General features: G+C 32.8%; 2 protein-coding genes across 2 annotated transcripts; one reads left to right on the top strand and one right to left on the bottom strand.

Moving 5' to 3' along the window:
• The first annotated feature begins 11,298 nt into the window (after positions 1 to 11,298).
• LOC139840358 (uncharacterized) lies at positions 11,299 to 16,240 on the top strand. Its single transcript, XM_071830624.1, has 3 exons — positions 11,299 to 11,689; positions 11,841 to 13,208; positions 14,103 to 16,240. The coding sequence occupies exons 2-3, from the start codon at positions 11,899 to 11,901 to the stop codon at positions 16,219 to 16,221; spliced, it is 3,429 nt and encodes a 1,142-aa protein (XP_071686725.1). The 5' UTR covers positions 11,299 to 11,689; positions 11,841 to 11,898; the 3' UTR covers positions 16,222 to 16,240.
• Positions 16,241 to 16,953: 713 nt separating this feature from the next.
• LOC139840359 (kinesin-like protein KIN-5D) lies at positions 16,954 to 23,362 on the bottom strand. Its single transcript, XM_071830625.1, has 21 exons — positions 23,205 to 23,362; positions 22,976 to 23,105; positions 22,614 to 22,769; positions 22,036 to 22,512; positions 21,850 to 21,947; positions 21,501 to 21,727; positions 21,341 to 21,417; positions 21,185 to 21,238; positions 21,020 to 21,100; positions 20,813 to 20,924; positions 20,077 to 20,163; positions 19,811 to 19,986; positions 19,521 to 19,682; positions 19,303 to 19,410; positions 19,016 to 19,174; positions 18,852 to 18,935; positions 18,042 to 18,247; positions 17,870 to 17,971; positions 17,680 to 17,789; positions 17,418 to 17,569; positions 16,954 to 17,329 (listed from the first exon to the last, which is right to left on the bottom strand). Exons 1-21 carry the CDS (start codon positions 23,360 to 23,362, stop codon positions 17,123 to 17,125), a joined length of 3,123 nt encoding a protein of 1,040 aa, XP_071686726.1. The 3' UTR covers positions 16,954 to 17,122.
• Between the last annotated feature and the right edge of the window lie 48,727 nt (positions 23,363 to 72,089).

A 72,089-nucleotide genomic window follows, 5' to 3' on the forward strand; every position in this document is an offset into this window, starting at 1 on the left:
TGAAACTCCATATCGGAATAGCTGTCGGAATCCGAGGAATTCGAACTGGTTGAGGGATTCATCTCGTATGATCAGATGAAAGACTTTTCGATAAAAAATAGATTATAGGATGTAGATTAGTACCCTGCAATACATAATTAACATATGCATATATAATACTAAAATCTCATAAGTTACGGAGAAATCTACGGAATATGTCAGACAGAGTTTACAGTAATAGATATGCTAAGATATGAATTAGCGGATACGCTAAAATATGAATTTTGTCTATACACTATTCATGCAATCAATGCAGTAAGACGTGTCTAGACTAGGATGATAAGCAGATAATTTTCGACAAGAAATGATAAGCAAAACTTCTGACATGCAGACCAGGTTCAAGTCCAGACTCATTAATATAACCTAACAACTACTAGGTCGAAGTCCAGACTCACTAATGCATCCTAACAACTACTGGTTAGACACACTAATGCATGACCTGGTTCGCTAAGACCATCGCTCTGATACCAACTGAAATGACCCGTCCTTATCCACCTGGACTAAGTCATCAACATTTGGTCCCATTGCGATGATCGACTCCAAGTAATATCCTTAAATTGAGCAAATGCACAGCGAAAGACTTAATTCGTACCTGAGAATAAACATGCTTTAAAGTGTCAACCAAAAGGTTGGTGAGTTCATAGGTTTATCATAATAATCATTTCAATATATTAATAGACCACAAGATTTTCGTTTATAAATATATGTACACTCACAAGTGTATAAAACCGTTCTGCTTATGTTGAGGCCTCAGTAACCAACCTTAACAATAATATAAAAAGTCATCTTCGCAAAGATGGATATGTACACTCGCAAGTGTATAAATAATCCTCGAAGTACTAAACATCCGCCCACTAGCTCTTATGTCTAGTGCAGCCTACAGGATGGGGGTGTTAAGCCCAATAGATCTATCTTTAGGATTCGCGCTCCCATGCTCTTATAACATGTAACTAAATTACCTAGCACATCAATCCGCAGAATATTATTTTTAATCACTTGTCTCTATTTCGTAAAGCATTTATAAAATATTGCATGTATTCTCAGCCCAAAATATATATTGCAAAAGCAATTAAAAAGAGAGCAAATGAAACTCACCTAATGTATTTTGTAGTAAAAATACATATGACGACATTGAACAAGTATAGGGTTGGCCTCAGATTCACGAACCTATATCATTTATGTATATATTAACACATATAATTGTAATCGAATAAATTTATATATATATATCTTAAATTATATATACCTTATGTATTTAGTTTGTAATAATAATATTGTTAATATGAAAATAATAATAATAATGATAATAATAATAATAATACTAATATTGATAATAATAATAATAATAATAATCTTAAATGATAACTTTAATGAAAATGAAAATCCTTAGTATTAATGATATCTTTGATAAAAATGATAACTTTAAAAATAATAGTAATAATAATAATAATAACTATAATATCTACAAAAATCATACTTTTACTAATAATGATAATAATAATAGTTTGTGTTATTTTAGTAATAAAAATAATAATAACTATAATTATAATAATAATAAGTAAATGATAAATAATAATAAATGTGTATACCCTCAAAAGCTTTTAGTAAAAAGAAGTGCTTCAAATGACTCGAATCCAAGACCTCTCAGATAACACAAACATCTCTAACCATTCCTCCGTTTCTTCATATATGATCTAACTTAGGATTTAAAGACCTTTAAACTGTTTCTAACAGTTTCCTTTTTCTTCTTCCAAAAACAAAAACCCAATTACTCCCTTCTCCATAACCTAATCGTGATCATCATCATTTAATATCACCACCATTATTATTATCAAAACCGTCTTCATCAACATCATTTTATTCATTACTTGTATTATCAACATCATCATAATTTAATCATAATCACAATCATAATCACAATTATAATCATAATCATAATCATAATTATGATTATTTCAAATTATTATCATCTTATTAACATCAAGTTAACATTATCACCATCACTAACTTATCAATTATTGTAACATCATCTTCATCATCGCTGATGTATCATCATATTATCATGTTTACCGTATCATCGTCTTTAAATTATCATCGTCATCAATTATCATTCACGTTAATAATTATTATCATCCTATCGTTCATCACCAAATATCATCGTCGGGTTTATGGCTTCGATTAGCTTCTTTTGGCCCAATTGTAGGTAAGTCCAAGAAAAATCATTTGGCCCAACAATCACGACCCAAAGTGCTTTACAAGAGAACTCGGCCTAAGTATGAGTTGTCGGTTTATAGAACAAAAAAAAAAAAAAAAAAAATTTAACGAAACAAGGATTGGATTCTTCATACTAGTGGGGCGGTTAAAATGTTATAGTGCAACTTGCAAACCCCACCTTTATCTAGGATGCTCTACCAGCTCATCATCATTCATTATTCGTTTTTTTTTATTATCAATATAATCACACTTGTCTCCCTTATTTATCTGGTTACGGTTATAGAGGAAAAACAAAAGGAAGTAGCGGTAGCAAGAATGGAACTTAGCTGATACAACTAACAGTCGCAACAGTAGGAAGTGGTGTTCAATTATTGGTGATTTCATGACGTTTCTCGCGAATAACAAAATATAGCAACAATGGTTGGGGTTTGATCGAGTAAATGAGTAGGAAGACAACAGCAGGAAGTATTTTGTTGTGATGGTTGTCCTGGTGATTCGAAACAGAAACTATCATATGGAAAAGAAAAAAAAATATTAAGATTGACGGGTTTACAGTGGTTGCAGCAGCAACTATGATCATTGCCGTTATTTCCATCGATTAGAAACCAGATACAATAAACAGAATAATACGCAGAAGTGGTTTAAATGATGAGCTGGGTTATCGATGGTTTGCTGGGAGTAGGGTGAAGTGATGATCACCGTTGGTGATTAGAAAGGTGATGAAGTGGGTTGTGGTGGCGGACGTAGGTGGTGATTAAATGGAGAAAAAGGGTGGATGAGGTGGTCATGGTGAAGGTGATCGTAAGTGGAATGGAAGGTGGTGGTGTCGTGGGGATGAAGCTTGGGTGGTGATAGTAAACGAGGTGGTAATTGAGCATGGTGGCGAAAGGATATTAAACGAAACAGAAAACAAAGTAGTGATTATGTTCGTGGGTGATGACGGTGGCCGGTTGTGGAAATTTTCGGATGAGAAGAGGAGAGGGAGAGATGATTATTGGTTTTGAATGGTGATGGACATAGTGTACATGAAGATACAAGAAAATGAAGATGGAGATGTTCCTTGAAGAAATTTAGACTAATTGATGACAGTTGTAACGCATGTAAATGACATATGTAGATACATCTTATATGAATGTGTTGTGTTTGTGCATATATAAGATGGAGATAGATGAAAAAAGTAACACAGTACACATCCGTGACTCTACATCTCAATCTCACTAATAATAATAATAATTATAATTATAATATAATTCAGAATAAGAACGTGAGAACATAATAGCCATCGCCTTTTAGGGACTGGATTTCGTACTCCGCTATTAATCGGTGGCGGATAAAAGTATTGCAGAAAAATATCATTTTCGAATCACCGTTTATTTTTAAAATCATATAAGTTCTATTTAAACTTCCCTAAATAATAATCGAAATGTCAAACGAATATTACAATCAATTAATTATTTTTAATCTACTTATATATATACATACATATATATAGATTCATAATAACTTAATTATATCCTTTATTATTTTACAACTTAATTTTTTTTTACAATCAAATTATCTATTATTATATTATATTTCATATACTTATATATTTACATATATATGTATCTTTTTACAAATATTTGTTCGTGAAACGTCGAGAGTAGTCAAAGGTCAAATAAATCCATCTAAACAGTTCAAAAGTTTCAGGACTCAACATTACAGACTTTGCTTATCGTGTCGAATTCATATAAAGATCAAGTTTAAATTTGGTCGGAAATTTCCGGGTCATGACAATAAACACACAATCCTAAAGCAAGCAAGCTTCCTCCACTAACCTTTAAAATTATTTTTCAAAAACAATTTTGCATTTGTAAGAAAAACCTTTCATTAATACAAAGTCTTTTTGAGAAGGTTATTCTCATTAGTATTTTGATCATTGATTTTGATTGATTTTAAGATTACCCAATCCTTGACTTATCCCTACCATAGAATTGCTAGCTTGGTCCATTTTTCCCATATTCTCAATTTTCCTAATAATAGACAATGGACTTTGATTACAAGATTTGTGTTTGCTAGAGTCGTGACATATATTCATTTCACGTTTGCCTTTTGATGAATTACAAATAATCATTCTTTCAAACTTTCTTTTTAAAGAGTTGTTTTCATCAATTAAAACTTTGTTAAGTTGTCGAACTTTGTGTAATTCTTTCTCCAAAAGTTTTATTTTGTCACGACTACTATCATACACAAATTTAATAGTCTTGTAATCATCTAATAATTCTTCATAATTAGAAGGATAGAATACATATACCTCATTGCAATCCATGCTTGAGAAATCATCTTCTTTGAATGGAGTTTCAACATCTTCTTCACTTTGACCATTTTGATCCAAATCATTCCAAGAACTCATAAAGCAAAGGTCTTCATTTCCATTCAAACCTTTTGCTTGAGAATCAACAACTTTTTCCAAATCCTTTTCTATTCCTTTACCCTTTAAACTCCTAGAGTTTTCTTCTTCTTGTGAACATAGTGAATCCCAACATTCCTTTGCACTTTTACATGAAATTATCTTTAATCTTTCTTCACTAGGAAGAATTCCATGAAGTAGTAAAATTGCATCAAATTGTTTCAAAACATCATTGTTTTGAAATGTTGACTTCACTAGTCTTGAACTAGCTTGTGGTACAAAGTCTCCCACTTTGATTATTCTCCACAAGTAGTAATCCTTGGATTTGAGATAAGACTCAAATCTTAATTTTCACATATCAATATTCATCTTATCAAAGATTGGTGCTTCTTTCACCATTTCTTCCAAGTATCCCATAGTTTGAGTTGATCCGAGAATCGTTGACTCAAGTTTTTGCACAAAACGAATTTTGACACTTTCGCAATCGTTTATAGAGCAATGATTTGAGCAACCGCTCTGATACCAATTGTAAGTAACTAGAGGGGGGTGAATAGTTACTTAATACATTTTTAACACTTTTTCGATTGATCACCAAAATCGATTAACTTTGATCAACCAATTCAACTCAAACTTGATGTGTGTGGTGTATATGTTTAAAATGATAAATGAAGTAATATAAAGAACATAGACACGAGGATTTATAGTGGTTCGGGTGGATGTTAACTAATCCACCTTAATCCACTCCTCGATTACACTAATCGAGATTTGTTGCTTCACTAGGCACTTTTCTCCAAACCCGGTGGAGATCCGATTTACAAGTCTTCAACTTCTTTGGTAGACAACAAACCTAATCTTTCTATCCCTTTGAAAGATCAACTCTAACCTAGATCAACTTGTCTTCACCTTGGACAAGTATTAATCTCCAAATAAGATTAATCAACTTCCTAAGTCCCTTTAAGGAAGTAGATCACTAAGCTAGCCTATGCTTCTACTAATTGAAGTTACAAGACTTATATACTTTGCAATGATGATCCTAAGACAATACTAGGACATACATTACACTAAGTAAACTCACAAGATTAATGATTTTGATTAGCAAGTTTACAACAACCAAATTCTATATCTCTAAGATCATAGAATCTTCTCTTGCTTGATCACATTTGAGTAGTAATTAGAGCCCTTGTGATCTCTGGAAATAAGCCTTTGAAATATGTAAGAGGGTCATCTTCAAATGCTCTTTAATGTTTGCCTTTTATAGTGTAATTCAAAAAATAATCGTTGACACACGGTTGTCTGCACGGTTGACCGTGGTGCGACCGTGTGTGCTCCCGTCCAAATTTAGTATCCGTTGTATAGCCGTTTGACTCAAATTTGAACACCACATTTTGGCACTTTTACTCCTTCTAGCACCTGCAAAAGAAACCAAACATTCTATACAAGTACTATATGCATTAAATGTGTGAGATTTGGTCTTATTGCATGAAAGTGACTAATCATTCCAAAAGTGGCAAACCCAACATTCTTGGAGAAGTGTCTTGATTGATATTTTGGGAAATCTCAGTTTGGTCAAGACTTAGTTAGTCACATTAATGCCTTTGGTTCAATTCTAAAGACTAGTCACTATGTCATTAACTTCCTAGTTTTAATTAATCACAAATCATATTCCATTTAGGTAGAGATTAATTGAGTGATGTCTCTATAAGATAATCATGAAGTACGTAGAGACATTAAAGTTAAGTCATTCTTGAATAAGCAATCACACTTAGTTACTTAGACTAGACCAAATAGACAATTGACTATACTTTCATTGTGAACCATTTTACACTTAATCTATTGGAGTAGGTTAGTTACTTGAATCCTAACTAGTAAGCACATAGCAAACATATTAATCAAGTTGACAAGTTTATGAGTATTAAGCATATTGTCAAGTAGCAATTAATACTCACACATAGCAAGAGGTAGTTATTCTAGGATCAATTATATAGATATTTGCACAACTTATAATTCAAGCTTTTAACAAGTTCAATTACAATATAACATATTACTTGATTAATGTGTAAGCACACATTAATGTCCAACACATGCACAAGGGAAGATCAATCTCTAGTTGGGACTTGGTGACCATCCTAAATGTATCTAAGTGTGTTTTAGGATTACAAGTCATTACTAGTTAACCTTGAGAGCCTTGTTCCTCATTTAGCCTTAATTAATCACTAAGTCATTTCTAATAGCAATTATTGTTTTAGTGACTTTGGCTTAAGTGTGTTGGTACTTGATGATCATACTAAGGATATCTAGATAAGAATTAAGATCACAAGTTGTTGATTAACACTTATGTGTTATGCCTAATCTTGGTTAATTCGTCATTAAGATGTCATTAGGCGTAATTAATCACAATTAGTGTTTTTATGACCAAAACTCAATTGAGTATGGAGAGGTCATCTATTCTAAGCATGTTGAGAAAGGTTTCATGAATTATAGATGTCGTGAACTAGTCAAACTTTATTTGGTCAAAATCAGTAAAAGAGAAAACTGCGGTTGCACTGCGGTTGACCGTGGTGGCGACCGTGCAACTTGTTTTCATAAAACTGCGTTGCAATTCAGTGTGGGGTTTTACGGTTGATTATGCAGTTGATAGTACCTCGACTGTGTGATTAGCTGAACTTTTAATTCCATTCTTTAACCTATGTTTGACTTGGTTGTTTGCAAGATAACGTATGGATTAGTGACCTTGCGTGTTTTATGTTAAGATGTCAGTCATCACTTATGCATATGTGTGTGTCATCATCAAAATATATTCTTTGGTTAATCATCATACTTAAGTTTGTCGTTTAGTTTATTAACCAACATTCAACCAACAGTTTCGATAATGATGGGACATAATAAATCAAAAAATGGAATCGGCGAAAGAAAAAAGTGTTCGAGCGAGAAGATCAAGTTGTCGTACCAGGTCATGATACATTTATAGATCAGGGTGCAGTCACGGATGGAACTGGTGAGCAAAGTGGGTTTGATTTGCGTTCTGGCTTTAATGTTGTCGTACTAGTGTATGTTGATGCTTTTTTTTGTGAAGTCTCGTTCCATACTTGTTTCGATAATAGTTTCTTAAGAAAATGTAGCGGTTTACGAATTGTTTTTGAAGGTACGATGTTGTAGGATGATTTGAAAGTGATGTAGCCAAAATGCACAGAAACAAATGGTTTTATCGATATAGAATGGTACAAGAGGCACATGCTTGAAGTCTTGATGGTGATCCTTGTATTTATTCTGTTTTTGTTTGTATGGTTTCACAAGCTAATTTCTTTTCGGTCCTGATATGATATGATTCATGGTCATATGGTGGACTAATGTTTTACTGTTTGGTATATGAGGCACGATTCTACTAGATGTATACATTAAAACATATATGGTCTCTCTTCCATATTTATAACTAGTTTTATGAGCCCGTGCGTTGAGCGGCATTTGAATAAATTAGTAGTCGATAACGTTAATATTGATACTTATATCAAATGTATAATACAATTACAATAAAAAAAATCTTCTATTTTTTGCTAACATTTGTATCGAAAACATTAGTATTGAATACTATTACTAACACATAAATTATGAGTCCGTCAGTTAGAATCATTTTAACTTCAATTGATAAATAATCGATAAAACACCAAACATTAGCCCCTAAGAATTTGTTTTAAAATTGATAATTAAGAATAATATTTTATGTACATCTATAATTGTATATGGTTTTTAGTAACATTATGTCAAAATCTCAAACGAAGCAGAGCAGACATATATCCAAATATCTATTAGCATTATCAAATAACTATTTTAACTTCAATAGACAAACATGCGTCCGTGCGTTTATATAATATTCGACAAATATTATATTAACGTAATTTTTATAACTTATGCGCAAACGGTAAATTAATTTTATTTTATATTATAAAATATCATTCATAAATAACATTATAATTATAAGGTTAATAAAAAAAATATCTATTTTATAATTTTTATTACAATAAATAAAAAACATTGTAAATGGTTTTCAATATATGACCATTTATTATATATATAAATATTAACAATATTTATATTAAATCAATGTATAGGTTTAATATAAATTTAAAGTTATTATTATATTATTTATTTTATTATATAACTAATTAAACTTCATTATAGTAATATTTATTGTTTAGAAAAGAATAATTCAAATAGTCCCTAAAATAATTTCATAATGATAATATAATATAGTATATAATAATATTAATATAACTATAATATCTATCGTGGTTAATATTAATATAATATTATATGATAATATAATATAATAATTTAAGTAATGAAATATGTACATTAAATTAAATTAGGAAATCTAATAATTCCAAGTAATATATGGAAATAACTAATAGACTGACATGTGGCAGAAGTAAATGAAGAGGTGACACGTGGCATAATTTAACCAGAAGTTGACACGTAGGATTATCATCACGCCCTTTATATAATATATATAGAATAGATTCATTATTCTTTTTTAGAATAGATTCATTATTCTTTTTTAAGTTTTCGTAAATTAATTATATACTTTCATTAAAGATATAATAATAATAATAATAATAATAATAATAATAATAATAATAATAATAATAATAATAATAATAATAATAATAATAATAATAATAATAATAATAATAATAATAATAATAATAATAATAATAATAATAATAATAATAATAAAGTTCTTTTATGCTCTTATTTATGCATGTAAAAAAAAGTTGATAAAAAGTAATGGGTAAAAATAAAAAGTTAACAAATAATACAATATATGTGATGGTAACTTTTTTCATCTTTCTTAGTAATTTTATCAAGAATACTTTTGTTATCACTTATTTGTTTGATTTATCCATGAATATGCTAGGCTAAAAATCTTGTGCTCGCTCGGATGTGAATTTTTTGATTATGGATTGTCTTATATTTATGATTATAATGTTTGATTGTTGATTATTGATTATTATGCTCAATCAAAAGATCCATTATTGTATTTATCATTTACTTTACTTTAATTACATGATTCATTGACTAGTCTTTGTGAATTGACTAGTGATAAACAGGTTATGCTTTAACACTTTGTGATCTAGACACTTGCATATGTGTGTAAGTGGTAGTTAATTATTAATTTGATAACACAATCGAGTAATTGCATCGAGTGATCATTGTGATTAAGATTTTACGTGAGTTTAATCTTGGTTAAATCTCAATGGTTTAATCAAATACACTTTAGTCTTGTGAACAAATTAATGTGAGTTAATTGAGTCAATTGATTGAGTTATACATTTATCAGACAATTAATTAGTTTTAATTGAAAAAGACAATTTGTATCAATCATGAATCATCTGAGTAAGCACTGTTTCTCTAACTAGTATTTCTTTATTTTATTTTATCACATTTAGTTTTAATTATAATTATAATTTCAACTTTACAACCTTTTGCTTTAGAACAATTAATTGTAATTTAGATTTTGAATACCGCTCTCTGTGAAATAAACTTGTGCTCAATAGATATTTTACTAGACTGATCAAGAATAGTTGTCTGAATTTGTGCGTTAAATTGGTGTAGTGTAGTTCAAAAAAAAGTAGTCGTATAAAACACACATCAAAACTTGTTGAAAATCGGGTTTAAAGATGAGGTTGAAAATAGAGTTTGAAGATGAGGGAAGAAGATGGTCAAGTTTTTGTTTATTCGTGGAATTTAAGACAATAACAAGCTTCTTGTTTGATAGTTTAAAGTCATGGGTCGAACCTACCTTAAGAAAAATTAATAAATTTGTTTTTTATAAATTTATTTTTATAAGAAAATTAATAAATAATAATTATATACATGATAATAATATGGAATAATAATTGATAATAATTAAATAATTAAATGTGAAGCACAATAATTTTAAAAAGTATATCATAGATGTGAGTGATTTGATTATGTGTTAATCCAGATAATGAAGTATTGATATAACGTTGATGTAGCAGTTAATCAGTCAATCATATTTATAAAGTAAAATATAGTTAAGAGCGGCCTTATCACTTGAATCATTACAACAACAACAATAACAACAACAACAACAACAACAACAACAACAACAACAACAACAATGGTGTATGGTAAGTAAGATGTAGACAATCATTTTCCTATTCAAGAATAAAGAGAAGTCATTTCTTCACGTAAAGTGAAACACTTCAAGAGTAGAGAAAGTCATCTCTCTCAATGTTCTATGGATAGAGAGATTGCTTCTGAATGGACCTCCGGTCAATAAGTAGGTTAAAAAAGTGTGAGACACCATAAAAATGGTAGAAATAAATTTCTATGAATTTTAAATAAAGTTCAATTTAGAATCTAAGCGACGGTCAAGTTGTCAATAAATTAACGATGACGGTTGATTCATTCAACAAAATAAAAAACACAATAAGCAATTTAATTGTCCTCAGAGTGGTACATTATCATTATATTATATTTTTTATGTTATTTAGGATATATTTTTTACAGTTTTACTATTTACTCATATGCATACATTGAAGATGTAAATTAACTTTAACTATTTTTGGGACAAACTAACGAAAGACACAAATTTGAGTTTTTATTTTCACGCAAACATCAACTGACTCGACTGAGTCACTCACTCACTCAGTCTCTCCTCCTCCAACACCATAAACACACCACCAATATCACCCACCATCTTCCCCTCTTTCTATCTCTGCAATCCTATACGCTTCTTTTCACTAACCCTAATTTCCCCCTTTTTTGTTATTTTTCCATAATTACCCGCTAATCAAACGGCTCATATCTCTCCACGTCTCCATCGTCACTATCACCTTTCTTCATCTTCTTCACCTATCTATCTGTTACCTCACAAAAATTATTCCCCATGCGATTCCCTTTCTAGGGTTTCTTACACATACTTAAAGTTCTCTCCAAAAAAACTCGAAATTAAAGAAAATTTTCATAATTTTTTGAATATGATCATCATTTGAGCTTCCGTTATTTGAATTTAGCACAAATAAGGTAATTAATCGATCTAATTATAATGTTGCGATCTGTATTTTAATGTAGGTATGCGTTTTTTTTAATATTTTGTGTGTGTCATGTTTCTGGTGACGATTAGTACTGTCATTTTGTGAATTTACTGTATTGTCAATTTTTGATTTTGATTTAGGGTTTGTGATGAATTGAAGGAATCTGAATTAGGTTTGCTACAATTTTTAAATTGTTAGATGGCTATTGAAAAGAATAGCTTTAAAGTTGTTCCAAGTAGTACTAGATTAGATTCTGAATTTTCGTCTCGCAGTAGGGAAGAAAGTATATCTAGTGAAGATGTCGAGTTTCGAAAACGAGGTGGTGTTGAATTGGATGATGATGAAGAAGATGATTGTGATTCGGGTGCGGGTTCGGATGATTTCGATTTGCTTGAATTGGGTGAAACTGGTGAGGAGTTTTGTCAAATTGGGGATCAAACTTGTAGCATTCCGTTTGAGTTGTATAATCTTTCAGGGTTAGAAGATATTTTATCAATGGATGTTTGGAATGATGTTTTAACAGAAGACGAACGTTTAGGTCTTACGAAATATCTCCCTGATATGGACCAAGAACATTTCATGCGAACGATAAAAGAGCTTTCAACGGGTTGCAATTTTCATTTCGGGGCTCCAATTAATAAGCTTTTCGAGATGTTAAGAGGAGGATTATGTGAACCAAGAGTTTCACTTTATCGACAAGGGCTCGGGTTTTTTCATAAACAACGACATTATCATTTCATTAGGAATCATCATAACACGATGGTCAATAACCTTGTTCAAATACGTGATGCGTGGTTAAAGTATCGGGGGTATAGCATTGACGAAAAGCTTCGCGTGTTGAATATTTTGAAAAGTCAAAAGAGCTTAATGTATGAGAAAATCGAAGAATTGGAAACCAATTCTTCAGAAGAATCTGCAGAGGGTGTGTGGATCAACAATACGATAAAAGACCATAAACAAAAGCAGGGTCATGTTCGGTCTTATTTAGAACCTGTAAATTTTGGAAAGCCGGACGTGAAAGGAGCATTAAAGGTTTCGGGCTCGAAAATGTCTACCAACAAAGAAAAAGTAAGCCCGTTTTCTCCGGTTGAACTAAAACCTGGGCCTTCGGGCTCATCATCAGCTCTTCACAAACAGCTGAGGGATTATTATGAAGAGAACCCGATGTATGATGTCACTGTTCATCGAGATCATAACTGGACGGATAAAGTTGGCAAAAAGTATAAAGGTTTTAGGGCAGACGAATTCCCCGAATCTTTCATGGGTTTGCATACTTTGGGCAGAAATAGAACTGTAAATCAGTTGTCAGACATAAAAGTATTAACTGCAAAACCATCTAACTCAAGATATACGAATGATTACGGGAAGAAGTATAAACGAACTGAGAATAATCAGATAATTGGCGGTTTAAATCCTTCACAAATAGATATACAACAAGATATGTATCCTTTAGGTGAACCGTTTTGGCACAACCAACTACAAGGGGACCATATGAATCTACCGTACAGGTATGTAGATTTGAATCTTAAGAACACGTGTTTGGGTCTCTGTTTGAAACTGCTCATCTGATGGTTAGTTTTTATTGTACTGATTTACCTGATAGTACCTACAGTAGTATGCACTTCCAGACTTTAAACCCTTGTATTATTAAATAATTTAAATGTAATCGTACTTACAATAGTATGCTTTATTATTATTAATTGTATTTTTAGTCTAGACTACATATATCATTTATCATGTAAGTGTATGGTCATTAAACATTGCATGATGTAAATAAATATATGATCATGAACTTATTCGAGCTCGAGTTCATTTATTAAACGAACCCGTAATATTTAAGCTCGGCTCGAGCTAGGCTTGAATTAAGTTATTACAGAGTCGGCTCACGAGTAGCTCGAGTTATTTACACCTCTGGTTAACAATTAAACCAAATAGTTTTGATAATCAATATTTGCAAACTGCAGCAGAAATATAATTTATTACTGCTAAGCCAACTGATTTGATTTATCTTAAATGGCATGCTTTTTGCCAAGGTTGTAAAAGTCGCGATTCGGGGATGATTCCCGGCGACGAGATGGAGTTGAGTCGAGCGTTGACCAACGTTGGCTTTTAGTAATAAATAAATTAAACGCATATATGTCACACATAAATATTTCAAACATACCACAAAATCCATTTTTAAAAAATAAATTAAAATTTGACCAACTTTGACTAACTTTGAGTCGACTCAGCCTGATTTTGACCGACTTTTTAGTGTTGGCCAAGTTTTTAAGCGTTTTTGGGCGAAACGGGACGGGTTAGTCCCCAAACCGATGTGTCGGATGACTTTTACAGTAGCCAGAACAGCATTTTTAAGGATCTTCTGATTATAAAGTTAATGAATTTTTCTCTGCGGACAACAGGATGGGGATGAAGAAGGGTAGAGCAGATTCTACACAAAGTGGACAACTTGTGGCAGCTGCAGAAGCAATGAGAATGCTTTCAAAAGGTGAGGAAACGGAATCAGATTCATCTGAACATTTTTACGAAGATGAAGACGATAATAATCCTCTGATGAGAAGTAAATGGGCTTACCCTAGTGGTGTAAGTATGAAATCTGAGCCAAGTCGTAAAAAGCCCAAAGTTGGCGGAAAGAATAGCAATACAAATGTTAAAGATCTTGATATGACGTTGCAAAGTTTAAGAAATAACGGTGATTTTCACGTTCCGCTAAGAAAACCATATCCCGGTGGGAAGAAGAAGCAAAAAGGTGAATTTGGGCATGATTATACGACCCTTACACCAACGATTGTAAATGATTATGTTCCCATAAAAGGTCAAATGATTGAAGGTTATGGTCAAGATTATCAACAAATGGTGAATATAAAGTTATCAGGGTGCAATTCAGGGTCCAAGAAACGTAAGATAAAAAATGAGATTATGTACATGGACGAACATGATCAAGAAAATCATGGTCATGGTCCTGGTCAAGGTCAAGGTCAAGGTCAAAGTCAACAAAATGTTGGGTATATTAGAAGTGCAGGGAAGAGGAAATGGGCTGAAGAGATTCCGTTTGAAAATGTGATTTCCGAGGCACCGGTTATTGATATTATCGAGGAAGAAGCAGAGTTAGAAAGTAAAATGCAGAAAAAACCGTTTACGCCAATTACTCCTACCGTTCACACGGGATTTTCGTTTTCGGTCACACACTTATTGTCAGCTGTAAGAATGGCAATGGTTACTTTACTTCCAGACGATAATGTAAATGATAATAAACAAGAAGCTGTTAATGGAGATCAAGGCGGGACCACTTCTGATCCTGATGTGAACCCGAATGTTCCTTCTTTAACCGTTAAGGATATAGTCAACCGTGTGAGGTCAAACCCAGGTGACCCATGTATTCTTGAAACCCAAGAACCACTTCAAGATTTGGTGCGAGGGGTTCTGAAGATATTTGGGTCAAAAACGGCACCTTTGGGTGCAAAAGGATGGAAAGCGCTCGTGTCATATAAAAAGTCAATTAAAAGCTGGTCATGGGTGGGGCCCATTTCTCAAATTTCACCCGATCAAGACATTGTTGAAGAGGTAACGTCTCCTGATTCGTGGGGTATACCTCACAAAATGCTCGTTAAATTGGTCGACTCGTTTGCTAATTGGCTTAAAAGCGGTCAAGAAACGTTGCAGCAAATTGGGAGTCTTCCACCTCCACCGCTGGCTTTGATGCAACAAAATTTGGACGAAAAAGAACGTTTTCGAGACTTACGAGCTCAAAAAAGTCTCAACACGATAAACCCGACATCCGAAGAAGTTCGAGATTATTTTCGCAAAGAAGAAGTTCTAAGGTATTTAATACCCGACCGGGCTTTTGCATATACGGCCGTTGACGGGAAAAAGTCAACTGTAGCTCCATCACGTAAGGGTGCGGGAAAACCGACTTCAAAAGCCCGAGACCACTTTATGCTGAAAAAGGATCGGCCCCCGCACGTTACCATACTTTGCCTGGTTCGAGACGCAGCTGCACGGTTACCGGGAGGTATCGGGACCCGGGCCGATGTTTGTACTTTAATTCGGGACTCACAATATATCGTAGAAGAAGTTTCTGATGCTCAAGTGAATCAAGTGGTAAGCGGTGCATTGGACCGTTTGCATTATGAAAGGGACCCGTGTGTGCAATTCGACGGGGAAAGAAAGTTGTGGGTTTATTTGCATAGAGAAAGAGAAGAAGAAGATTTCGACGATGACGGGACTTCGTCGACCAAAAAATGGAAACGGCAGAAGAAAGAAGTAGTTGAGCCGGGTGATCAGGTTGCGGTACCAGATCAGGGTGCAGTCTTGGATCAGGGTGCAGTCACGCATGGAACCAGTGAGCAAAATGGGTTTGATTTGAGTTCTGACTTGAATGTTGAGCCGTCTGGCGTTAATGAAGCTCCTGTATTAGATAACGAGTCAATATATCAAAAGAATTCGGCCGATCAAGCTTTTAATGGCACCCGAGAGGCTGATCAGAAAGACGTTGAGCTTTTGAACACTAGCATATCTTGATGTTTTTTTTTTAAGGTAAAGTCTTGTTTTCAGTACTTGTTTCAATAATAGTTTTTTTTTTTTTTTTGAAAAAATGTAACGTTTTTCGAATTTGTTTTGAAGGTACGAAATCACGGTATGATATGATAGTGTGATGTAGCAATAACATAGACAGAAACAGATGAATTTTGAGATAGAATGAATGGTACAAGAAGCAACATGGTTGAAGTCTTGATGATGATCAATATGTAGTTTGGTATATACTAGCATATTTTTTTGTTAAGCTCTTGTATTCATATGATATATGATATTATCCATGGTAATATGCTGGACTAGTGTTTTACTGGTTGGCATATGAGCATGATTTATGAGATGTATACAGTTTATAATATGCTTTATATATGATGATCAATATGAGCATGATTATCCATACTACCAGTATAACTTATTAGTATTTGTATACTTGATTCAGTATCCCGTATCCATATCCTTTTGTTACAATTGTGGATACCATGAGGTTTATTTATCAATTTTTAACCATATTCTCCAAGTTATTGACAACCTCATTAGTAGCATATCTTTTTTATTTTGACGACAGTTAGGAGTCACTGACGGATGTGTGAACGCGATGTCGAAATTCACCCACCGGATGTGTGAACGCGATGCCGAAATTCACCCACCAGTCACATTAATATGGTATACTGTAACAACTCCTTACATATACATGAAATCACAATACTACATCATGTTATACTTTGGGGCCCTAAATAAGCAACATGATTACACCAACACAATCAATCAATTATGCACTCTTCTTATAACGACATCATAAAGATTTAACAAAAAAATACTCCAAATTCAAAGTGAAATTTGAATCTGGAAACCAAATGTGAGCCTGTCTATACAAGTTTCTAATTGTTTCTCAATTAATCGCAGCAAGTGGCAGTCGAGAATCTCTTGGTGACTGAGGCTGTTTCACGTCTCCATTTGGTAGCTTCGATGAAGCTTTTGAATCCCAGAAATATTTAAGTAACTCTTCGAATGACGGAGTTTGTAGCACTTCAATCGATGTGATGCTTGGTAAATTAAATGACCTCTTTTTTGGTGTTGAACATGACGGTTCATCAACCTGTTAACAAAACGCGTAAATTGTCAAGCCAACCTTTTTTTTTTTTGTAAAGATACATGATATGATATGAATAACAAACAAAGCTAACCGTGTAGTCATTTAAGAGCGTTTGTCCAGCGTTTGCAGTGATCTCTATTATCTTATGGTAGTGTCCGCCCTTTAGTTCTCTTAGTTCTCCACAGCAAGGAACAATGATCGAGTCGAGATTCTCGCGTGCATCATGGTCCAGTTGTAATGAGTCTGCAGTTTATTTGTCAAGATATAGGAAGTCACATTGATACGGTACTAAAGATTATTATTTTTTTTCGTGAAAAAACAAAATATTTATTGAAAAAAAAGTAGAAGCTCACGGTCAATTGAGGAAAGAAGGCTTTTGCTTGCAACATTTGTATCGTCAAGTACAGAAGACACAGCAACTGAATACTGTGTGCGCAACGTTTTATTAGCTTCCAGTCCTCCCCTATACAAGTAATGAAAAGGTGTTAATACATTTAACATTAGCATTTATGTAAACTGTAACTGTAATGTCTGTTTTATCACCTGACTATTTCATCCACAGATGCAAAGTTGCTTTTCTCTAAACTGAGCAACGATTCCTGAGCAGTATGCCATTGTTGTGAACCCATCTTCGTCTTTTGTAAACTATAACAATTGAAGATTAAAGTAAGCAAAATCATCATACTAAGACATATTTGGTATTAAGTGCACATACCATTTCTGAAGAACTTCATCCAGGTCATCTTTTCCAGATTCAACTGCAGCAGTGTCTTCAAGATAATTTATTTCAGCCTTTTTAGTGTAATTTGTCCACTCATCCTTTATGCAAGAGCTTGAATCCTTCATCGTTGACATTTCTACCTCAAATCTGTTAGCTTTACTAGCTGCAGTCTCACGCAGACCATCCACAGCTGTTTTAACCTGTACAGTATAATTTATAATTGTCATAATATATACAGTATAAGTTAAAATATGTATACTCCTAATATGTACGTGTGGGTATGGGATGTCAAAGTGATTGTGTGATATTAATTTAACAGGTTAACGTGCTGGTGTTTGGATGTGCTTCTATTTGTTAGAAATTTTCAACATAAAAGTAATCGGATTGGACTTTTTATACATTTAAATAATTAATTTGTAAAACTATATGCGTAAATATACAAAAATCCATAAATATAAACGTTAACATAATTGTCTACAAACATATACATAATCTTCATTTGTTCAAGAGCTCTAAAATTCAAATTTAAATGTTGACCGATTTTGACTGAAGAAATCCAAATTTGACCAACTAAATTCAATTTTGACCCATTGATCAATGTTGACTAACTAACTACTCAGATTCTAAAAATCAGATCGACCGGCTCCTAAAAAGAGTAAGCGGGAGTTTTACAACACTGGAAAATTTGATATTGCTATAATCAAATAATTAGTTGTAAAAAGCGAATCTAAACATCCCTTCCCTTAAATAATAATAATAATAAATAATAATAAAAAGATTTAATAATTTGCATATTGGCCATACCAGTTCTTTCTTCCTAGCATTAGAAACAGCAAGCAATTCAGCAACTTTCTCTAGAAGTTGTTTTTCTTCATTTGCAGTGCATTCCTAAAAAACTACCGAGTGAGACAACCGGCAATATTCTAACAAGTTAGATGATATCACAAGTATAAGACGAATCTTATTACCTCAAACTTTCTTTCAAGTTCCGTTAGTTTTTGGTCATTGACTATTTGACCCTCTTCGAAAATTTTTGTCAACTTTGTGGCATGCATGTCTAACGTATCAAAGAAGTTCATTGTAGTGTTAGATATCGACCGTGAAGTTTCCACAGCTCTAGAATGTGCCTGCATATCATGTATAGTAATTATATATAAATATATAATACGGATGTATAATATATAATTAGAAGTATCAGATGATATTTTTATCTTATTATAAAGTTTTGAACGTCCGTGCTAGTTTATAATATTACCTCTCGTTGTTGCTGTGCAAATGTGCTTAGTTTATTTTCCTGGTTGTAGAGAATATTTTCAAGGTCATTGAGTAAATTTTCAGCTTCTGATGCAATACCCTTGAAAAGCTGGAACATGAAGAACAAAGGCAAGTTAAATATAAACCAATAGAATTACAAAGGAAAGCTAAATTTTAAACCAATAAGATTTATTAAAAACAAATATTAGATATATATACCTCTCCAAGTGCAGAAGAATTTTTGGAGACTTGCGAATTCACGTGTCCGAATGTAGACTGTGAGTTTCCATCAAGCTCCTCGGCTATATCATCCAAAGTTTTAATACCAGAACCGTACATCGATTTCAACTTCTCCAAAGCAGCACGAAGTTCTTCAGTTGCCTACATTCCCCACAAATTATATTATAAGATACATTTTTGGACAAAAAGGTTTTCAGATCAAGTCAACCCAGCCCGTTTACCTGACCCGTTTGTTTTTCCGAATATAACTATACTGATGAATTGTTTACCTGCGACTTGGTAGATACAAATGATTGCATATCTTCTTCCATGCCTTTCAGCTGTTGTTCTTGTTGTGTTACAGAAGCTGCTATAGTTTTATGTAAAGTGTCAAGCTGTTTAGTTAATTGAGATTGAAATTGCTGCACAAGAATTCTGTTTCCATCTTCAATTTTGTCCTTGCGCTCTGAAGCAATTAAGATACTAATTGAATTAACACATATTCTGGTACCTTTTACAAAAAGATACTTTATAAATTAATATTTAAGGTTCGTACCAATCTTGGTGAACAGATTTGATACGTCTGATGCAGCATTCTCAAGCTCTCCGCGAAGGTCAAATGCCCGTTCAAGAAGTGCTTTTTCTGTAATATTAGAAAAGGGCCATTGTTATATGACAACTGACAAGGTTAACCGCAACCCATGGTTAACGTTGCAGAACTCATATCTACTCGGCGGGTACTCAGTTTTTGCAACTTGGGGAGTACTAAGCAAGTCCGGTCAAACTTGGTCAAAACTCAGTCAAACTCGGCAAAAACTCGGGATTACTCGGAAAATAGCCAAAACTCAGCCAGAATTTTGGGATTACTTGAAAAACCGGTCAAAATCTTTCAAAACTCGGTTAAAGTCAAACTTGGTCAACAGTACTCCCCGAGTTTTTGAGTAATCCCTAAAAAGTCCCAACTGAGTACTTCCCGAGTAGTGATTGTTGCAGCCTTGCCCGTATTCTGTTTGTTACACTCCCAATTAACCACAACCCATTTTAGGCTGTTTATGGGACCAAAGAGCCATTGGCCTAGCAGTATCGAAGTGACCCTTTCAACCTATAGGTTTGGGGTTCGAATCCCGGGTGGGCATGTATATATTCGTGTTTAAATTCGTGTATGGGTGTGTGTGTGTGTGTTCCTTTCAAAAAAAAAAAAAAAGAAAGCCTGTTTATGGGACTTTACATGTATGACCCCATTGAAGATTAAACATGACCTTTTTTAAGGGAAACAGTAAAGTCTGACTTACCAGATTTGAGAAGGTTGGAAATAAGAAATTCTTTCTCTTTAATTGTTGCATTTGCTTGTCTGTGCTTTTCTTCAAGATCAAACAATGAATGTTCAGTTTCTTGTAGCTTTATCTGAAACCAAAAAAGTAAGATTCTTTAGTCAATCAGGGAAATAAAAGCTGAAGCAGCTAAGTTTTATTTCTACAACCATGAACTAGTAATCATACCTCTGTTTTCTCAAGCTTCTCAGTTAAATTCGCAGTTGTTAAGAGCTGAGAGTTATAAAGTTCTTGAAGCTCCATCATTTGCTGTTTATGGACATAGGAACCATTATCAGCCAGAGCTGTCAATAAAAATATAAAGATATCTGCATTTCGTTGTATTGGTTATACCTTTCCCCTGGATTCGTTATCAAGTTCCATCCGCTCGATTTTTTCAGCCATTGCCTGGATTTAATCAATCATAAGAACAAACAAAATCCACTAAATTTGTACATTTTTGTAATATCATGTCTTAATCAATCGATGTGAAAATTAGTGTAAAATTACCTTCTTCTCCTCCTCTTCTTGAAGATATCTTTCTTTTGGTACATAGATCCCATTTTTCTCTCTGGCAGCATATACTTCTATTCAAGGATAACAGATTGTTAATTACGGGCTATGTTACTGACAGTGTTTAGAAAGAGAGGTAAAAGGCGAATTTCGGAACCTTGCTTAAGCCGTTCGATTTCAGAATACAGGTCCTTCATCATTGCAGATTTCATCAATTTCTGATTAATCTCAGGCTTGTTCTTGATATTTTTTGCACGGTGGGCGTAGTCTAATGTGCTAAGTGTCTCTTCCATTGAATGAATAGATGGGGAGATTGTAGCAATTATGCATGTCTTTGTTTTACCTCCCAATGAATCTCTCAATAATCTTGTTAATTTACTATCCCTGTGTTACCAACAAACTTTGTAGCATTAATATAGTTCATTTGGAGTGATGTAAATACTAACATAATTAGATAAAAACCAATTAGGTAACAACCATAGTAATAGTAATAAATAGAATAATACCTATATGGTATATGTCCCGAACGTTCAACTAGTGTATTTATGACTCGGCCAAGTGTAAGCAAACTTTTGTTTATCTCACCAGCTTCCCTTGCTCTTCCCTGCAACAATTGAACTTCATGAGGACACTCTGTGTGTGTGTATTTATTATATATATATAACTTGGTCAAGACAGTTGCTACTTCATACCTCTTTCGCACCGGATCTTGAAATATTCTCTGAACCAGCAAGATCAACCAGATTGAGCTTTCCGCATCTAATTATCTCTTCACCTTCCGGGGTACGTTCCTTAATGTGTATCGTGATCGAAAATATTGAATGAGAACGACTACTTTGTTTATTCATAAGTGTTTCAGCTGTACGCCTTTTAGCAGAACCTTTCTCCAGTATTCTGTATATTTCATCAGCAGTTGAAACCATCTCTTCTTCCAAACCTCTTACAAGTACACCACCCTTTCCATCTTCCATAAGTGCTATCGGTTTCTTTGACTTGTCTTCCGGAAACTTTGAAACTTCTTCCGGGGCCAAAAGATCCGTTATCTCCTCGTTGTACAGTTCTAAAAACGTAACTTTCATACTATACTCCGCGCTTTGAGCTTCTAATATATCAAATATCTGCTTAACAGCCCTGGGAATAACCCCTGCATCACTCGGGAATTCTCCATTCTGAACTCAAAGATAATTTTATTATTAAAATCCAAAAAAATTAAAATAATAAACCACGAGGGTTTGGGTCCAGTTCGGTATTTTACGAGCTAACAGTATACCTTTTTCCTCCCTCCACCTTCCATTGTGTATGTTTTCCCCGTACCTGTCTGCCCGTAAGCAAATATGGTGCAGTTGTATCCCTCAAGAACTTCAAAAACGATAGGTGAAACCGCTGAATGGTACAAGTCTATTTGTTGAGACTTTGGACCAAATACCTATAGATGTGTTCTACCATATTAGCACGTGAAACTAAACCAAATTTAATTCATTTGTCCGATAAATCTGTACATTTTACTGTTCAACTATGACCCTGACTAGTTTATATCACTGCAGTAGATAAATTATGCCTAATAACCAGCCAAGACGGCTACTTTATGATAAACATAACCATTTATGCGAAATATTAGAAGAATACACATACCTTATCAAACACAAATGATCTGTCAATCTGTTTGTTAGCTACAGTTTGAACTGCACATACTTCCCTCTTATTTTCTGAACATGTAATTACCACTGGTGTATGCAGTTTCTCCTCATCACTATTCATTGGTCTACACATTCAAATACACCATTTCATAAATTAATTTCCATTCATACCTAATTGGAAACAAAATATAGATATAGATATATACATATACATATATACACACCTGCATCTGACAACAACTTGCACATTAACACCTTTTTCTTTATCATGTTTACCACTAATATTTCCTTCTGTATGCCTAAGATCTCTTACTGCTTTGTCCATAGACCTCGGCGTATGAGACGGTGAACTCGGAATCGTGTTTCCGCCTCTTCGTTCCATCATTTCACAGCTACCTTTTCAAATTACTAACAACTAATTTCAAATCTGAAAAAAAAAATATTCATTAAATAAATCTCAAATTAATCAACTACGAAACAATTAGCTAAAACACACAACATCTATAAATCAAATTGAATAACAATAAACCTAGATCACAAATTCATGATGAACAATACTTTGAGTTGAACACAATTAAGTCAAAATCAAGGCTCATTGAATCAAGTCGATCAGCATTACAGATTCACAGAAAAATGCAGATGTAAATAACATTTTTATACGCAAAACTTTAAAATTTCAGTTATTAATTTTTATTTAAAAACTTGAATCTGAGGTAATGAAATAGTAACTGGTGTAATAAATTGAGCTGAGAAATTGACCTGAATACGGTGGATGTTATTTGATTTAAAATGTGGTGATGTGAGAGTGTAGATTCAGAGTAGAAGAAATATATCTGTTACGGAGTTTTAATTTTTGGGTTAGGTTAAAATTAAATTAAAATTAAGAATGAAATATAGATACAGATATAGAGATAGAGAGAGAGTGTGTGTGTGAGGATGAGGTGAGAAGTGAGATGAATATTGGTGAAGAAGAAAAAGGGAATTTAAAAAATATAAAATATGGCCGTTACAGGGGTGTTTGAATTTTGCTCGTTAAACTTGACGGCAATAATTATTTTTCAATATTTATTATTATTGAATATTAATTAATAATTAATTTATTAATTCTGATAATAAATAAATTGATTTTGCAAACAATAACGTTAGAAGAAAATTTGGTGATTTATTTTCAAGATAAAACAAAAAACAACACTATTTAATCACGCAAATAAAATAATTGAGAAGAAAAAACAAGAATTCTAAATTTTAAGATATAAACTGATCGTAATTTATTTATTTATTTATTTATTTACCTACTTAATAAAATTCTCGCAGAATTTGAACGTTTTGACCCCACCCCCACCCAAAAAAATGCCCAAAACGACAATGGTCCAAATTTCCATCCAAAAAATGCAAAAAAAAACCCCTTTGACTATAGTCAGCTTACAAAAACTATTCCGAACTACATGGGGTAAAACGTCAATTCCCTCAATTAAAATAAAAACTTCACCTAAACACTTCCACAGCATGTATCTTCCTCCTCGCTCCGAGTTAAATTTCACCGACTACACCGTTAAACTCAAAATATTTTTGTGAACAAAACGAAACTAACTACATTCAAAACAGACACTTTTTAAAAAAATGATAAACACTACGACAGCCCGTATCTTTCCGCTCGCCGCGAGTTAAATTTTTTCGACGGCAGCGTCTTACTCGAAATAAATTTATGTACAAAACGATAAAAAAATACGTTCGAAACGGACACTTTTTAAAAAACGCTAAACACAACGACAGCCTGTATCTTCCTACTCGCCGCGAGTTAAATTTTTTCGCCATCATCGTTAAACTCGAAATACTTTTGTCAACAAAATGACACATAAGCGAGTCTAGACTACAACCTGTACTTAGAACTTTTGTGAATTACTACACTATTACATATACTGTGTTATGCTAAATATGTACTAACTTGATATATTTATGGAGTGTTAGATGCCTGATCCTAAACCCAAATATGTTCATGGTTCTGGTCTCGAATCCGAAGCTGAGGCTAGCATTGCTTTACCTGCTAGTGCTATTAACCCTAACTCTCATCCTAAGACTTGTACTATGCCACTTTCTGACAACCCAGGTAAGCGTAAGATTGATACACGTAAGGATGAGGACTACATCATTGGTCACAGTAGTTTAGGAGTTCTGTCTCCCCACGTTATTCATCGCCGTCCCAGCTTACTATCTACTAATGCTGCGAAACATTCACGAATGTTACTTCACTACTACTACTACTACACTACTGTTACCCACCACACTATAGTTAATCACTGCTGTTAATACACTACCTTACTACTATTACTTCTCTACTACTATCACTACTCTCGATCGCTACTATTTCTCACTACCGCAGATCACTACCACCACCACCACCACTGTTGATCACTACTATCATCACTACTCATTCCTACTTATCACTACTAAGTACCGCTATTATTTTCTACTGCTCGTGACTATGATCCACTACTCGCAGCTATTATATGTATAGCGTTGTTTTTATTGGCACTAATTTGGTGAGCTACTCTGTTGTGAAGAAACAATGATCGACTTTTGTGATGACCCGTCCAAATCCCTTTGGACGAATACATCAATCATTGATTTCATAGTGAGGTTTTGACCTCTATATGATACGTTTTGTAAACATTGCATTCTTTTAAAAAGGCACACCATAAATGAATATCTAATTCCAAGGTCTTTGACATCTGATGATTTCTACATATATACAATCACCGTAAATAATAGTTTACAATACTACATCCGTTGACAATGCAGTCAAAATAAGATACATGGTGATGATTTTGTTGAATGCAAAGTTTTCTCGAATAAAGCATGTATGACTCCATGCACATAGCTTGTATAACGTATAAGCAAACAGCGGAAGACTTCTAGAAACATGAGAATAAACATGCTTAAAAGTGTCAACACAAAGGTTGGTGAGTTCATAGTTTTAATGTTGCGTATAATCTGTATATAAAGGTGAATCACAAGTTTTCAGTTGTTTCATCCAGAAACGTTTATCAAAATATTCTACGAAATTGAGCACCCTGGTAACTAAACTTTAATGTCTATATAATAAGTACCCTTTGTATAATCATCTTAATAATACACGCAAACCAACGTATACGCTTCTCAAATAGCATACGTCCGTTAAAAGGCTAGTGCTCTAGCTCGGACGGGAATATCAAGCCCTATGGATCCATATACTACTATTCGCGCCCACCAGTTCTTATAACTGGCAGTTACTAGTTACCAAAGCTAAGGGATTTTCGGTTTAAACTCAGTGTAGAATTTAGTATGTACTTGTATCCATTTTGTTTAAAATAAAGTGCATGTATTCTCAGCCCAAAATATAGATTGCAAAAGCAATTAAAAAGGGAGCAAATGAAACTCACCTTAGCAGCACATAAGGTCATTCACCAAAAAGTGACCGAAACTCGGAATGCAAAATTAACTGTAGATCTCAACCTAGAGAACATATGCTGGTCAATACTTGTCTAATAAGCTAGGTTGAGTCATAGTGTATCACAATCCTAATGCTCGAGACCGACATACAAAAGTTAACAAAAGTCATCTCAAAAGTCAATCTGACCCAATATGATCTTTAAATCTCTACATGTTTATTATATTAACATAATATAAGTCTTGATAATTGAACGAATTTATAGTTTATCAAACTCAAAATATTATTTATTTCAGGAGCTATATTATATTTGAATTATCATGGCAATCGAAAATATTTTATTATTTCACATAGTTTTTCAATACTTGTAAAATCAGATTATAGTGTTTATAAAGCTTTAAAACATGATAAGACAGTCAACTTTGACAATTGTTCAACAAAACGAGACGTGCCTTATATAGAAATTCATTTACTCGATTAGTAATATCTAAAAATCCAATTTATCAATCTCATAGACAAGTTGTTTAAATATTAATTTACAATTTCAAACACAATTTCAATTAACGTGAAACATAATTCAGTTGACCATATCTTTTAATCCGTTCATCGAAATCACGCGATTCTAAATGAAAAGTTAAAAATTATTCGCCAGCTTTCCAAAAACATGCATATCATATACTTTATATCAGTAGCATATGTATCAAATTCGTGATTCATCATAAACTATCTAACGACAAAATTAAAGCATACAAGCATGCATAAACATATATACTCGAGCACTAGCCATGGATACACTATTAATATATAAAAGATAAGATATAAATGCTTACGTATCAATATTGTGATTCAATATTGCAGAAAAGTACGTAGACGCAACGGAGATGATAAACACTAGTTTGACCTTACGAGCTATACCTCCAAACAATACCCATAACCTCCATAGCTATAACCCATAATTTCCTTAGCTCTATCCCGCTCGAAAAACCCGTTTTGAATTAATTCGCTCATGACCTCGTCGTAGTGTTTTATGTATAATACTAATAATAACGCTACCTACTAATACTAATAATAATAATAAGATTAATATTAAGAATCTTAATATTAATATTAATAATAATAATAATAATAATAATAATAATAATAATAATAATAATAATAATAATTATTATTATTATTTATTTATTTGAGCGAAGTATGTGAAGAAATGAATCACAAATCGAAATGCGTTCAATTTATAAGAGATGTTCAGCCCACCTACGCCCATGCGATCGCATGGGATTTTGCCTATATGGCCATGCGATCGCATGGTCTGAAATTACAGCTCACAATGCATGTCGACACTTATATCTCATATGATTAATATAAATAATATTATTCAATATATAATATATTTAATCTTTAGAATTAATTAAATATTATATTATATTCACGTGCATAGCTGACTTGTAATTTTTACACCGATGTGTTGTACGTTGACCCTTGACTTCAGTACCGGTTCCGGTTTTTCGAACGCATTTTCGTACGCTTAGAAAACTGGTACTTTACGTTTCGTGTAATGTACCTTTATCAATAATAAGACTCAAATCAATGAAAAATTATCCACTCAAAGTGTAACTTATTCATTTAAGTGTTTTGGTCATTTGCTTCTATAAATCGACGTCTCGTTACTTACCAATATATATTATAATAATACTATTTTAAATCTAAAACGTTTTACGACTAAGTTAATATTATATTTTTGTAAAATATATATATATATATATATATATATATATATATATATATATATATATATATATATATATATATATATATACGTATATTTTCCAATCCAATTATAATGGTTCGTGAATCCTCAGAGTTTGGTCAAGGTTAAATGAATGTATGAATACAGTTTACACTTCTTGAGATTCAACTTAACAAACTTTGCTTATCATGTCGGAATAATATAAAGATAAATTTTAATTTTGGTCGAAAATTTCCGGGTTGTCACAACTTTGAACACATTGACGTGAACTACAATTCATTTGCTTATCGCGAGACACATACGTTTTGAAATTTGCACCAACTCTTTTGAGTAAATACGAGATTTTATTCGAGATAACATTACACATTGTTCACCTTTGTTCTCCATGATTATATGTTTTTAAACTTCATGGAGTGATGTTGGAATGGAGGTATGAATTAGTGTAATATAATGACGCCTGATCAACGTGGCTATATTATGGTAAGTCATACCAAAGTTCTAATGGCTCGTGATGTTGATGGGGCTTGATCAACCTTATCATCACCATGTACCATGTTACATGACTCCGTTATTTTTTTTGTTGACATTTGAAAACCTAGATATCACACAATTCGAGGCCACACTATTTTTGTTTGTCATATCGTCTTTGTACTTGTGATAAATGGTCAGCTATTATTCGACTTCAAAATATATGACTATATGTATACTATATCGATTTCGCCTATTTTTGACATTCAACTGCAAGATGCTCGATGTGGCTACATCACAATGAAAACTTTTTCCTTTATTACACTCATACTTTTCTCATAAGGGAATCCCCTTATCGCATCCCTCAAAGGATAGGAACTCTAGCAGCATTAAACTAGTATTCGCCATGAGAGTGAAAATCTTTACAACGTTTTCGTAAAGCATGAAGTTGAGAAACTAAAGCAGAAAAATCATGATACCTTTCACGTTTGAAACTCGGAGTAACACTTAGCAGAGTAAAACTTTATCGTTCATCTCTTTGAGATACGCTTGGACACCAAACTTCCTTTCATCTAAGAGTCCGTAGAGATCTTGGACCGTAAGCTCAAACTACTCAAACAAAGCAGAATTTTCATTGTTAGAATTCGTTGGAACCTTCGTAAAGAACTCAAACTAAAGTAAGAGCGAGAAGATCAAACGAAACGAAATTATCTGCATCTATTTTCTCACATGAAACGCCGACGGATGGCACTAACCAAAATTTCAGGACGAAATTTTCAATAACGGGTGGGTAATGTAACAACCCGATTTTTTTCGTTAAATTTTGCGTTAAATACTTAACGACCGTTAGTTAAATTCTACGAATTTATACGCCAGAACTTTTTCTTAGAAAATACTATTTTTAATATGTGCTACATATTACTTGATTTCATACTTTGGTTAGAAGTATGCGAGAAACTTAGAAAACGCAAGAAAAAGGTACGGTTAGTGAAAACCGGAAAAACGTCTTTAAGACAACTAAACGATTGATAATTCACTTTTAATAATTATTTAATATAATTATTATGCTTTAAAGGTACTTTTAATTTATTAGAAGTTTTATAAATTTAAAATGCGTAGAATTCACTAAAACGCTCGGTTAACGTTCCGGTAACGTTTTCGGTTAACGACACTTAGCAACGAAATAAATAATTATTAAGTAAAATAATTATTCTATATATTTTATGAGAATTAGAATTCTTTTATAATAAAAAGAATTTATTTAATAAAGAAATTCGAAGGATTTAACGTTTAGCTATTCGGTTCACGTTTTCGATTAACAGCATATAGAAACGAACCATAAGACTTAATATAGCAATAAAATTTGATCCCAAGGACATTCTTATGTCATCCCAATCCATAATTATTATTTGTAATAATCTATTTATCTTTGTGCTATCTTTAGCACACCGTTCACGATTTTAATCGTTATCGCGTTCCGTAACAATCACCGAGACTTGCAGGGTTGCGTGTAAAATTTTAGTGGCCAAAATAGGAGAAAGTAAACTTCCGGGAACCCTCTTTTTGGAGCCCAAATTCGTGACCCTCATGGGAAGGGGGTGTTTTGTCAATTATTGAAACTTGTGACTAGATTAGGGTTAGTAGTGAGGCTTGTTCCATAATTAGCAAATTAAATTAATCGTTCTTTTTTTTCTCTGCCCTAATTGACACATACAGCCCCAAGACCTTCATCATCATCGTGACCTACATCACCTCCAAATCAACCATCAATTTTTGCTCAATCGATAAAACTTTCTACACGAACGTTGCAATTCCCTTCGTCCTCTACGCGTGGGTATAATTATTTTTGCGATCAAAGGTATAATCACATGAACCCTAGCTCTAAAAATCTGATTTTTTTATAAAGTTTCATAGAAGATGATGTCTATTGCTCGAGTCTTGATGATTGTACGCGATTGCATGTTTTAATTTGCTCGATTACCATGTTTTTAGTTAACCACGAATTGATATTTTGATGGTAACAGAAAATTGAATTTTCAATTGCATGATATTATGTGATATTTGAAATCCTCTCGAAAAACTAATAATTTTAGGCTTTGGATTCGCGTATTTTCGTTTCCGTATGCTTAAGTTATGACCGTTTGAATTATCGTTGTGTTTTTATGATTGATCAGAAAACTGGTATTGATGAGACACGAATTGGCTTATGTATTGATTAGTATTAGATATATAATTCAAAAACACTCAGGTTACACTAGGGTATCATGTCATTTGCTTGAGTAAAACTTGTGATATGCCTAATCGAATGAAAACGTAGATTTTTCCAGCACATGCATGAAAACGGACTTGTATGATAAAATGTATTGACTTCTGAGATTAGATCGCTTCATATCTGTAATTTACACAAAAATTAATTCATTTTTCATGCAGATATCATGGTCTAATTGTATATATATCTTCGGATAATTGCATGCGAAAGTGACTAGCTAAACTAGGATCGAATCTGCCACTTGTTCTCTGATTTGTACTCCGTGGTTTGTGTTTTATGAATTAACATGAATGCTTTTGAAATATGAATCTTTATATGTTATGTGATATATGTTTAGTTTGTTGAAACCTCTGAAACCTTATGCATTGTGCACACTAGGGCCATAGTTTTAGTAATTTCTGAATTGAGCTGAAACAGAACATCCAACTTGAATGAATAAACTGTACCAATAGGCTAAACCAAAGTTGCTCATTTTTGGATATATGATAGTTTGACTTGTCCTTGAACCATGGGTGACCTTGCATTAATTACAAGTCCCTAGCTCCGGTTATAGCCAATACGAAATCAGTGCGCGGTCAGAAACTGATTTAGTAAACCATAAATGTACCCCTTCTGAAACCCGACATGTAGACATCGTATAAGACCCTGGTCGGACTTTTTCGAATTGATTTTAAGTCTACTTGTGATCTGGAAATTGCCATATTGCCATGAATTACGTGCTATGAGATATTACGCGTCGTTTGCTACATGTAAATGAACGTTATGCATGATGATAAACTGTGATCGTGTAATTGACCATTTATGAACTAAAACGTGTTGTTTGACTTAGGTTTGACATGTTGACCAAGATTTGACATGAACCTACTGATGTTGACTTTAGTTGACTACTTTGACCAAGTTTGACTTTTGGTTTGACTTTGGTTGACTTTGTTTGACTTGCATGAATAAGTTGACTTTTATTTTGAAACGCGTCGAGTCGAGTAATAAGACAAATTACTCTATGAAACCACTATTATAAAAGATATATATGTTGACCAACCTAAATACGTATACTTAGGTTGCACTTCTCAGCACTAAATCGCACAAGTTATTTGTCTTTCATCCGAGCTATTCAAAGGTGAGACTACAGTCCCGCTTTTTACATGTTTTCAGGGATGAGAATACACGCTGTTGTACTTACATTTTCAAATGCTTTTATGTTGACACGAGTACTTATTATACATATTGAGTTTGTTCACAAAGCCCCTAGCTTGAATACTTTTATTACCTTCGGGTAAGCACAATTTAGATGGACGGATCCGTTAGGTTAGACAAACCTCGCCCAAACAATATTAACTGTGGCGCATTTACTTTGAACATTAGATACACTCAAACAAGTGTATAACATCCTTATGGGGTAAAGGGAGTGTTGTGGATTCTATACTCTAGTCATTGCTAGTATTCAGGTGCTCATAGATTATGTAAACGTTTCGCAACTTGGAGTTGTACTTGTAAAATCTCGTGGTCAATGAACTTGAACTATTTTATGATAACTGTTTTTCAGATACTGTTACATTAATTTAAACCTGTAGATTCACCAACAATATTGTTGACCTGTTTTGCATGTTTGATTCTCAGGTCCTTAAGAGGTAGACTTCCGCTGTGTTTGATGCTTGGTCTGGCCGTAGAGTCAGCATGCTTATTAAAGACATTATTTACTTTTGCATTTAAAACTTTTACAACTGTTTAATACTGTTGGCTTATGGTTACGATCACAACAGTGTTACTTATTTTGGGATTTATTGACATATGTTTTGAAAGTTAACTTTTTAATAAAATTAAATGCGATTGCTTTGAAACGTCTCATATAGAAGGCGTAACTGTTAACTGTGGGACATATGATTAACACTCCATCAGATGGGAATTTGGCGGGGTGTTATACTATTCGATCACGACCATACATTTCTTGGTTTGGGCTTGCCTCCTCATCTTGATTCAAGTCAACCGAATTATTTCCAACCACTTCTTTAACAATTGGTTAACGTCTCTTATTTTGCGTACCAATTACAACTGGATTCGGATGTAGCCACTTTGGCTTATTTTTCAAAAATTTCCACGCCCGATGACTCGTGAACTTTTTGTGCTCCTAAAGCCTATACATTGCGTCACACCTATCACGAAAATCAAGATCATTCTCTCCACTCCTTCTTTCATTCTTCAATCGATTCACAATGCCGTTATATTTGGCATTCAAATTTGTACATTTGGAAGACAAAACATCCTTTGTTCGAGTAAATAGTGGTCTCTGTGTGTGATACTCATGGTACACCATTTGCCAAAAACTTTGTCCTACAACCATTTTAAATTGTTAGTGTACATATATACATATACGTATAGTTTAATATATATACATACGGTATATATATATATATATATATATATATATATATATATATATATATATATATATATATATATATATATAGTGGTAGGATCAAGAGGGAAGTAACTAATCGAGGGGAAGCGGGGGGAAGCAAAACTTTTTTTTTCGTTTTTTGAAAAAACTTTGTTTACGAACATTATAGATTGGATGAAAATATGAACACTTAATAAAGACACTTTGCGATAAATGTTTTTATTTTGACGGATAAACGCTCGAAAAAGTAATATAAAACAATTATCGTGTTTTTCGTGCGTATGTTGAGGTTTTAGATATTAGGGTTTGGATATTAGGGTTTAGATATTAGGGTTTAGATATTAGGGTTTATAGGGTTTAGAAATTAGGGTTTAGAAATTTAGGGTTTAGGGTTTAGATTTAGAATTTAGATTGAGTTTTTAACACGAACGGTTTAGAGTTTAGGGTTTTGGGTTTTGGGTTTTGGGTTTAGGGACTAAACCCAAAACACCAAACCATAAACCCTAAACTCTAAATCGGGCTACATTTTTCTTCACAAAACATGGAGAAAAAAAATGTTAACATTCTCCACGATCAATATTATCTTGAATGTTATTTTTGTCGATCCTTTTCCCGCCTAAATAATAACATTCATCACGATGTGTCTTTTCTAAATGTTCATATTTTCGTGTGATCTTGATGCCTGAAAAAATAAGCTAAAAAAAACGGAAAAATAAAAAAAATTTGCTTCCCCCCGCTTTCACCCGATTGGTTACTTCCCCATTGATCATGCCCCTATATATATATATATATATATATATATATATATATATATATATATATATATATATATATATATATATATATATATATATATATATATATATATATATGTTTACGTAAAGATATAAATAATAATAATATATACATACGGTTTATAATATAAATATATTTATAAATAATAAATATAAATATATACATATACAAACACGTAAATAATAAATAATATATTCCTGTCCTTGTGTTCCCGTCAAACGAATATTCGAAAACCATAATCCAACTTTCCGCCAAACGTAACTCGTCACATTCATTCCAAGTGTTTTGAGTGACATTTACGGGTGTGTTTCTTGGCCTAGAAGCACATTCTCCAAGTTTTTTTTACCCACTACTACAAAAATCGTTAATTAGACGTGTTGAAAAGGCTAATTAGACGTGTTATTCAACACGTCTAGATGTAGCAGCACTAATTGCTAGATGACATATAGTGTGGTTCCCGGAACACGTCTAAAAAACTCAATTGGACGTGTTCCTCCTTTTTTGTCAATTACACGTGTTCCCGGAACACGTCTATTTGATTTAATTAACACGTCTAATTGATTAAATTAACACGTCCAATTGATTATATTAGACGTGATCTCGGTATCAGTTAGACGTGTTCCCGGTAAATGTTAACCCTGGTTAAAATCTCAAAAATTTCAAATAATACCCGCCAAATGCCAGCATCGCCAAATAAATTAAAATCTCGAATATTTCAAATAATACCCGCCAAATACCAAAATGCACAAAATATATCAAATTAATTTACTACAAAACCATAAATTTATATATAAATATCATATAAATATTTTTAAAGTATTTACAAAAAAATCATAATATAATTTACAATCGACAAAACTTTAAACTAAAAAATTAGTTATAGCAGGTTCTTTGAGCACCCATCCAACATCACATCTTCTGCCTCTGCCAAGGCACCTTTGTATGAAACTTCTGCCTTCTTATTGGCGTCGTCCCCGTCGTCCCCATTAGTCCCCTCCTTCCACATTCATCCAACAAAATTTTAAAACCATAAGAACAACACTTAACTATACATAACCACAAATTGACTTTATAACCCACACTATTCAATATGTAGGTACAACGTTAACACTAATAGTATCATTATCATTTAATAATTTAAAAAAAAAATCAAAAGCTCGGTTAAGAAGAGACACTAGGGAAAGTCCATGCCACATGGAGTTTCCACCTTCAAGTTAAGCCAGATAGTAGTTTCCTCAAGCTACCTTTTCCTTACAAGTTAAGCTTATACTACCTATAAGAGATAATTACAACTAAAACAATAAGAACAATGCTTAGTAAATACTAAAGTATGAAATAAATTACACAAAACATAACATTAAGCAAAATATAAAACTTATCTCTTTATGTTACACTTGAAGCTTTTTGCTTGTAAATAGTTCACCATCTCATCATCAGTTCACAAGTCTTCAACTTATACATATACACCATTTAAAGGTGCATATAAATTTATCAAGAATGTCGATTCAACGATAATTTTTGATTACGTAACATATATGATTTGTTAATATCACATTTTATAGTTCTCAAAGCTCAACCCATCCCACATGGAAACATTATATAGCTCATTTAGCATCAAGTAAACCCAAAGCATACTCATAGCTAAATTGATAATATAATTGCCCAAATGGCTCATCCACATTCCAACCAACAAGGTCGTATCCCAAATGTCCTGACAAATTTATGAACCATTTCATCACTTTCTGCCCTATTAATTTAATACTCCGTAGTTACAATCATAGCAAAATAACACAATTATATAAGTACTCACCTTGGGTTATTAAACACACTTGCCAAGCACATTTTAGGAGTACAAATAGCCTCAAACAACATATAATAGCCTTAACGGCACAAAATCATCTCAATTGACACAAATAAGTCAAATGTTACACATAACCAATTTTCATGACAGTATAAGGAGTATATATAAAATATCAATGAAAATTTATAAAACTAGACTTATAACATATCAGTAAAAAGATTTAGTACTCACCTTCAGTTGTTGATGGATACTCTCTTTTGCAAATCAACATGTAATGCACACTTTAAATGGTTCAAGTCAAGATCCTAACAAAACATCACAATATTAACCATCTATGTAACATCGTCTATCTAACTAACCCTTAACCCACATAATCCACCTAAATAGTGGTGTTTGACCAACAATTGCCCGATATTGAGGTTACAGTCAAAGTAAAGGAATATTTATCTTATATGTTTCATCAAAATATTCATTGTACATGATTTAGTAGCTTTGATTCAATATATAATAAAGTTTTAATTATTAATAAATAAAAATTACTTAAACAAAATCTTTAGTAGCTTTGTTTGTTCGTCAGACTCAAATCAACCAAAAAGGAATTATATTCCTTTTTCAAATTAAACCAAAACACTATTTGTTTATGTTGTTGTTGGTAGATTCAACTCTAAAGAATAAATCACATTTTATTCTTGACCAAAAATTCGTTGTAGCTGTTATTTAAGGTTTTATGATAGTAACCATTACATATTATCATCTATAAACATTAGTCGCACAATAACTTATCAAGTTAACAAAGTAAATTTACGGGTTCTGACAGAACCCCAATTTATGAACTAGGGTTCATAGTTATGAAACCCTAACTTCCAAATTACAAATGATATAGTATGGAGTTTACCTTGTAGTAGTCCCAAGTATGAATAAGCTCTAATCTTTCAATATTTAGAGCTTGATTTTTCAAAAAAAAAACAGTAGCCTCCCTTTTGAATCCCACAGAACTCATCAACCCCCAAACACCCTCACCAATTTACCGTAATATTTTGCGAAAGATAGAAAATAGAAGGATGAAACTTCCAGATTTTTAAGTGGGTTAAATCTCCAATTTACTCTTTCCCCCCTTCTCTTTCCTGATGTTTAAGATTATCCCTTAACAATATCATATTTAGCAGTCTTCTTATTAATTTAAATTGTCAACACGTCTAAATAATAACATATTTATGTGACAACCCAGAAATTTCCAACCAAATTTAAACTTTAATCTTTATATGTTTCCGACACTGGAAATTTCCAACCAAATTTAAACTTTAATCTTTATATGTTTCCGACACGATAAGCAATATTTGTTAAGTTAAATTTCAAGAATTTTAAACTCTGTTCATACATTCATTCAACCTCGACCAAGTTCCAACGATTCACGAACCATTAAACGAATATGATTATATATGTATATGTGTATATATATTATAACTTGAAACGTAAACAAAATATTAGATTAAATACTTTATATAATTGTATCTGTTTCAAAATGTTTATCAATGGAATTAGAAGATAAAATCAAATGATTGAATTATCAGATATATTGAATTATGATTACAAGTCTCTGTTGAAAGGCCCACGTTGATTTGAGAAATCTTTTCATTTTAACAATATTCGGAAAATGGTAAAGTGATTTATAAATAAGAACAAATTGTCAATCATTGAGAACTAGACAAAGGATAGTGGAAGATTGAATCTCATAAAGACTCGATTGATCTATTTAGTTTCAAACGTACAAAAACGTTTTCAGTTTAAAAAGAACTTTATTATTAAAACGTATATAACTTTTATAAATATCTAGAACCACTTTTGACAACTCATTACTTAACTAGTATGATAAAGATAACGATATTTATATTTTATTTTATTAAATATATATAACGATTTAAATTAATATTATATATATTTATACGCGTATTATACGTACATAGTTTTATACTTTTACTATACTTAAACTTTACCTTTACTTTATTTTTACTTTACTTTAACTTTAATAATTCATACTTTAATAATTCACTTTAATAATTCATACTTTAATAATTCACTTTAATAATTCACTTTAATAATTCAAAAATCTATTATAAATAGAATTCAATAGGTTTTATTATTTCATAGAAACTTGAAAATATTTTTCTCTAAACTCTCTCAATCGATTTACATATATATATTTACTCCGTATTATTTCAAGATATTATTAGTATACATAAAATATTACGACGGAGTGCTGTCCGAGTGATTTCGAAACTGTTTTTCGAGTAGGATAGGATTAAGGAAATTATGGGTTATAGCTATGGAGGTGATTTAGTATGGTTCATGGGTATGCTCGTGAGGTCAATATAGTGTTTATCATTTCCGTTGCGTCTACGTACCTTTTCTGTAATATTGAATCTCAATATTGATACGTGAGTAATCATAATTTAACTTTTACATACTAATAGTGTATCCCTGACTAGAGCTCGAGTATTTAGGATTATGCATGCTTGTACTTTTGATATTGCCCTTAGACAGGTTAGGTTGAATCTTGAATTAGTTACACTTACGGTTGAGATAAGGTATAAGATATGCATGTCCTTGGAAAGCTAGCGAAAAATTAAGAACTTTTCCTTTAGATATCGAATGGTTTCGATGAACGGATTAGAAGTTATAATCAATTGAATTTTCGATATTTTTATTAAAAATGATTATTATTATCGTCGTTTTTATCGTCGTTCTAGTTTTATCTTATTATTATCATTATTATTATCTTTATCAATAAAAGGGATTTATCATTAAAAATTGTTATTTTTTTATTATTACTATCATTATTATCGTTAAAGTTATAATTAGTATTATTATTATTATTATCCAATTATTATTATTATTATTATTATTATTATTATTATTATTATTATTATTATTATTATTATTATTATTATTATTATTATTATTATTATTATTATTATTATTATTATTATTATTATTATTATTATTATTATTATTATCATTATTAATATGTATATCATTATTTAAAAATGGTTATTGTTATTGCTACAGTGCTACAGTGCTACAGTGAAACCGTATTTTGCTACAGTGCTACAGTGCTACAGTGATTTACTACAGTAAAACACTATTTGCTACAGTGAAACCGTATTTGCTACAGTGCTACAGTGAAACCGTATTTTGCTACAGTGCTACAGTAAAACACTATTTGCTACAGTACACTATTTGCTACAGTAACACTATTTGATGTCGACGAACTAGCAAACAAAAACGGAAAAAAACGGCCATGCGATTGCATGGCAAAAACACTGAAAATCCATGCGATCGCATGGGGACCAAAATCAGGAAACATGCCTATAAAAGGCCAGCTTACTCGACGAAATATAATCACTTTTTCTTTCTTCTGTAAATTTAAATTTATATTTATAATTATAATTATAATTTTAATTTAAGTTTAATAATAATAAGGTATATTTGAGGGTGTTTTAATTCGGGTTTCAAACCGCTTTAAGCTAAGGAAATATTGGGTATTGTTCGGGGCATTGTTCTTGAATCCAAGGCCAACCATACAGTCGTCTACCATCATTACGTCTACACAATTTGCCTACAATATTGAGTCTCAATATTGAACTGTGAGTTTATAGTCCCCTTTTTAAATACTTCAAATATTTTTGGGCTGAGAATACATGCAATTTATTTTAAACGCAATAAGACACAAGTACATACAAAATTCTACACTGAGTTAAACCGAAAATCCCTTAGCTTTGGTAACTAGTAGATGCCAGTACATAGGATATGGACTGGTGGGCGCGAATAATTGTATATGGATCCATAGGGCTTGACATCCCCGTCCGAGCTAGAGCGCTAGCCTTTTAACGGACGTATGTTATTTGAGTTTAAGACACGTTGGTTTGCGTGTATTAAAATGAATGGAGTAATTATCACTATAGCGTTAAGTTTAGTTACCAGGGTGCTCTGTTACGTAGAATCTATTGATAAACTTTTGATGAAATCTTGTGGTCTATCTTTATATATGTTTATGACTCGAGCAATTAAACCTATAACTCACCAACATCCGTGTTGACTTTTTAGCATGTTTTATTCTCAGGTCCTTAGAATGCTTCCGCTGTGATGTGCTTGTTGCCTGCATGGAGTCTCTCATGCTTTGTACAAAGTTTATTGCATTCAAAATAAAACTGCGTTGTGTAATAAATAATTGGACTGTGATGTTAACCTGTAAATTAAAGACTTATGTATTTTGGGGTTTTGCTTATACCTAAGCACTCGCCCACATGTTTATAACTTTCTATGTTTAGAAAGTCACTTATTTTAATGAATGCAATATTTTATCAAAACGCATCATATAGAGGTCAAAACCTCACTGTGGAATCAATGATTAACGTGCCGCGTCAATAGCGATTTTGACGGGTCATTACACCAACCTTTTGGTTGACACTTTAGAGCATGTTTATTCTCAGGTGTTAAAGAAATCTTCCGCTGTGCATTTGCTCATTTTAAAGATATTACTTGGAGTCTTTCATAGCATATTTCGAAGAACGTTGCATTCGAGTCATTGAGTTCATCAAAGATTATTATTAAATCAATTTATAGTTGGATAGTGGATATTATGAAATGGTATGCATGCCTGTCAATTTTCGATGTAAAGAAAGTTTTTTTTTAAAAACGAATGCAATGTTTGTAAAATGTATCATATAGAGGTCAAATACCTCGCAATGTAATCAACTATTGTGAATCGTTTATAATGTATATGAACGTGTCCTTTCAATTTAGACGTGTTCCTCCCATTTGATCAAATTGACATGTCAACACGTCTAAATAATATATTAATTAGAGGTGTTCCGCTGTTTTTATCAACAACACGTCTAAATATGTCAATTAGACGTGTCAACACGTCTAAATAATATATTAATTAGAGGTGTTCCGCCTTTTTTCTAATTAGACGTGTCCATTTGTTTATATAGATGTGTTAATTTATTAACACCTCTATATATGGGGTCTAAATGAGGATAAATGTAGTAGTGACCCTTTCTTTTTCCCTTTGCCTTTGCTCTTGCGAATGTTGGTGTAAGGACCTCGTCTTCAACGGATCGATTGAATGATTGTTCGTGTGATTGAACATTTCGCTACATATTCCTTTCCTTTTGCCATTCCATGTAACTTGCATACTCATCGGGTGAAATTTGAGTTTGTGGTATTTGGGTTTATGATGGCACTTCGGGAAGCATTTCGTTAAATTCGGACATATTAAAATTGTGACTCATCGGGTTAGATTCGTTGTAAATGTAGTTGGGTGATTTTGGGTTATTTGAGTTGAAATTCATGTTTAGGATTTTTAGATGTAGAATGAGAAGATAAGAATTATAAATGAATTGAAGTTGTGAAGATATATATATATATATATATATATATATATATATATATATATATATATATATATATATATATATATATATATATATATATATATATATATGAGTTAAATAAAAATGAGGAAAAAAGAAGAAGAGAGAGAGAGAGAGAGAGAGAGAGAGAGAGCCGTTGTTCAACGGCTAGAAAATTCAAAAAACACCCAACGGCTATTTTCAACCACCGTCGGTCGCAGGAAATTGAAAACCGACGCTGAGATCGACGCCGGTCCGGTGCTCACTGACAGTCGATTCTGGGCGTCGACTTTGTTGGACGGTGAAAAAATTTTATGGACACCGCGTGCTCTTATGAGCGAAAGTGATACTGAAAATTAAGTTGTGAAGCTATCATGCAGTGATCAATCACCATTTAAGACTTGATACAACATTAACTTGATCATTGTTAAGAAAATAACCACATATGTGATTAAAGAATGAACCCTACACCTTTTGAATGCCTATAAATAGATAGTGAAATGATTTTTACATAATTTAATTTAATACATCTAACATTGTCAACAAGACACGTAACAAAGATGGATCATATGACCCTGTAACTCATAATGGATATTGTTCACGCTATTTAAAGAGGGCGAATAATTTCATACAATTTTTCATTGATTACGTATCACTCTTTTTCAAACATCTCAAGATTTTTTAACAGTGAGATTTGAATTTGTAACCTGATATTAGAATCTAAATTCAATGGATATTGGAATAACTTTTTAAGGCGATTGAAATAGTACTAATAGAAGGCAATTACAAAGGTTTAATTATAACAATCACAAAATATTTTTTTTTTGAAAGTTTATATCATATTAGAGTCATATTATTCTATATTCTATATTTATATTTATACATTTATAAAACAATTGGCAAAACGAACTAAAACTAGAACTAGAAACTTTTATTTTAAGATGAAAGAACCAAACAAGGAACGCAATACAATTCGTCCCTCAACAGAAAATAATACAAAAAACTAACCACCCGAAACTATCTAGGAACGAGCCGACAAAACAACAAACAAACACAAAACGAGCACCAAACAACCGAACCAAAAGAAACGTTACCCAAACCAACAAAACACAAAACCACAATCTAGACTAAACCGACACTAACCAAAGAACACAACATACATCAACACACCAAAACTCAAATAAATGCCTAATTTTCGGCGCTTATGGGCCATCTTACTCTTCCACCCGGGTTTGCAAAGTTTACCTTTGACAAGCTCGACCAGACCAATTTACCTACTCTACTAGAAAACACATACACATTACTAGGCCCGGAAGACAAAACTTTCTTAGACATCAAACCGTTCATCGCTGCAAAAAAATATTGTCACTCTTCACTCCTAAGTTGTGATCTTCCCCACTAGACGAACCGACCACATCCCCTAACTCAACCTCATCATGTTGATCGCGAAGCATGAACGAATCCCCAACGACCAGAAGCTTCCTTTTGAGTTTCTTCCTAGCCTTAACTACCATTTTATCTGAAATACCATCAATTTGTTTTGGCTTCCTTCGAAACATTGTGATGTTGAATGTTTCCCTAAATCTTGAAACAAGAATCCTCACAGTTTTTTTGATAAGTGGGCATGTCCTGCCATCTCCATTCAAATCTGACACATGTCAGCTTGCTCGACGCATGGGGTAGCCGTATCTAAGGCCATATCCCCTAAAGACCTAGCCAACCCTGTACCTTGCCCATTGCTGCAACTAAAGCATCATGAATCGAGTTAATTTGCTTAGCATACGTGTTCGAAACTAGAATAACATTAGGGATAACCTTAACATTGCTCGGTTTTTCAACATTAGACCACATCATTTAATCACCATTTAATGCCTTATTTGAACATTAGGGGTAAGCTCAACATTGCTCGATTTCCTCTTATTTAAACTCACGACTAAATCGGAAGAGAAGGAATCATCATTAAAAGCGTCAATCAAAAAAATAATTCACATTTCTTCCGTCTACTTATCAAACTCATCACAATTTACCAAGTTCTTCATCGCTTCCACCTTTTCTTGAAATTATAAATCTATAGTTGAATCCCCGGTTATCATTGTGTTGTTTGTCAAGTGGTAATGACTCATACCTCTTTGTTAGATGTTGGGAATTCGATTCCCTGAGGCGGCAACATTGCACGCAATGATATCCCTTGATCTTGAAAATCACCCAAAGTCGCCTTTCGCCCATCGCGTTGCGGGGGCAGCGGAGGAGGGGGGTTTTACCGACCATGCCCTCGGATTAATTCGGCTTCCTTCCAGGGCAGCAGTTGAGGACGAGTTATACAATTGTGGGAGATGATCGTGTGGATGGTTTAGTCCTATGGGTGATCTCAAACTGCTGTTAAAAAAATAATCTATAGTTAACATGAAAATTAAAATACTTTGACATTTTTCTTAGGTTTTCTTTTAAAATGTAGTTTGCAAACCACAAAATACGAGAGATCTATGGTAATTAGTTAGTTTTTAATTAAATTAATAATGGGGTCCTCTCTCACATGTGAAATGTATGACGATAGAGAGTGTACGATCATGTAGCTAGGAAAATTTTTGTATAAGAAAAAAGTAATAATAAAAATTTATAGACGTCTAGAAGATCTAAAATTATAAATCTAACTTCAGGCATAAAATGTGGTTGGTCGAAGTAATGAATTTTAGTGAATCTAAAATACAAGTATGAACTGTGTAGACAGTTTATGAGACTGCTTAGAACGCAGCGTCAAAATGCACCTCGTCAACTAAGTTTGCGAAATTTGACGCTCTTGACGCCATTAACGGAGAGTCAGAAGTTGACGAAATGAGGCGTCATTAAAAAAACTGACGGAAAAAGGGGTCAAGTGCTAGGTAGCGATTGGTCAGGCCGTTATAGCAGTTTGGCAAGGGCTATACATCTGCTTTTTTAATTTTATTATTAAACCTATTAATTTTATCTATATAAACAAATTTAAGTTGTCACTTTTTACATACTAAAATACTTATTTCTCTCTATTTTCTATTAAATCTTACTCCTTCTGTCCCAAAATAAATGTTATGTTTGACTTTTCAAAGTTAATCTTTTGATATTTTGTCTTTAATTATTTTTATTTGTTTTATATAATATTTGATAAAAATTATATGAATAGATTCGATTTTTAAAATGCTTTTCATTGACATAACTTTTATCAAATATTATAGAACACAAATAACAATATTTGAAGTCAAAGTTTAAAAGAAAGACCAGGAAAAGTCAAACATGACACTTATTTTGAGACGAATGGCGTACATTTTTATATATGGGTTCGTATGTACGTGGTTCCAATTTAATTCGGAGGATGCGTGAATTGTTCGACTTATTCAACAATTAAAAGAAGATGAGTCTGATATTGAGTCTGTGCCGCGTATTCTAAGAGTTCGAGGTTACATTCCAAGAGCTCGTGAGGAGGCTTCTCAACAATTGTAGAACGATTATTTTTGTGAGACGCCAAAGTATCATCCAAAAAATTTAAAACGCGTTTTCGTATGCTAATACAGTTATTCTTCCGTATAGCGCAAGGGATAACTAATTTCTCTAGTAATGATATTCCTGAATATTTTAGTTATTTTACGGAACATCATGATGCTATTGGTAGACCAACTTTTACTACAATACAAATTGTACTTCGGTTATACGCCAATTAACGTATGGAACCACTCCTGATATGTGAGACGAATATTTGAAAATGAGCGAGTAATCATCAATACTATGTTTAGATTATTCTTGTATGTGTGTCATCACTTTATACAAAAGTGAATACATGAGATCTCCCAATGCACATGATGTTGCACAATTATACAGTGCACACGAGGAGAGGCATGGTTTTAGGGGTATGCTCAGGAGTATCGATTATATGCACTGTGAGTGGAGGAATTGTCTCGTTGCTTTAAAAGGAAAATATACTCGGGGTGACCACAAGAAATCAACCATTATACTGGAAGCAGTTGCTTTATATGACATATGAATTTGGTATGTTTTTTTTTTTTTCTTTTTTTTTTTTTTTAATGCTAGCGGGTTCCAATAATGATATAAACATTTTAAATTAATCCCCTGTATTTTATTAACTTAAAAATAAAACATATGCATCCACACCATTTGAGGTAAATGATCATCACTACACTAAAGGATATTACCTTGCTGATGGTATATATCTCGACTTGGCGACTATAGTCAAAGGATATTACAGAAGATCCAACGATTAAGTTTACTAGATTCTAAGTTAGTGCCCGAAAGGATGTGGAGAGGGCATTTGGGGTTCTTCAATGTCAGTTTCATATTTTACGAATAGCTTTCATGTAGTGACCCGAACTTTTCCATGATTATATATTAATTGAAAACTATATTTGTGACGACCCGGAAATTTCCGACCAAATTTAAACTTAACCTTTATATGTTTCCGACACGATAAGCATAATTTGTAATGTTGAATCTCAAAAAGTTTGGAACTACATTCATGTAATCAATTACCCTTTGACCGTGTTTAACGATTCACGAACAATTATGAGTATATAGATATGCATATATAAAATATAATATTAACCGAAAACATTAACAAAGTATTAAATATATGATACTTTACATGAACGTATTTGTTTCGATATATTTATCGACATAATTAAGAGATAATATCAAATGATTGAATTATCAGATACATTATGATATGATTACGGTCCTATGTTATGAGGTCCACTGTGATTTAAGAAGTCTATTCTTTTTGACAACATTCGAAAAATGGTAAAGTGATTTATAAATAAGAACAAATGTGTCAATTAACGGGAACTAGACAAGGGTTAGTGGAAATTCCTGTTTAATTTCCAAGGCATGTTTTATAATATTTTTCTCGTAACCTTGATAAGATAACTATGTTAACTTTCATTTTATTTAATATGAAAATAAGAACGTGGAGTGTAAATAACTTAGATGTTGGATATCGACAAGTTAAGTAACTCGACATTTTTCATTAAGATGATTTCATACGTTTATTTAACCTTTGGACTTTATCCCATGCTTCACCAATAGACTGTAATTTAAAAACTTGAAACCTATTATGAATATATATAATTCTACTTTTCTAAAATGTTTTATGATATAACGATTTCCATTATTTTAACCTTTTAACAAAATGATTCTTAAATATATTTAGTTTTGGAAAACAAAATTATCATATTTATTTGATTTAGTTTCAAAAGTACAAAAAAACGTTTTCAGTTTAAAAAGAACTTTATTATTAAAACGTATATATCTTTTATAAATATCTAGAACCACTTTTGACAACTCATTACTTAACCAGTATGATAAAGATAACGATATTTATATTTTATTTTATTAAATATATATAACGATTTAAATTAATATTATATATATTTATACGCGTATTATACGTATATAGTTTTATACTTTTACTATACTTTAACTTTACCTTTACCTTTACTTTACTTTTACTTTACTTTAACTTTAATAATTCATACTTTAATAATTCATACTTTAATAATTCACTTTAATAATTCATACTTTAATAATTCACTTTAATAATTCACTTTAATAATTTATACTTTAATAATTCACTTTAATAATTCACTTTAATAATTCATACTTTAATAATTCGCTTTAATAATTCATACTTTAATAATTCACTTTAATAATTCATACTTTAATAATTCACTTTAATAATTCAAAAATCTATTATAAATAGAATTAAATAGGTTTCATTATTTCATAGAAACTTGAAAATATATTTCTCTAAACTCTCTCAATCGAATTACATATATATATTTTCTTTGTATTATTTCAAGATATTATTAGTATACATAAAATACTACGTCGGAGTTATACTCAGACGATTTCAAAATAAGTTTTCAAATGGGATAGAGCTAAGGAAATTATGGGTTATAGCTATGGAGGTTATGGGTATTGATCGAGGGTATTGCTCGTGAGGTCAACCTAACGTTTATCATTTTCGTTGCGTCTACGTACTTTCCTGCAATATTGAATCACAATATTGATACGTTCGTGAATCCGAGACAAACCCTGCACTTGTTCAGTGCCGTCATATACATAATTGCTACGAAATACAGTATTGTGAGTTTCATTTGCTCCCTTTTTAATTGCTTTTGCAATATATATTTTTGGGCTGAGAATACATGCGCTGTTTTATAAATGTTTTTCGAAATAGGCACAAGTACTAAAACTAATTCTACGTGGGTTTAAACCAGAAATATACCCTTAGCTTGGTAACATTAAACTACTTGTCTATGTACGGTAGGCGCGAATCCTAAAGATAGATCTATTGGGCCTGACAAACCCCATCCTGACTATGGGATGCTTTAGTACTTCGAGATTATTTTAAACACACCTGATCTGGTGTACTTTAGAGGGTAAAACATGAACGTTAAGGCTTATTACCGGGTGCCTACAACTTATAGAATACTTTTATACACTTGCGAGTGTACATATATTTATAAATGGAAATCTTGTGGTCTATTAATATATTGAAATGATTGTTATGATAAACCTATGAACTCACCAACCTTTTGGTTGACACTTTAAAGCATGTTTATTCTCAGGTATTAAAGAAATCTTCCGCTGTGCATTAGCTCATTTTAAGGATATTACTTGGAGTCATTCATGACATATTTTGAAAGACGTTGCATTCAAGTCATTGAGTTCATCAAGATTATTATTAAGTCAATTATAGTTGGATGTATTATGAAATGGTGTGCATACCATCAATTTTCGTTGTAAAGAAAGTTTATCTTTTAAAAACGAATGCAATGTTTGTAAAATGTATCATATAGAGGTCAAATACCTCGCGATGTAATCAACTATTGTGAATCGTTTATAATGTATATGAACGGGTCCTTTCAATATTTGCATGATTAAATGTTTCCAACATGTTAAGCAATCAAACTTGTTAAGACTTGATTATTTGAAATGAGTTTCATGTAGACAATTGACCACCCAAGTTGACCGGCGATTCACGAATGTTAAAACTTGTAAAAACGACATGACGATATATATATGGATATACATATAGTTAACATGAGATTATGATAAGTAAGTATCTCCATAAATATATTAACAATGAGTTATATACATAAAAAATGAGACTACTAAGTTAAGAAACTCGAAACGATATATGTAACGATTATCGTTGTAACAACATTTAACTGTATATATATCATACTAAGATATATTAATATATCATAATATCATGATAATGTAATAATTTAACATCTCTTTAGATATAATAAACAATGGGTTAACAACATTTAACAAGATCGTTAACCTAAAGGTTTCAAAACAACATTTACATGTAACGACTAACGATGACTTAACGACTCAGTTAAAATGTATATACATGTAGTGTTTTAATATATATTCATACACTTTTGAAAGACTTCAAGACACTTATCAAAATACTTCTACTTAACAAAAATGCTTACAATTACATCCTCGTTCAGTTTCATCAACAATTCTACTCGTATGCACCCGTATTCGTACTCGTACAATACACAGCTTTTAGATGTATGTACTATTGGTATATACACTCTAATGATCAGCTCTTAGCAGCACATGTGAGTCTCCTAACACATGTGAGAACCATCATTTGGCAACTAGCATGAAATATCTCATAAAATTACAAAAATATTAGTAATCATTCATGACTTATTTACATGTAAACAAAATTACACATCCTTTATATCTAATCCATTTACCAACGACTAAAAACACCTACAAACACTTTCATTCTTCAATTTTCTTCATCTAATTGATCTCTCTCAAGTTCTATCTTCAAGTTCTAAGTGTTCTTCATAAATTCTATAAGTTCTAGTTTCATAAAATCAAGAATACTTTCAAGTTTGCTAGCTTACTTCCAATCTTGTAAAGTGATCATCCAACTCAAGAAATCTTTCTTATTTACAGTAAGATATCTTTCTAATACAAGGTAATACCCATATTCAAACTTTGATTCAATTTCTATAACTATAACAATCTTATTTCGAGTGGAAATCTTACTTAAACTTGTTTTCGTGTCATGATTCTGCTTCAAGAACTTTCAAGCCATCCAAGGATCCTTTGAAGCTAGATCTATTTTTCTCATTTCCAGTAGGGTTATCCACAAAACCTGAGGTAGTAATGATGTTCATAACATCATTCGATTCATATATATAAAACTACCTTATTTGAAAGTTTAAACTTGAAATCACTAGAACATAGTTTAGTTAATTCTAAACTTGTTCGCAAACAAAAGTTAATCCTTCTAACTTGACTTTTAAAATCAACTAAACACATGTTCTATATCTATATGATATGCTAACTTAATGATTTAAAACCCGGAAACACGAAAAATACCGTAAAACCGAACATACGCCGCCGTAGTAACACCGCGGGCTGTTTTGGGTTTGATAATTAAAAACTATGATAAAATTTGATTTAAAAGTTGTTCTTCTGGGAAAATGATTTTTCTTATGAACATGAAACTATATCCAAAAATCATGGTTAAACTCAAAGTGGAAGTATGTTTTTCAAAATGGTCATCAAGACGTCGTTCTTTCGACTGATATGACTACCTCTTACAAAAATAACTTATAACTTATATTTCTGACTATAAACCTATACTTTTTATGTTTAGATTCATAAAATAGAGTTCAATATGAAACCATAGCAATTTGATTCACTCAAAACGGATTTAAAACGAAGAAGTTATGGGTAAAACAAGATTGGATATTTTTTGATTGTTGTAGCTACGGGAAATATTGTAACTATTCTATACAAATCATATCCTAGCTAACTTCTATTGTATTATACATGTATTCTAATATATTATGTAATCTTGGGATACCATAGACACGTATGCAAATGTTTTGACATATCATATCGACCCATGTATATATATTATTTGGAACAACCATAGACACTCTATATGCAGTAATGTTTGAGTTAGCTATACAGGGTTGAGGTTGATTCTAAAAATATATATACTTTGAGTTGTGATATAGCCTGAGACGTGTATACACTGGGTCGTGGATTGATTCAAGATAATATATATCAATTTATTTCTGTACATCTAACTATGGACAACTAGTTGTAGGTTACTAACGAGGACAGCTGACTTAATAAACTTAAAACATCAAAATGTATTAAAAATGTTGTAAATATATTTTGAACATACTTTGATATATATATGTATATATTTGTTATAGGTTCGTGAATCGACCAGTGGCCAAGTCTTACTCCCGACGAAGTAAAAATCTGTGAAAGTGAGTTATAGTCCCACTTTTAAAATCTAATATTTTGGGATGAGAATACATGCAGTTTTATAAATGTTTTACGAAATAGACACAAGTAAATAAAACTACATTATATGGGTGAATGATCGAAGCCGAATATGCCCCTTTTTGCTTGGTAACCTAAGAATTAGTAAACCGATCTACTAATTGACGCGAATCCTAAAGATAGATCTATCGGGCGTAACGAACCCCATCCATGGTTGCGGATGCTTTAGTACTTCGATGTTGTTTTATCATGTCGGATGGATTTCCCGGAATGATAGGGGATATTCTTATATGCATCTTGTTAATGTCGGTTACCAGATGTTCACCATATGAATGATTTTTATCTCTATGTATGGGATGTATATTGAAATATGAAATCTCGTGGTCTATTATTACAATTTGATAAATATATAGGTTAAACCTATAACTCACCAACATTTTTTGTTGACGTTTAAAGCATGTTTATTCTCAGGTGATTATTAAGAGCTTCCTCTGTTGCATGCTAATATATGGACAAGATTTGGTGTCAGCATGCTTGTATAATATTGTCTAAAACTGCATTCGAGATTTATTTTGTTGTAACATATTAATATTGTAAACCAATATGTATTGGTAGTGTGTAAGTGTGATATTTTTAGATTATCATTTCTGGATAATGTAGGTGGTGTCTTTTTAACCTTGTCGATAAAATAAAGGTTATGGTTTGTTTTAAAAACGAATGCAGTCTTTGAAAAACGTCTCATATAGAGGTCAAAACCTCGCAACAAAATCAATTAATATGAAACGTTTATAATCGATATGAATGGGACATTTCAGTTGGTATCCGGGCATTGGTCTTAGAGAACCAGAATTTTTGCATTAATGTGTCTTACCGAGTTTGTTAGGATGCATTAGTGAGTCTGGACTTCGACCATGTTTTTCTTCAAAAACGATTGCTTAACATTTTTTGTTGGAAACTATATATTATTAACATGTATATATATTAATCTCTTAACGTGTTTGATATTGTGTGATAGATGTCTACCTCTAGTACAAATCCCATCGACTCACCTAATAATAATGAAGAGTCGAATATACTTTGGGAAGATTCACAAATTCCCGAAGAGGAACCGGAAGAGGAGGAACCGGAAGAGGAGGAACCGGAAGAAGAAGAGGTTCCGGAGGAAGAAATATTGATACCTACAGTAAATCGATAAAATAAAAGAAAATCCTCAACCAACGGACCAAAGTTAAAAATGGTCAATGGTGTTTCCGCGAGGAAGCAAAATATTGGGAAGATTACCAATTTTTCGATGAATCGGATCCCGATGAGGATTCTGATGATATTATAGAAATTACCTCGACCCAATTTAATAAAGCAAAAGAAAATAATAAGGGAAAAGGTATAAAAATAGAGAAACCTGATTCCAACCCCGATGAGCTTTATATGTATCGGCAACCTCCGTATTTCCTAAATTGTAACAATAACCCGGGAACCTCTAAACCACCAGGTTTTTCTAAACCATTGTGGAAAACGACGGCTCGTATTAGAGGAACACCATATATCCATAGAAAATTAGGAAAACGAACCAAGTCCGAAAAGAAGAAACCAGTGATTCAGATTAGGGAGTTGTAATCATGTTGTGTATTATATGTATTGTAGTGTGCTTGTACTTTTATGTTCTATGTAAAAATTGCTTGTATTGTTTGTTAATTATCTTTTATGAATCTAATTCTTGTCTATTTTACAGTATAAAAACAAAATGGACGTTAAGGGTAGACAACCGAATATTTTAGAAGACCTACCAGAGGATATGATTGAGGAAATCTTGTCTAGAGTCGGTCAGAATTCATCAGCACAATTAGTTATGGCGAAATTAACTTGTCAAACATTTGAAAGACTTTCCAGAAATGTCTTAGTTTATAAAAGTCTTTGCTTTGATAGGTGGGGTATATCGCATTGGGGAGACCGTAAGTTACGCCGTGTTTTCTTTAAAGCGTTAAATGCGGGGAACCCAAATGCAATTTTACGCTACGGGTTAAGAACCTATTTTGACTCAACATATCCCAACATAGGATTTCATGAGTTAGAAAGAGCTTCTAACATGCAACATAAAGAAGCATGTTATACTTACGGGTTAGTGATGTTCGCTTCTTACCAAAGTGAGAAAAAGAACATCGGATTACAACTATTAAATGAAACATTTCCACAGGTGACGGATTCAGTAGTTAGGGTGAGAAACAAGGTTTTTAGATTATTACGGGGCTGTTGGACATTACGAAACCCTCGTTCTTTTGACGACATTACAACATGCTGCCTAGCCAATGGTCATAACGGTTACTTTCCACAAGACCAAGGATGGGAAGTCGTCTTAGTAAAACCAGAATGCATGACTTGTTTCTGGACTTATGAATTACGTGTCTTTATTTCTTTTGCTGAACCACTTGCGTATTAACTAGAATTGCCTTTATAGCTGCCGAGTAGCAAAGTTATTATGTGTTATATTTCATCCTATATGTATAATAGCGGTATTGTAAGTTTGTAAAATATTGTATAAAATTTGAACGCGAAATTTTATTATAATCAATTTTTTCATATAGAATTGTAGTATTTGAATTGTATATTAGCTACTAAGTATGAACTTAACGGGTAGGTATTACCCGAATTAAAAACTATAAAACGCTAATATGAAGAAAAAGCTTTTTTAAATAAGTTCATACTATGCTACGAAATACTATTGACTACTCTTAAAATTCTATATGATTAACTTATTTATTTTGGGCTATTTTTGAAGGAAATGGCACCGGCGACTCGTCAGAATTTGAACATGAGCGAGGAAGACTTCCGTGTTTTCCTTGCAGCAAACATAGCCGCAGTACAGGCTGCGATGCAAAATAACATTAACTCTTGATCTAGCAGTGGAACTAATTTCACAAGAAATCGTGTAGGATGCTCCTACAAAGAATTCACTGCCTGCAAACCTTTGGAATTTGATGGAACCGAGGGTCCAATTGGATTGAAACGGTGGACCGAGAAGGTTGAATCGGTGTTTGCCATAAGTAAATGTACTGAAGAAGACAAAGTAAAGTACGCTACACATACCTTCACAGGTACGGCGCTAACATGGTGAAATACCTATCTCGAGCAGGTAGGACAAGATGATGCTTACGCACTACCGTGGTTAGCATTCAAGCAATTGATGAACGAGCAGTATCGTCCCAGAAACGAGGTCAACAAGCTCAAAGTAGAGCTTAGAGGATTACGAACTCAAGGTTTTGATATCACCACGTATGAACGACGATTCACCGAATTATGCGTATTGTGTCCCAGAACGTTCGAAGACGAAGAAGAGAAGATCGACGCATTTGTAAAAGGGTTACCAGAAAGGATTCAAGAAGATGTGAGTTCACACGAGCCCGCCTCCATATAAAAGGCAAGTCGAATGGCTCACAAATTAGTGAACCAGATCGAAGGAAGGATTAAAGAGCAGACGACTGAAGAGGCTAACATGAAACAAGTCAAGAGAAAGTGGTAAGAAACCAATGACAAGAGTCACTAATACAACAACAACAATCACAACCACAATCGCAATAACTATCCCAATAACCACAACATCAATCGCAACAACAACTTTAGCAAACGTCCTAACAACAACTATAATAACCGTCCCAACAACAATAACAACAACAACAATAGCAACAATAACAATCCCAACAACAATCTCAATAACAACAATGGCAACAAAAACCAAAAACAGTCATGCCAATGGTGTGAAGAGAATCACCAGGGGTTCTGCACGACATTTTGCACTAGGTGTAGAAGAAATAGTCATAGTGCGGCAAAGTGTGAGGCCTACGGAGCAAAGTTTAACAGAATTAAAGAATAAATAATGTCGGAACAGATAATGCCGCCATAGTTTGCTTTGCATGTGGAAAACCGGGCCACATTAGTAGAAATTGCCCGAATCAGGGGAATACTAGTGGGCAGGGCTGTGGAAGAGTTTTCAATATTAATATGGCAGAAGCGCAGGAAGACCCGAAGCTTGTTACGGGTACGTTTCTTATTGACAATAAATCTGCTTATGTTTTATTTGATTCGGGTGCGGATAGAAGCTATATGAGTAGAGATTTTTGTGCTAAACTAAGTTGTCCACTGACGCCTTTGGATAACAAATTTTTACTCGAATTAGCAAATGGTAAATTAATTACAGCTGATAATATATGTCAGAATCGAGAAATTAATTTGGTTAGCGAAACATTTAAGATTGATTTGATACCAGTAGAGTTAGGGAGTTTTGATGTAATAATCGGCATGGATTGGTTGAAAAAGGAGAGAGCAGAAATCGTATGTTACAAAAATGCAATTCGCATTGTACGAGAAAAAGGAAATTCCTTAATGGTGTACGGAGAAAAGAGCAATGCGAAGCTAAATCTTATTAGTAATTTAAAGGCGCAAAAACTAATAAGAAAAGGTTGCTATGCTGTTCTAGCACATGTCGAGAAAGTACAAACCGATGAAAAGAACATCAATGATGTTCCCGTCGCAAAAGAATTTCCCGATGTATTTTCGAAAGAATTACCGGGACTGCCTCCACACCGATCTGTTGAATTTCAAATAGATCTCGTACCAGGAGCTGCACCAATAGCTCATGCTCCATACAGACTTGCACCTAGCGAAATGAAGGAACTCCAAAGCCAATTACAAGAACTTTTAGAGCGTGGTTTTATACGACCAAGTACATCACCATGGGGAGCTCCTATTTTGTTTGTCAAAAAGAAGGATGGTATGTTCAGGTTGTGTATCGACTACCGAGAGTTGAACAAACTTACCATCAAGAATCGTTACCCACTACCGAGAATCGATGACTTATTTGATCAACTACAAGGCTCGTCGGTTTATTCGAAGATCGATTTACGTTCTGGATATCACCAAATGCGGGTGAAAGAGGATAACATTCCGAAGACTGCTTTTAGGACGCGTTATCGATGAAATACTTATTTACTCGAAGAATGATCAAGAGCACGAAGAACATTTGAGAAAAGTGCTAGAGTTGCTGAGAAAAGAAAAACTGTACGCTAAGTTTTCAAAGTGTGCATTTTGGTTGGAAGAAGTTCAATTCCTCGGTCATATAGTGAACAAAGAAGGTATTCAGGTGGATCCAACAAAGATTGAAATCGTTGAAAAGTGGGAAACCCCGAAAACTCTGAAACACATACGCCAATTTTTAGGGCTAGCTGGTTATTACAGGAGATTCATCCAAGATTTTTCCAAAATAGCAAAACCCTTGACTGCATTAACGCATAAAGGGAGGAAATTTGAATGGAAGGATGAACAAGAAAAAGCGTTTCAATTGTTGAAGAAAAAGTTAACTACGGCACCTATATTGTCATTACCTAAAGGGAATGATGATTTTGTGATATATTGTGACGCCTCAAAGCAAGGTCTCGGTTGTGTATTAATGCAATGAACGAAAGTAATTGCTTATGCGTCTAGATAATTGAAGATTCACGAGCAGAATTATACGACGCATGATTTGGAGTTAGGCGCGGTTGTTTTTGCATTAAAGACTTGGAGGCACTACTTATATGGGGTCAAAAGTATTATATATACCGACCACAAAAGTCTTCAACACATATTTAATCAGAAACAACTGAACATGAGGCAGCGCAGATGGATTGAATTGTTAAATGATTATGATTTTGAGATTCGTTACCACCCGGGGAAGGCGAATGTGGTAGCCGTCGCTTTGAGTAGAAAGGACAGAGAACCTATACGGGTAAAAGCTATGAATATAATTATTCGTACTAACCTTACTACTCAAATAAAGGAGGCGCAGCAGGGAGTTGTAAAAGAAGGAAAGTTGAAGAATGAAATACCCAAAGGATCGGAGAAACATCTTAATATTCGGGAAGACAGAATCCGGTATAGGGCTGAAAGAATTTGGGTACCAAAGTTTGGAGATGTGAGAGAAAAGGTACTTAAGGAAGCACATAAAACCAGATATTCAATACATCCCGGAGCTGGGAAGATGTACAAAGATCTCAAGAAACACTTTTGGTGGCCGGGTATGAAAGCCGATATTGCTAAATACGTAGGAGAATGTTTGACGTGTTATAAGGTCAAAGATGAACATCAGAAACCATCAGGTCTACTTCAACAACCTGAAATCCCGGAATGGAAATGGGAAAACATTACCATGGATTTTATTACTAAATTGCCAAGGACTGCAAGTGGTTATGATACAATTTGGGTAATAGTCGATCATCTTACCAAGTCAGCACACTTTCTGCCAATGAGAGAAGATGATAAAATGGAGAAGTTAGCGCGATTATACTTGAAGGAAGTTGTCTCCAGACATGGAATACCAGTCTCTATTATCTCAGATAGGGATGGCAGATTTTTTTCAAGATTTTGGCAGACATTGCAACAAGCATTGGGGACTCGTCTAGACATGAGTACTGCTTATCATCCACAAACTGATGGGCAAAGTGAAAGGACGATACAGACCCTTGAAGACATGCTACGAGCATGTGTTATCGATTTCGAAAACAGTTGGGATCGACACCTACCGTTAGCAGAATTTTCTTACAACAACAGTTACCATTCGAGTATTGAGATGGCGCCGTTTGAAGCACTTTATGGTAGAAAGTGCAGGTCTCCGATTTGTTGGAGTGAAGTGGGGGATAGACATATTACGGGTTCGGAGATAATTCAAGAAACTACTGAGAAGATCATCCAAATTCAACAACGATTGAAAACTGCCCAAAGTCGACAAAAGAGCTATGCGGACATTAAAAGAAAAGATATAGAATTTGAGATTGGAGAGATGGTCATGCTAAAGGTTTCACCTTGGAAAGACGTTGTTCGATTTGTTAAACAGGGGAAACTAAATCCATGGTACATTGGACCATTCAAGATTATAGATTGTGTCGGACCAGTAGCTTACCGACTTGACTTATCGCAACAACTCGCCGGGGTACATAATACTTATCATGTCTCGAATTTGAAGAAATGTTTTGCAAAAGAAGATCTCACCATTCCATTAGACGAGATTACAATTAACGAAAAACTACAATTCATTGAAGAACCCGTCGAAATAATGGATCGTGAGGTTAAAATACTTAAGCAAAACAAGATACCAATTGTTAAGGTTAGATGGAATGCTCGTAGAGGACCCGAATTCACCTGGGAGCGTGAAGATCTGATGAAGCTAAAATACCCTCACCTATTTCCAGAAGATGCGTAACACCTTCAACAGCTTAAAATTTCGGGACGAAATTTATTTAACGGGTAGGTACTGTAGTGACCCGAACTTTTCCATGATTATATATTAATTGAAAACTATATTTTCATGATTAAATGTTTCCAACATGTTAAGCAATCAAACTTGTTAAGACTTGATTATTTGAAATGAGTTTCATTTAGACAATTGATCACCCAAGTTGACCGGCGATTCACGAACGTTAAAACTTGTAAAAATGACATGACGATATATATATGGATATACATATAGTTAACATGAGATTATGATAAGTAAGTATCTCCATAAGTATATTAACAATGAGTTATATACATAAAAAATGAGACTACTAAGTTAAGAAACTCGAAACGATATATGTAATGATTATCGTTGTAACAACATTTAACTGTATATATATCATACTAAGATATATTAATATATCATAATATCATGATAATGTAATAATTTAACATCTCTTTAGATATAATAAACAATGGGTTAACAACATTTAACAAGATCGTTAACCTAAAGGTTTCAAAATAACATTTACATGTAACGACTAACGATGACTTAACGACTCAGTTAAAATGTATATACATGTAGTGTTTTAATATGTATTCATACACTTTTGAAAGACTTCGAGACACTTATCAAAATACTTCTACTTAACAAAAATGCTTACAATGGATGTTTTTAAAGTAGTGTTGGGAATTGAAGCATGAGTTAGTATAATATAATGACACTTGATCAACGTGATTATATTACAGTAAGTCATGCTGAGTTTCTAATGGAACGTGATAAAGGTTCACAGATCACACCCTCATCATGAACCATGTTACATAACTCTTTCATTCTATTTAACCTCTAAACATATCAAGAAAATATTTTTCTTGATGATTCGTTCTTTTTCGAGGTATTCTGGTAATTTGACAAGTCAGATTGTGCCATTACCGTTTCTTTCTTAGAACATTAATTATGTTCATTTCAAAATTCATACCTACGAATTCTGGACCATTATTCGCTTGACTTAAAGTCGGGAAGAGAAAACGAAAGCATGAAGCTCCGAAATATAATGGAAAATATAAAGCCCGAAAACAACCCCGAAATTAAAAACCGTGTATATCAATGCGTATAGCAATATAAAGACACAGGAGAATGAAAAACAATATAACCCCAAGGTAATAGTAGAAGAAAATAACCTCCTCTGGTGGCAGATGAAAAAGAAGAATGAATGATATGATAGCTAAGAAAATATCAAGAATCAGAAATGGATGAAGCATTTTCACAAATCTTTTGTAAGTATGAAATAAGAAAGAAGATTATAGGAGTGGTGAAAATAAATGAAACGGTAGAGGTCAATTTATAGCAAAATATCAGACATAGCAATCGAGGTAGATTACGCATTTAATCAAAGGAAATCCTAATTTCCTTAAATTCCGAAGAATCAAATCTTATTTAAATTATGAAGATTTTCTATTCCTTAAATTCCGGAAATCAATCGTTACTACATCAAGAGATAAGACGAATCTCTATTCTCCATTTCACTCTATTACGATAACTTCTCTAATACGCTTCGAGTAATCGGATTGTTTTATCCGTATTATTCAATGGTGATAAAATTCTATTTACCAACTCATACTCGTCATGAAAACATTTTTATTGTTAGCCATGACGACCTCACTCAAATTTCGGGACGAAATTTCTTTAACGGGTAGGTACTGTGACAACCCGGAAATTTTTGACCAAATTTAAACTTTATCTTTAAATGATTTAACGTTTCCGACACGATAAGCAAAGTCTGTAAAACCGAATCTCAAAATTTTTGAACTATTCAAGTACCCTTCGGTTGTTCACAACGATTCGCGAACCATTATATGTAAATAGATACATATATATACTATAACTTGAAAATTTAACAAAGTTTTAATTGCATGATACCGTACATTAAACTTATTGGTTTATATATCTATTTGAATATATATGATTTCAAGTTATTTAGTAAACGATAGTAACATTTGATTATTGATTCGATTGATATTTAGATAAGTTAACTAAAACGTTTAAGATGAACCAGTAAAACACTAATTTGCTACAGTATTTTCAAATTACTACAGTACCCGAAAAGCTACAGTGTTTTTGAAAATCACTATTTGCTACAGTAAAAACTTTGCTACAGTAACTTTGTTACAGTAAAACACTATTTCAAAATGAAAATGTATATATATGTATATACTACGAGACGATGATTTATAGAAGTAAATGATCAAAATACTCGAAAGTTTAAGATACACTTTGAGTGATATAATTTAGGAATAATTTAAGGCTATATTTTGACAAAGGTACGTGTCCCAAAATGTAAATTACAAGTTTTCTCAGCGTACAAAGGGACACTCGAAAAACCGGAACCGGGACATAAGTCGAGTGACGACGTACGACTTATTGGAACAAAAATTACAAGTCAACTATGCACTTGAATTTAATATAATATATAATTAATTATATAAATTAAATATATTATATAAAATTATGTCGACAAACAAAAAGTTAAAAAATTGTGAGCTGTCCCAGGGTGCCATGCGATCGCATGGCCATGAAGCACAAATCCCATGCGATCGCATGGGGTCTGAAATCTGGCCACATCAATAAATTCGAACGTTTTCAGATTTCTGATTCATTCTTCATTCCTCAGTATTATTATTTATATTATTATTATTATTATTATTATTATTATTATTATTATTATTATTATTATTAAGATTAATATTATTATTAATCTTATTATTATTAATATTATTAATTAGTATTATACATAAAATACTACGACGAGGTTATGAGTGTGTCACTTTCAAAATAGTTTTCAAGCGAGATAGAGCTAAGGAAATTATGGGTTATTGCCAAGGAGGTTATGGGCAATGTTCGGGGGTATATTTGTGAATCAAACCTAGTGTTTATCATCTCCGTTACGTCAACGTACTTTTCTACAATATTGAATCTCAATATTGATACGTGAGCATTCATATCTTATCTTTTATATATTAATTGTGTATCCATGTCTAGTGCTCGAGTATATATATTTATGCATGCTTGTATGCTAAATTTCGTCATTAAATAGTTTATGTTGAATCACGAATTAAATACATATATTACTGATAAAAGGTATATGATATGCATGTTTTTGGAAAGCTGGCGAAAAATCAATAACTTTTCATTTAGAAATCGTGTAATTTCGATGAACGAATTAAAAGATATGGTCAATTGAATTATGATTGGCGTTAATTGGAATTGCTTTTGAATCTGCAATTAATATTTAAACAACTTGTTTGTAAGATTGATAAATTAGATTTTTGAATATTACCAGCCGAGTAAATGAATCCTTATATAAGGCACGTCTCGTTTTGTTGAACTATTGTTAAAATTGACTTTTTGAAATGACTTTGGATAACTTTTTTATGTCGATCTCGAGCATTAGGATTGTGATACACTATGACCTGACCTAGCTTGATAGACAATTATTGACCAACATATGTTCTCTAGGTTGAGATCTATGGTTATTTGGTATTCCAAGTTTCGGTCACATTTCGGTGAACGACTATATGTGCTGCTAAGGTGAGTTTTATTTGCTCCCTTTTTAATTGCTTTTACAATCTATATTTTTAGGCTGAGAATACGTGCACTTTATTTTAAACGCAATGGATACAAGTACATACTAAATTCTACACCGAGTTTGAACCGAAAATCCCTTAGCTTTGGTAACTAGTAACTGCCAGTTATAAGAACTGGTGGGCGCGAGTAGTTATATATGGATCCATAGGGCTTGACATCCCCGTCCGTTCCAGGTATAGAGACCCTAGCCTGAACTATCAAATGGATGTATGCTATTTGAGTTTAGTACACGTTGGTTTGCGTGTATTGTACATGTTGGTTGCATGTATGTTAAAACATGGGTACTTATTATATATACGTTAAGTTTAGTTACCAGGGTGGTCAATCTTGTAGAATATTTTGATAAACGTTTCTGGATGAAACAACTGAAATCTTGTGATCCACCTTTATATACAGATTATGCGAAACACTAAAACTATGAACTCGCCAACCTTTGTGTTGACACTTGTTAGCATGTTTATTCTCAGGTTTCTAGAAGTCTTCCGCTGTTTGCTTATATGTTAGACAAGCTATGTGTAAGGAGTCTTACATGGCATATTTATCAAGAAAACATTGCATTCACCAAATCATCACCATGTATCTTATTTTGACTGCATTGTCAATGGAAGTACTATTGTAAACTATTATTTACGGTGATTGTCTATATGTAGAAATCATTAGATGTCGAAAACCTTTGATTTAAATATTCATTTATGGTGTGCCTTTTCAAAAGAATGCAATGTTTACAAAACGTATCATATAGAGGTCAAATACCTCGCAATGAAATCGATGAATGACGTGTTCATCCATATGGATTTGGAGCGATCGTCACAGTTGGTATCAGAGCGTTGGTCCTAGCGAACCAGGTCTTGCATGAGTGTGTCTAACTGATAGTTGTTAGGATGCATTAGTAAGTCTGGACTTCAACCGTGTCTGCATGTCAAAAGTTTTGCTTATCATTTCTTGTCGGAAATTACCTGCTTATCATTCCTAGTCTAGACACGTTTTACTGCATTGATTGCATAAATAGTGTATAGACAAAATTCATATCTTAGCGTATCTGTTACTGTAAACTTTTCCTGACATCTTCCGAAAATTTCTCCGTAATTTATGGAATTTGGTATTATATATACATATGTAAATTATGTATTGAAGAATACCAAACTAAATTCTATAATCTAATTCATATCAAAAATCATCTCCCTAATTATACAAGATGGATCCCGTATCTAGTTCAAATTCCTTAAACTCTGACAGCTATTCCGATATGGATATTCACCCAAATTCCGAAGACAGTGTAACCGGAATGGATCAACCAATTAGCCATCATCTATTCTGGATGAATTGGGGATGGGTTCGTAGCCTACTTAATTATTGGAGACAAGAAGAAGGCGATCCCTTCCATCCACCACATTGCCCTCTTGGCGAAGAACCTGAAGCACTTACCGGCGAACCTGTTCGTAATACCATTTTCTCTCTCATCTCTAGAATATCTCGTCATGATCATATACTCTCTCAAATTCTGGATCTTATTCTTCCGCTCGTCCAAACCGCCAATCATCCCGGTGTAGTAGAAGAAGTCAACGAGCTTCGTGCTCGGGTAGTGGCTTTGGAGAATATGGTGCAAAGATTACAAGCACCAGCAGAATCACCGGCATCAACAGTACCACCGACAACAACACCAACAGTACCATTACCACCACCAACAACATCCGCACCGCAAGCCTCAACATCACAATATGTACCTTGAACATCAACGTCATACGCATCGTAGTTACCAAGAAATACCAGCAACAATAACCGATGAAGTATTAACTCATTTCCCCTGAAGAAATTTTATGTATATTTAATATATATGAATTTTGAAATCAAAATAAATCTTTTCGTACTAAGCTATTACATGTGAATCTTAACTGGTAGGTACTACTCGGTTAGTTTATATTACTAATATGCAATGATGTACATCCTTCCTTAACAACTTAACCATTGTTAACTACAATATCTGTTTCAACTTAATGAATTTCATTTCATAATAAACCAAGTGTATTATTCAATTACATAATTGATGTTACATTTTCATTTTTGATGTACTCGAAACTTTCCAGAAAACATCATCTGTGCCTTGTAAGGTTCACAAAAATTCCACGAGCATCAACATCCTTCACCGAGAAATAAGAATAAATAATGAAGTATCGATTACATTAACGAAATACTCCGCAAAGATTATGTAATCTTTAATGTTTTAGAGATTAATCATTTATAAGTCAAGCCGAAAATTAAATGTGCTTAATATGATATTAACTCATTAAATCTGTGTTACATCTGAAGAAAATATACATACATATATTTTCATAAAGACGGTAATAAAAATTCTTTTGTACAAGGTATTAATTGTGAAATCTTTAACGGGTAGGTAATACCCGGGAAATATATAAGTTCGCAATTAATATGTTACACTGTACATTCTTCAACTTTGATTAAAAAATTATTAACAATGCTCACAACGATATACAATCGTTTTCATACAAATTCAATTACATATTCTGATATTGACGGATCAGAATCCAAGTCATAACTCTGAACCGGTGACATCATTCTTAGATCTCTACATCTTTTAAAGCTATACTTTGACTTTAAATCTGTGCAAGATCCATTAGCATTGTTTTTACCGAAAATAACCTTGCAATTCCTTTTCAAAAGTATCCAGTATTATCAACCGTTCAACCTGTCAACGACGACCTTTCAGACTTGTAACTTTAGCATATACGTTTTTGTTACTGGGGAACCTTTCATGTTCCACCACATTAACAGTAAATGTACCAGCAAATTCATTAATCTGTGACTTAAAGTCTCTCCGAAAAACCATTATAATTGTTCATTGAAACCCTATCATGTACTCATCCACATCTTGTAACGGTAATTGCCATAACAACTACCGGAAATTAGCAATCAGTATTTCGAATTTCGCAAAAATTCTACGCCAACAGTTATATATATACATATAATGTCTATCTCCTAGACTTATTTACTTCGAAGGTGAAGTTTCTGAAAAACACCCAAACTGCGAAACTAGTTCTCCGAATTTTGGAAAAATGCTGATGAAGCAGCAAAAACTGTAAACGACCTTAACAGTTAAAAGTTTGATGATAAAGAATAGTATGGTGGTAAAGCTGAGAAAAAGAGAAGGTTTGTAACTGAAAACGGATTGAGCAGACCATGAAGGAGGTTGTGGACAAATCACAAAGACTAAACCTGCCTTCAAAGAATACAAATGATTCAGTATCTGCTGAAGTCATTAACGAATACCTTGCTCCTGACTCAAAATCCTTTACGAACAAATCTTCTTCATCATCCTTCGATATTAGAAATTCTAAGATATTATCATATCTATCATTATAAATATCTTCGATATTTCTGAAGATATCTTCATAACTATTATCATCCGAAATTATTTATCTCTTCACGCTATCTGTGTTACATCATAAAAGAAACTATTTTACTTTCTAATTTCTGAAAATTTCGAAAAATGGATGTTTTTAAAGTAGTGTTGGGAATTGAAGCATGAGTTAGTATAATATAATGACACTTGATCAACGTGATTATATTACAGTAAGTCATGCTGAGTTTCTAATGGAACGTGATAAAGGTTCACAGATCATACCCTCATCATGAACCATGTTACATAACTCTTTCATTCTATTTAACCTCTAAACATATCAAGAAAATATTTTTCTTGATGATTCGGTCTTTTTCGAGGTATTCTGGTAATTTGACAAGTCAGATTGTGCCATTACCGTTTCTTTCTTAGAACATTAATTATGTTCATTCCAAAATTCATACCTACGAATTCTGGACCATTATTCGCTTGACTTAAAGTCGGGAAGAGAAAACGAAAGCATGAAGCTCCGAAATATAATGGAAAATATAAAGCCCGAAAACAACCCCAAAATTACAAACCGTGTATATCAATGCGTATAGCAATATAAAGACACGGGAGAATGAAAAACAATATAACCCCAAGGTAATAGTAGAAGAAAATAACCTCCTCTGGTGGCAGATGAAAAAGAAGAATGAATGATATGATAGCTAAGAAAATATCAAGAATCAGAAATGGATGAAGCATTTTCACAAATCTTTTGTAAGTATAAAATAAGAAAGAAGATTATAGGAGTGGTGAAAATAAATGAAACGGAAGAGGTCAATTTATAGCAAAATATCAGACATAGCAATCGAGGTAGATTACGCATTTAATCAAAGGAAATCCTAATTTCCTTAAATTCCGAAGAATCAAATCTTATTTAAATTATGAAGATTTTCTATTCCTTAAATTCCGGAAATCAATCGTTACTACATCAAGAGATAAAACGAATCTCTATTCTCCATTTCACTCTATTACGATAACTTCTCTCATACGCTTCGAGTAATCGGATTGTTTTATCCGTATTATTCAATGGTGATAAAATTCTATTTACCAACTCATACTCATCATGAAAACATTTTTATTGTTAGCCATGACGACCTCACTCAAATTTCGGGACGAAATTTCTTTAACGGGTAGGTACTGTGACAACCCGGAAATTTTTGACCAAATTTAAACTTTATCTTTAAATGATTTAACGTTTCTGACACGATAAGCAAAGTTTGTAAAACCGAATCTCAAAATTTTTGAACTATTCAAGTACCCTTCGGTTGTTCTCAACGATTCGCCAACCATTATATGTAAATAGATACATATATATACTATAACTTGAAAACGTAACAAAGTTTTAATTGCATGATACCGTACATTAAACTTATTGGTTTATATATCTATTTGAATATATATGATTTCAAGTTATTTAGAAAACGATAGTAACATTTGATTATTGATTCGATTGATATTTAGATAAGTTAACTAAAACGTTTAAGATGAACCAGTAAAACACTAATTTGCTACAGTATTTTCAAATTACTACAGTACCCGAAAAGCTACAGTGTTTTCAAAAATCACTATTTGCTACAGTAAAAAACTTTGCTACAGTAACTTTGCTACAGTAAAACACTATTTCAAAATGAAAATGTATATATATGCATATACTACGAGACGATGATTTATAGAAGTAAATGATCAAAACACTCGAAAGTTTAAGATACACTTTGAGTGATATAATTTAGGGATAATTTAAGGCTATATTTTGACAAAGGCACGTGTCCCAAAATGTAAATTACAAGTTTTCTCTGCGTACAAAGGGACACTCGAAAAACCGAAACCGGGACATAAGTCGAGTGACGACGTACGACTTATTGGAACAAAAATCACAAGTCAACTATGCACGTGAATTTAATATAATATATAATTAATTATATAAATTAAATATATTATATATATTTTATAAAATTATGTCGACAAACAAAAAGTTAAAAAATTGTGAGCTGTCCCAGGGTGCCATGCGATCGCATGGCCATGAAGCACAAATCCCATGCGATCGCATGGGGTCTGAAATCTGGCCACATCAATAAATTCGAATGTTTTCAGATTTCTGATTCATTCTTCATTCCTCCGTATTATTATTTATATTATTATTATTATTACTATTATTATTATTATTATTATTATTATTATTATTAAGATTAATATTATTATTAATCTTATTATTATTAATATTATTAATTAGTATTATACATAAAATACTACGACGAGGTTATGAGCGTGTCACTTTCAAAATGGTTTTCAAGCGAGATAGAGCTAAGGAAATTATGAGTTATTGCCAAGGAGGTTATGGGCAATGTTCGGGGGTATATTTGTGAATCAAACCTAGTGTTTATCATCTCCGTTACGTCAACGTACTTTCCTACAATATTGAATCTCAATATTGATACGTGAGCATTCATATCTTATCTTTTATATATTAATTGTGTATCCATGTCTAGTGCTCGAGTATATATATTTATGCATGCTTGTATGCTAAATTTCGTCGTTAAATAGTTTATGTTGAATCACGAATTAAATACATATATTACTGATAAAAGGTATATGATATGCATGTTTTTGGAAAGCTGGCGAAAAATCAATAACTTTTCATTTAGAAATCGTGTAATTTCGATGAACGAATTAAAAGATATGGTCAATTGAATTATGATTGACGTTAATTGGAATTGCTTTTGAATCTGCAATTAATATTTAAACAACTTGTTTGTAAGATTGATAAATTAGATTTTTGAATATTACCAGCCGAGTAAATGAATCCTTATATAAGGCACGTCTCGTTTTGTTGAACTATTGTTAAAATTGACTTTTTGAAACGACTTTGGATAACTTTTGTATGTCGATCTCGAGCATTAGGATTGTGATACACTATGACCTGACCTAGCTTGATAGACAATTATTGACCAACATATGTTCTCTAGGTTGAGATCTACGGTTATTTGGTATTCCAAGTTTCGGTCACATTTCGGTGAATGACTATATGTGCTGCTAAGGTGAGTTTTATTTGCTCCCTTTTTAATTGCTTTTGCAATCTATATTTTTGGGCTGAGAATACGTGCACTTTATTTTAAACGCAATGGATACAAGTACATACTAAATTCTACACCGAGTTTGAACCGAAAATCCCTTAGCTTTGGTAACTAGTAACTGCCGGTTATAAGAACTGGTGGGTGTGAGTAGTTATATATGGATCCATAGGGCTTGACATCCCCGTCCGTTCCAGGTATAGAGACCCTAGCCTAAACTATCAAATTGATGTATGCTATTTGAGTTTAGTACACGTTGGTTTGCGTGTATTGTACATGTTGGTTGCATGTATGTTAAAACATGGGTACTTATTATATATACGTTAAGTTTAGTTACCAGGGTGCTCAATCTTGTAGAATATTTTGATAAACGTTTCTGGATGAAACAACTGAAATCTTGTGATCCACCTTTATATACAGATTATGCGAAACACTAAAACTATGAACTCGCCAACCTTTGTGTTGACACTTGTTAGCATGTTTATTCTCAGGTTTCTAGAAGTCTTTTACTGTTTGCTTATATGTTAGACAAGCTAGGTGCATGGAGTCTTACATGGCATATTTATCAAGGAAACATTGCATTCACCAAATCATCACCATGTATCTTATTTTGACTGCATTGTCAATGGAAGTACTATTGTAAACTATTATTTACGGTGATTGTCTATATGTAGAAATTATCAGATGTCGAAAACCTTTGATTTAAATATTCATTTATGGTGTGCGTTTTCAAAAGAATGCAATGTTTACAAAACGTATCATATAGAGGTCAAATACCTCGCAATGAAATCGATGAATGACGTGTTCGTCCATATGGATTTGGAGCGATCGTCATAGTTGGTATTAGAGCATTGGTCCTAGCGAACCAGGTCTTGCATGAGTGTGTCTAACTGATAGTTGTTAGGATGCATTAGTAAGTCTGGACTTCGACCGTGTCTGCATGTCAAAAGTTTTGCTTATCATTTCTTGTCGGAAATTACCTGCTTATCATTCCTAGTCTAGACACGTTTTACTGCATTGATTGCATAAATAGTGTATAGACAAAATTCATATCTTAACGTATCTGTTACTGTAAACTTTTCCTGACATCTTCCGAAAATTTCTCCGTAATTTATGGAATTTGGTATTATATATACATATGTAAATTATGTATTGAAGAATACCAAACTAAATTCTATAATCTAATTCATATCAAAAATCATCTCCCTAATTATACAAGATGGATCCCGTATCTAGTTCAAATTCCTTAAACTCTGACAGCTATTCCGATATGGATATTCACCTGAATTCCGAAGACAGTGTAACCGGAATGGATCAACCAATTAGACATCATCTATTCTGGATGAATTGGGGATGGGTTCGTAGCCTACTTAATTATTGGAGACAAGAAGAAGGCGATCCCTTCCATCCACCACATTGCCCTCTTGGCGAAGAACCTGAAGCACTTACCGGCGAACCTGTTCGTAATACCATTTTCTCTCTCATCTCCAGAATATCTCATCATGATCATATACTCTCTCAAATTCTGGATCTTATTCTTCCGCTCGTCCAAACTGCCAATCATCCCGGTGTAGTAGAAGAAGTCAACGAGCTTCGTGCTCGGGTAGTGGCTTTGGAGAATATGGTGCAAAGGTTACAAGCACCAGCAGAATCACCGGCATCAACAGTACCACTGACAATAACACCAACAGTACCATTACCACCACCAACAACATCCGCACCGCAAGCCTCAACATCACAATATGTACCTTGAACATCAACGTCATACGCATCATAGTTACCAAGAAATACCAGCAACAATAACCGATGAAGTATTATCTCATTTCCCCTGAAGAAATTTTATGTATATTTAATATATATGAATTTTGAAATCAAAATAAATCTTTTCGTACTAAGCTATTACGTGTGAATCTTAACTGGTAGGTACTACTCGGTTAGTTTATATTACTAATATGCAATGATGTACATCCTTCCTTAACAACTTAACCATTGTTAACTACAATATCTATTTCAACTTAATGAATTTCATTTCATAATAAACCAAGTGTATTATTCAATTACATAATTGATGTTACATTTTCATTTTTGATGTACTCGAAACATTCCAGAAAACATCATCTGTGCCTTGTAAGGTTTACAAAAATTCCACGAGCATCAACATCCTTCACCAAGAAATAAGAATAAATAATGAAGTATCGATTACATTAACGATGTAATCTTTAATGTTTTAGAGATTAATCATTTATAAGTCAAGCCGAAAATTAAATGTGCTTAATATGATATTAACTCATTAAATCTGTGTTACATCTGAAGAAAATATACATACATATATTTTCATAAAGACGGTAATAAAAATTCTTTTGTACAAGGTATTAATTGTGAAATCTTTAACGGGTAGGTAATACCCGGGAAATATATAAGTTCGCAATTAATATGTTACACTGTACATTCTTCAACTTTGATTAAAAAATTATTAACAATGCTTACAACGATATACAATCATTTTTATACAAATTCAATTACATATTCTGATATTGACGGATCAGAATCCAAGTCATAACTCTGAACCGGTGACATCATTCTTAGATCTCTACATCTTTCAAAGCTATACTTTGACTTTAAATCTGTGCAAGATCCATTAGCATTGTTTTTACCGAAAATAACCTTGCAATTCCTTTTCAAAAGTATCCAGTATTATCAACCATTCAACCTGTCAACGACGACCTTTCAGACTTGTAACTTTAGCATATACGTTTTTGTTACTGGGGAACCTTTCATGTTCCACCACATTAACAGTAAATGTACCAGCAAATTCATTAATCTGTGACTTAAAGTCTCTCCGAAAAACCATTATAATTGTTCATTGAAACCCTATCATGTACTCATCCACATCTTGTAACGGTAATTGCCATAACAACTACCGGAAATTAGCAATAAGTATTTCGAATTTCGCAAAAATTCTACGCCAACAGTTATATATATAAATATAATGTCTATCTCCTAGACTTATTTACTTCGAAGGTGAAGTTTCTGAAAAACACCCAAACTGCGAAACTAGTTCTCCGAATTTTGGAAAAATGCTGATGAAGCAGCAAAAACTGTAAACGACCTTAACAGTTAAAAGTTTGATGATAAAGAATAGTATGGTGGTAAAGCTGAGAAAAAGAGAAGGTTTGTAACTGAAAACGGATTGAGCAGACCATGAAGGAGGCTGTGGACAAATCACAAAGACTAAACCTGCCTTCAAAGAATACAAATGATTCAGTATCTGCTGAAGTCATTAACGAATACCTTGCTCCTGACTCAAAATCCATTACGAACAAATCTTCTTCATCATCCTTCGATATTAGAAATTCTATGATATTATCATATCTATCATTATAAATATCTTCGATATTTCTGAAGATATCTTCATAACTATTATCATCCGAAATTATTTATCTCGTCACGCTATCTGTGTTACATTATAAAAGAAACTATTTTACTTTCTAATTTCTGAAAATTTCGAAAAATGGATGTTTTTAAAGTAGTGTTGGGAATTGAAGCATGAGCTAGTATAATATAATGACACTTGATCAACGTGATTATATTACAGTAAGTCATGCTGAGTTTCTAATGGAACGTGATAAAGGTTCACAGATCATACCTTCATCATGAACCATGTTACATAACTCTTTCATTCTATTTAACCTCTAAACATATCAAGAATATATTTTTCTTGATGATTCGGTCTTTTTCGAGGTATTCTGGTAATTTGACAAGTCAGATTGTGCCATTACAGTTTCTTTCTTAGAACATTAATTATGTTCATTTCAAAATTTGTACCTACGAATTCTGGTCCATTATTCGCTTGACTTAAAGTCGGGAAGAGAAAACGAAAGCATGAAGCTCCGAAATATAATGGAAAATATAAAGCCTGAAAACAACCCCGAAATTACAAATCGTGTATATCAATGTGTATAGCAATATAAAGACACGGGAGAATGAAAAACAATATAACCCCAAGGTAATAGTAGAAGAAAATAACCTCCTCTGGTGGAAGATGAAAAAGAAGAATGAATGATATGATAGCTAAGAAAATATCAAGAATCAGAAATGGATGAAGCATTTTCACAA

This window comes from Rutidosis leptorrhynchoides, chromosome 4 (assembly GCF_046630445.1).
Source record: "Rutidosis leptorrhynchoides isolate AG116_Rl617_1_P2 chromosome 4, CSIRO_AGI_Rlap_v1, whole genome shotgun sequence".
Taxonomy (NCBI): domain Eukaryota; kingdom Viridiplantae; phylum Streptophyta; class Magnoliopsida; order Asterales; family Asteraceae; genus Rutidosis; species Rutidosis leptorrhynchoides.

Excerpts from the sequence above, each read along its gene's own strand:
- LOC139840358 (XM_071830624.1), top strand. The coding sequence starts at position 11,899 with ATGGCTATTGAAAAGAATAGCTTTAAAGTTGTTCCAAGTAGTACTAGA. Across the intron at positions 13,209-14,102 it reads CATATGAATCTACCGTACAG|GATGGGGATGAAGAAGGGTA; the intron begins GTATGTAGATTT and ends TGCGGACAACAG.
- LOC139840359 (XM_071830625.1), bottom strand. The coding sequence starts at position 23,362 with ATGGAACGAAGAGGCGGAAACACGATTCCGAGTTCACCGTCTCATACG. Across the intron at positions 22,770-22,975 it reads GATCATTTGTGTTTGATAAG|GTATTTGGTCCAAAGTCTCA; the intron begins GTATGTGTATTC and ends ACACATCTATAG. Across the intron at positions 19,987-20,076 it reads AAATCTGTTCACCAAGATTG|AGCGCAAGGACAAAATTGAA; the intron begins GTACGAACCTTA and ends TAATTGCTTCAG.